The 72,089-nt window shown below is 38.2% G+C and overlaps 1 protein-coding gene across 1 annotated transcript; it reads left to right on the top strand.

The window, feature by feature from the left end:
- Positions 1-13,236: 13,236 nt before the first annotated feature.
- Positions 13,237-57,558, top strand: LOC128643536 (5-hydroxytryptamine receptor 4; the record flags this gene model as incomplete). The annotated part of the gene is made up of 2 exons (XM_053696380.1): positions 13,237-13,390; positions 56,992-57,558. Coding segments are annotated over 2 exons (721 nt in total), but the record flags the coding sequence as incomplete, so codon positions are not given.
- Between the last annotated feature and the right edge of the window lie 14,531 nt (positions 57,559-72,089).

A 72,089-nucleotide genomic window follows, 5' to 3' on the forward strand; every position in this document is an offset into this window, starting at 1 on the left:
AGAAGAGGGTCAGAAGTCTTCATCCTATCCGGCAAGAAGAGGGCATCCGGACCGGTAGACATCTTCATCCAGGCGGCATCTTCTATCTTCCTCCATCCGGCGCGGAGCGGGACCATCTTGAAGCAGCCGACGCGGATCCATCCTCTTCTAACGACGTCCTAAGTCCGAATGAAGGTTCCTTTAAATGACGTCATCCAAGATGGCGTCCCTCGAATTCCGATTGGCTGATAGGATTCTATCAGCCAATCGGAATTAAGGTAGGAAAAATCTGATTGGCTGATTGAATCAGCCAATCAGATTCAAGTTCAATCGGATTAACTGATCCAATCAGTCAATCAGATTGGAACAGCCAATAGAATGCGTGCTCAATCTGATTGGCTGATTGGATCAGCCAATCGGATTGAACTTGAATCTGATTGGCTGATTCAATCAGCCAATCAGATTTTTCCTACCTTAATTCCGATTGGCTGATAGAATCCTATCAGCCAATCGGAATTCGAGGGACGCCATCTTGGATGACCTCATTTAAAGGAACCTTCATTCGGACTTAGGACGTCGTTAGAAGAGGATGGATCCGCATCGGCTGCTTCAAGATGGTCCTGCTCTGCGCCGGATGGAAGAAGATAGAAGATGCCGCCTGGATCAAGATGTCTACCGGTCCGGATGCCCTCTTCTTGCCGGATAGGATGAAGACTTCGGACCCTCTTCTGGACGGATCGGTGATACCCGGCGTGGTGAAGATAAGGTAGGAAGATCTTCAGGGGCATAGTGTTAGGTTTTTTAAGGGGGGTTTGGGTTAGATTAGGGGTACGTGGGTGGTGGGTTGTAATGTTGGGGGGTATTGTATGTTTTTTTACAGGCAAAAAAACAGAATTCTTTGGGGCATGCCCCGCAAAAGGCCCTTTTAAGGGCTGGTAAGGTAAAAGAGCTGTAAAATATTTATTTTAGAATAGGGTAGGGAATTTTTTTATTTTGGGGGGCTTTGTTATTTTTTTAGGGGGTCTGAGTAGGTGTAATTATTTTAAAATTCTTGTAATCTTTTTTTATTTTTTGTAACTTAGTGTTTTTTTTTTTTTGTAATTTAGTGTTATTTTTTTGTAATTTAGTTTAGTTGATTTAATTGTAGATAATTGTAGATAGTTTATTTAATTAATTTATTGATAGTGTAGTGTTAGGTTTAATTGTAATTTAGGTTAGGATTTATTTTACAGGTAATTTTGTAATTATTTTAACTAGGTAACTATAAAAAAGTTATTAACTATTTAATAGCTATTGTACCTGGTTAAAATAAATACAAAGTTGCCTGTAAAATAAATATTAATCGTTAAATAGCTACAATATAATTATTATTTATATTGTAGCTATATTAGGGTTTATTTTACAGGTAAGTATTTAGCTTTAAATAGGAATCATTTATTTAATAAGATTAAATTTATTTCGTTAGATAAAAAAATTATATTTAACTTAGGGGGGTGTTAGTGTTAGGGTTAGACTTAGCTTTAGGGGTTAATACATTTATTAGAGTAGCGGCGAGGTCCGGTCGGCAGATTAGGGGTTAATACTTAAAGTTAGGTGTTGGCGATGTTAGGGAGGGCAGATTAGGGGTTAATACTATTTATTATAGGGTTTTTGAGGTGGGAGTGAGGCGGATTAGGGGTTAATACATTTATTATAAAACGAACAAAGGGGCTCAGGATCACCGTGTAGGTTAACCATAAAAACAGTCTTTATTAGAAACCATTTAAAATTACACACACAGGAGGTAGTGACTGGTCTTACACGTTTCGGTGAACTGCCGTAATCATAGACCTAAAGAACGTTAGTCAATTAGCAATTTAAAAAACATGTAAAACACATTCATTGGTTGGAAGGTGATCAAACACCTGCTATACCTGAACACATGATTTAACCCTTACAGTGGATAAGGACAACGATTGATGTACATGAAAATAGCAGAACATAGTACATTATGATGTTAATGCATACAAGAGAAAAAGATATATTGATGCATATGAAAAAAAGAAGAAACAAAATGTTACTATATTTTTTAGACAAGTGCACAAACATTTATGCAACATGCGTAAAAACAGTAACTCACAGCTTTATTTCACATTTATATTGCACAAATTCTGTTTGCTTGAAAAAAAAAAAAATTGTTTGCTTGAAAAAAATATATATATATTCAGATATGGAAATATGCAAATATACAAATATATAGATATGCATGTGTGTATGCCAACACTATCGTGGAGATAAAGATAAAGTTAAGAAAATACTTAACATAAGTAGCAAGAATATAAACATACACGCATGTATATATGCACACACAGGGAAACAAAAACTCATTCCCAATAATTGATTACATCAAATTCCGAATTAAAGCCTTTTGGTACTAATGTGGGCAACTTAAAAATCCAAAACACTTCCTGTCTAGATAGAATTTTTTACTTATTACCTCCCTTTTTGGATTGTTGATTCGTTCAATAGCACACCACTTGAAGCTTTTTACACACCCTTCATGTATATCCAAAAAATGTCTGGAGAGTTCTGAGCAGCGTGACTCGTTTTTAATGTATCCTAGGTGTTCTCTGATTCTTGTTCTTGTGTCAAAAGTTTGGTCAGTGGTATATGACTGGAGGAATTCCCTACTTTAATGTAGTCACAGGCCTTACAGCGTCGGTATTGAACGAATCAACAATCCAAAAAGGGGAGGTAATAAGTTAAAAATTCTATCTAGACAGGAAGCGTTTTGGATTTCTAAGTTGTCCACATTAGTACCAAAAGGCTTTAATTCGGAATTTGATGTAATCAATTATTGGGAATGAGTTTTTGTTTCCCTGTGTGTGCATATATACATGCGTGTATGTTTATATTCTTGCTACTTATGTTAAGTATTTTCTTAACTTTATCTATATCTCCATGATAGTGTTGGCATACACACATGCATATCTATATATTTGTATATTTGCATATTTCCATATCTGAATATATATATTTTTTTTTCAAGCAAACAGCAAAAAAAATTTTCAAGCAAACAGAATTTGTGCAGTATAAATCTAAGTAAATGTGAAATAAAGCTGTGAGTTACTGTTTTTACGCATGTTGCATAAATGTTTGTGCACTTGTCTAAAAAATATAGTAACATCTTGTTTCTTCTTTTTTTCATATGCATCAATATATCTTTTTCTCTTGTATGCATTAACATCATAATGTACTATGTTCTGCTATTTTCATGTGCATCAATCTTTATCCTTATCCACTGTAAGGGTTAAATCATGTGTTCAGGTATAGCAGGTGTTTGATCACCTTTTAACCAATGAATGTGTTTCACATGTTTTTTAAATTGCTAATTGACTAACGTTCTTTAGGTCTATGATTACGGCAGTTCGCTGAAACGCGTAAGACCAGTCACTACCTCCTGTGTGTGTAATTTTAAATGGTTTCTAATAAAGACTGTTTTTATGGTTAACCTACACAGTGATCCTGAGCCCCTTTGTTCGTTTGATATTGCTTTTGTGGACTACGAGGGGTCCACCTATTGCTACAGGACAGATCGTTATTGGATCTCAAGGCTCTACACCTGCATCGTTTACCTTCCATACTGAGAGAAGTGTATTATCGCTATTGGATGTGGGGATTGGCTACCACTTACCTACAGCTGACACACCCCCAGCAGTTTGGCACTCTCGTCCGTGTATTGGATACTCTGCAAGATCGACCAGCCCCGGGAGGGGAGCACGGCTCTACGTGCTTACGTCCCGGGACTAGTCTCTACTGAGGTATGTGTGGCGGATGGTTCCTGGCGACTGGGTTTGCCGGAATCGAAGAGCGCTTTACAAATCAGCCGGACGCTGTGTGCCTTTACTGAGGAGGTGAGGTTTGCTCCCATATGAGCTGTTTAGTGTTGGTATCTGGGTTGAAGCTGCATTTTATATCCCACATAAGAGCCTTTAACATTATTCTTTGGCTCCAATATTTTGCTACACCAGAACTTTGGTGTGTTGTGTGTATTTTTACATTTATTATAGTAGCGGTGAGGTCCGGTCGGCAGATTAGGGGTTAATAATTGTAGGTAGGTAGCGGCAACGTTGGGGGGGGGGGCAGATTAGGGGGTAATAAATATTATGTAGGGGTCGGCGATGTTAGGGGCAGCAGATTAGGGGTACATAGGGATAATGTAGGTTGCGGCGGTGTGCGGTCGGCAGATTAGGGGTTAAAAAAAATTAATAGAGTGGCGGCGATGTGGGGGGCCTCGGTTTAGGGGTGCATAGGTAGTTTATGGGTGTTACGTGTACTTTAGAGCACAGTAGTTAAGAGCTTTATAAACCGGCGTTAGCCCAGAAAGCTCTTAACTCCTGGCTTTTTTCTGTGGCTGGAGTCTTGTCGTTAGATTTCTAACGCTCACTTCAGCCAAGACTCTAAATACCGGCGTTAGAAAGATCCCATTGAAAAGATAGGATACACAATTGACGTAAGGGGATCTGCGGTATGGAAAAGTCGCGGCTGGAAAGTGAGTGTTAGACCCTTACCTACAAGACTCTAAATACCAGCGGTAGGACAAAACCAGCATTAGGACCCCCTAACGCTGGTTTTGACAACTGACGCAGAACTCTAAATCTAGGCGTATGTTTTATTCAAGAACCTAAAATGCATTAAAAAGTGGCACTGCATTTTGGAAAATCTTCTTCTAGATAAAAAGCAAATAATTTACTGCAATTTCTATTTAATTATATTACATCAAAGGAGTATTTCTGGTTATACATTAGCTTAAAAAATAAATGAAAGGTTTCTCTTGAATTTCAAAGTGCAACTGAAAATTCATGATGCAATCATTTTTGAGAACCACTGTTATAAAGTAAACATAATGACTCAGATATGTAAATGTCTTAAGGAAAAACAGTGCATAAGGCACTAAAAGGAGCATATGCACTCAGGCAGTGATGGGCATGATAACCTACATGCGTTAGATCATTCTGATACAAATTGTAAAGAAACATATATGCCCAAAGAACGACCGAGTTCAGCCCACTTGCCAATGTCACGACTCATTTTATGCTAGAAACAACCTTTTAAATTGTGATATTTTGTTTACTGTTTCAACTGTTTTTATAACTTACTGTGTTTGTAAAATACGAGTTTTACCATTTACATTGAGTATGATTTTTCCATGTAAATTAAGGATAATTTGCATGGGATCATTTTGATTTGCATCTTGCAGCGTTTTTTTAAACACCTATATATATGTACTGTTTATACAAGTTTTTATGAGTAACATGATTCCAATTTTTACAGCATAAATTCAATAGGCTTTTTTAATGCTTATATTATGGAGCACTATCATGTATGTACCTTACCATCGCAAACAGAAATGTAGGTTGCACCCATTAGTGAAATACACAGTTTAAAGTGTAAAATGTCCCTTTAGATCATCCTGTCATTTGTAGTATTGACAGATCCTTTCAGGTGATCTTGCATGAGCAGAAATCTTTAGATCATCAAGTCTGAAAAATATCCAAATAGAAAGAGGCGCCACATGTGCAGATCAACCAGAAGATAAACGTCAAAATGAGTATTACAGAACACAGGGTACGCACATTTACACAAAGCACCCTAATGTGCTAGTAAATATGTGCTGGATAATTGCAGCAAACCAGCTTGCTGAACTCTGATTCACAGGAACACTGGATAGCAGAGCTGCCGCATATACCCAATAGGGTAGCTGAAAAACTCATGAAGAGCAGATCCAATGTATAAGTATAAAAAAACAATTTATTAAAAATAGCATAAAATTCTTAAAAATAGCAGATTGTTAAACATCAGGGGATAATGTGCTCCCCTAAAGACTTATGCAAAGCATTTCTCTGCGCTTTAAATGCAGTTTCATCATTCATCATCAAGTCCTTAGTATTAGGGGCTGTAATGCAAAACTTAGATGTTCTAATGATTTTGAGTTCTTCAGTATGAGGTATATGATTATATTCATAAACAAAGGTAAAACATTTTAGCAAAAGAGATAAAAAATGACATTAATATCAAACTGAAACACTTTATAACTATCTCTTAAAACAAGACAATTAGCATTATTGGTACTTTTCATTTAATATAAAGTCTATTTGTGAAGAATGTAGCCCTCCAAACTTCAAACATCAATTTAGTATCTTTAAAAGGTAGAATCTGGATTTTATAACAAAGTATGAAGAGTATTAATGGAATTGTTGTCCACTAGTATTAAAAGGTATTGTCATCAACTAGTTAACTGCTTTGATGTACAGGACAATAACAGGTTATCATGGCCATCACTGCCTGTGTGCATATGAAAACCTGTTGTAGTCAAGAAGGGGGTATTGCCAATCTGAGGCTGTTGCAACAGGCTGCAGTCAGTGGTGATAAAGTGAATTCAAAGTCCCACAAAAACTAAAATTGAAAGTTAAAAAATATAGCAGATAGGATTTTGTTATATCTAGAGACCCCCAATCAAGTTTATTTCATTGTGGACAAGTCCCTCTACTAAATAAGTACAGTATATGAATTGTGTTTGTGTAGCCTGGTAAAGTGGTCACCTTGCAAAGTGCATTTATTTCTGCACTGAGATGAAGGCTGTCGTGTCCCTCTAGTTTATAATATAACCTCCAAAAGACTGTATGGACCCCAGTTTATTGTACATTTGGGTACACTTGATAACAATTTAATAAGGTGATCACAGTAGCAATAATTGTCACACGGTCCTCTCAATGCTATTTCCTCAAAATCTTAAAGGGACATTAAAGTCAAAATTAAACTGTCAGGATTCAAATAAATTCAGATGAATTCCATTATCAGATTGCACCCAGTCTTTTTATATCTACACTTTCTGATGCATCATCTACTAATGGGCATGTGCAAGACTTCACAGTGTATACGTACGTGGGTCTGTGATTGGCTGATAACTGGCATGGTATAGAAGGCTGGTAGATTTAATTTTAAATGAACAGTATATTTTTTTTCTTACAAATTTCAAAATTTACTTTAGAGTAAGTACAATTGCAATGTCTATTTATTATACACTTTTTATTATGCAATTCTACTATATTTAATGGCCCTTTAACAAAAACATACTTTTTTAGCATAGAAATATTATAATGGTATATTCTGAATCTGCTTGGATGAAAAAAAACCAAAAAGCAATATATAATTTGTGTGGGCAACACAGTGAAATATGACAGTAGGGTTTAAATGAAAGCTGCAAACTAAAAGCTAAAATTGGTTTAGCTCCCTACTGTCTATGTTATCTGCAATATATGTATGTACTTATTATTTTTCCGCTAGTTCTGCACTAGTAAGACATTGCTGCAGATGAGTAGGGGGGTTATAAGACTTTAATTCACATGGCAGAAGTCTTATTATCCAAAAACAATAAGCACCATGACAACTCTGAGTGCTTATAATTGGCAGATATTGTGTAAAATTAGAATGGGAAATACATTCTCTATCAATGCTGAGATGACGCAAATCAGTGTAAAAATATATTATATTCTGAGCAAAACAGATGTACAGTTTTACTTTTGTAACATAAACCATAAAGGTACTTTTCTGTTATCTTACAAAAGAATAATATTGCAGCCAAGGGTGAATGTTTTCCAAAAATATTAACACCTTGCTGACTGCAATTGTTTTTTAATAGGCAAAGGGGCCTATCTATCAAGCTCCGAAAGGAGCTTGACGGCCCGTGTTTCTGGCGAGTCTTCAGACTCGCCAGAAACAGTAGTTATGAAGCAGCGGTCACAAAAACCGCTGCTCCATAACCTGTCCGCCTGCTCTGAGCAGGCGGACAGATATTGCTGCAATTCAACCCGATCGAGAACGATCGGGTTGATTGACACCCCCCTGCTGGCGGCCGATTGGCCGCAATTTTGCAGGGGGCGGCGTTGCACCAGCAGCTCTTGTGAGCTGCTGGTGCAATGCTGAATACGGAGAGCGTATTGCTCTCTGTATTCAGCGAGATCTGGCGGACCTGATCCGCACTGTCGGATCAGGTCCACCAGACTTTAGTAAATAGAGGCCAAACCCTCCACACCACTTACCTTATAAGGTGGATCAGTTCTTGACTTATTGAAGTAGACAAGTCTTGCCACTGTTATTCTATTAGCAATGGTTGTATTGTTTTACAGTATGTTATCTTATCACCTAGTGCAGTTTTTTTATATTAAAAAAAGGCTAGATTTTTTAAAATAAAAAACTATAATGCCTCTATTTTGAGGGCATTTGGGGCACATTTAGAAAATTAACCAGAGATTGGATCTCTAGTTAATTAGTTCATTTTCTGAGCGCTAATTGTTACTGTGAGCTTGTGGTAGCAATAACCAGCCACTTGTAATGGCTGGTTAATTATCACACTCCTGCAAAAGGGCAAATTTGTCAATATGCGGAAGCGTGATATTTTAGCGCTCCACTTGTAATCTAGCCCTATATGTTACAATCTGAAGGTGGTATATACCCCTTTAATAGACCACATATAATATGTGAAATGTTTTAGTTATTAAAGAGAAAAAAAGTGTAATTTTTATTTATGTAGCCTTTGATGTGCTAAACAAATTTAGTTCAAGTAAAGGATTCCTGATACGTAATTGAATTAAATGACGACTCTTTGGAACTGTAACATTTAAATGTGAATAGTACAGACAGGGAATTCCTTGTTACAGACGGAATGTAGAAGTAGTATTTAGTTAACCTGCATTAAAGGTGAAGGGCAAACAGGTACTGTAGAAATGATGGAGCATTATTGACTAGCGTGCATCTAATCACATGAGCTGTCAGGAATAGTTAGGTTTATTCTACAGACATGATTTTATAAGAAACTTTATTTTCGTATCCTTGTAAAAAATAAAGAAGTAATTCATTCAAGCTAGACAGCATCCCAAATGCTTAACCATTTTTCTAAAGATAAACACATCTCTTGTAAGTCCAAAATGTGTTAACAATTATTCTTTAAACACATCATTGCTAATCCTTGTTTATGTTATATTTTAATATAAAGGATCAAATTCGATTTATTTTTTTTTTTTATTTTTTTTTTGTTTCTTTCGTTTTAATAATCTTTTATTGAGGTTTTTATAAGACACATCATAATATACATATACAACATAATCAGAAGCTATGTTATTTTTTCTAGTTAATGTCATTGAATATAAAGTTAACAATGTTTTAGTTGTAAAACAGCATGTTATCTGAAAATATAGTTGGGTAAACAGTAAACCTTCCTTATTAGCGAAACCTCCACCTCATTAATATGAGCAACATCCAAGGCTTAGGGTGAACGTAGATAGCAGAATAACCACTACAGTAACTATAAGTTTACAAAAAAATGAAAATATATACCTAAATGAAACCTCGATTTCTTTAGCATATGTTCCTCAAGTGAATATAGGGTCTCAATTGGACTTTGTTAGGCTAATTATACAGGAAAGAGGAATAATAACAATGGAAGTGGTTGCTCTTGTTCCTTAGCAGAGTATTGCAGTATGCAGTGATACATTTTTTATTGGACTAACATAATGTTTCAAATACAAGCTTTCAAGAGTTTTCCTCCCTTCCTCAGGTCTGAAGCAATACTGATCAATCTGATATAGAAACACACTACATACAACAAATGGAAGGGAGGGAGGGAGGGGGTGAGAGGGGTGTCATAAATAGTAGAGGATGTGTCTGAAGAAGAATATAGCTCAGAATAGCCAGAAATAGTAAATAAACAGAGGAGAGTTAATAAGTAAGATGAGAGGAAAAACTAAAGGAAAAAAGGGGGGAGGGCATGGCATGCACGAATAGAGCTACAATAATAAATTAAAACAAATGGATATAATAAAGGAGAAACGAGAATGTAGAGAAAAATAAATCAATATAAGACAATAAGATGAGAGATTATATAAAGATTTGGGAGTGTGTGAGAAAGCCAGAGTCTACATTAAGTCCTTCATTTCTGGTGTTGAAATGTTTGATCATTTTTATCTCAAACGTCTTTCGTTTATGAGAGTCTTTGAAATTCCCTTTAAGAACTTTAATCCTGGGGTTTAGGATGGAGTGACCAGTCTGGGTGAAGTGATGACCAACAGGGGTACAATATTCGTTTTCCTTGTGGTTTTTGATTGAGTGTCTGTGTAGATTCATTCTGAGATGCAGCTTTAGGCCAGTTTCTCCAATGTAGCAACCTCTGTCACACGCTGTACACTGTATCATGTACACCACATTAGTAGATGGCCACAAATAAGATCCTTTAATAATGTATAATGTGTTATTGTGTCTGGCTGTGTTGTTGTCATATATATGTTGAGACTCAAGGAATTCTTTTATGCCAAAAAAACACCACTCTTAACCAGGATAATAATGGTAGGAAAAAGAACAAAGATTTTACACCGCCAGCAGGATGTAACATCAAATTGGACAGTTACATTGAATGTTTTCGCCTGAGAGTGGCACCCCTAGTCACCGCACAAGAGAAAAAAAATTCTTACAACCTCTCACATATGGAAAGAAATGCCTTGGGGAACTTGATGAATAATAATAACATCATCATCAAGCCGGTGGACAAGGGTGGATCAGTAGTTATCATGAACACCCAGGACTACACTACAGAAGGTTACAGACAGTTGTCTGATATAAACTACTACAAAAAAATGGACAAGGACCCCACCAAGGAATATTCAGCTAAACTCACAAAACTTATCAAAACATATCCGAAACACATACAGCAAGAATTAGAAAATCTGGTACCTTCCAATCCTCAGATAGGTACCTTCTACATGCTGCCCAAAATCCACAAGCCAGGAAACCTAGGACGGCCCATTATAACAGGTATGGGAAGACTCACTGAACAAATATCTGGCTTAATAGATATGATAGTGCAACTATTGCCCAGCTTATAGAAATCATACATATATATCATTAGCAACTGGTATAACATTTGAACTATGTATTATAGTATAAAAAGTTAAACTCTATAGTAGGAGCGTGTGATCTAGTGAATGAGTAAAATGTAACTATGGGCCAAGATGAAAACTTGTCACTAATATAAACTTATGTAAGATAGCTTAGTAGGCTGTACATTGGTAGTAAGAAGTGCAAATAAGTTGAGCTTTTATTAGAGGATTATATAAGACCACATTTAGTGTATTATAGAGTCATATTATATATAATGGGTATACAGATTTTATGTGAAACCGAATATAACACATATTGAGCTAAATGGTAACTCAAAACATGAACCATTGGGGAGGTGATGAGTGTCATTTTGCATTGTCTTAGGCACCTGTAATAGTGTGACAATGTTTCCTATTGCTAATATGGGGTAGTTGGGATATACGGGAACATATAAACCTACAGTCGATTTAGTGTGCAGTTTCATCCTAATCAAATATGTATCACCATATCTTCATTTTAATATTGCAGGACTATATTTAATTTTTTTTGTAATACTCTGTAAAGATAAAAGAACATATTACTACCCCTATATATTTAATACTAAAATCTTATGTTGATGTATATGTGCTATACAACTGAGTCCATCTTACATATATTAAACTTAGAATCGCTGCTTAATTGTCCCCTTCTATCCTATTCCACTAACATCGAGTTGGAGTGTGAAATGTGAGGGAAAACGTGAGACGTTAGAGTGATGAGGAACCTTCAGGACAGAGCTGTGATCTGGCAGCTGTAGAACAGAAAGGGCCTCCAATGTCTCCACAGTCCCCGGATAAAGCTCAAAGCAAGGAGTTAGCTCGTATGCATAGGTGCCAGGATTCACAACATGCTCTGGATCACCCCATCGGGAGTCGGTTGCCCTCCCCCGGAGCTCCCAAAAGCATACCAGAATGTCCCCCTCGTAAAGGCAAGCTGGAGTAGAAGCAGTCCGGCACCTGAGCTTCTGGGTAAACTGCTCCAACTGGAGAGCCTCTTCGTATACACTTAGTCAAATTTTCCGACCTCAGGTAAAGTAGGCTATACTCTGGTTGTAGATCTGCTTGGATTGAGTGTCATTCATCTGGAGCAATGTACTCCACTGACATTTATCGCACTTTGGGTATCTACAGAACATTCTATGGGTTCAGTTCCATCCGAGGCATATCCTTGGCTGGTAGAGTGGTGCTGTAATCCCGATCACCATGTCTGAGGAACATAAGGAGATCTTCAAATTTGGCTTAAGTTAGTCTCCAATTCACCCAGGAGGGCAAGTAACACTCCGTTATCCATCTCCATTGCATAAAGGTGTGCCATCAGTACAAAGGTATAGGTTAGATGTGTCTGTCTGGTTATCTCTCTAAGTTATTGAGAGCACGATAAGTTGTCTTTCAGCAAATCTGGTGTAAGTTCTAACCTCCGTAGGCTGCTGAACTCATAACAGTAATAGTATATCTACTTGGTCCGTAATAATAATGCACCTTCTTCTTTATTGGTGAAATAGTACTTTTCAGCCTCTAGAAGTGACTAGTTTAATTTGTTTGACCCTGGATCTCCGGTGCGGTGGGAGGGGTATGGAGGGGTGCTGAGAATTGCAGTTTAAGGCCGCTGCCATCAATTTTCAATGGTCCTGTTTAGAATTTCCATCTTTAAGATTGTTGTAAAGCTGATATCATTCTGTTCAGTAGCTTCTTTTACATAAGCAGGGATCAGTAGAAAAGCAGGATGAGACACTTAAAAGAAGATAATCGGTGGATTATCTAAACTGCATACGGAGCTACTAATTTTTGTGTAATAACATGGACTCTGCTCAGACACGCCCCCCTAGATTTTGTTTTTATTTGCAGGGCCAGTAAAGTAGAAATTACTTGAATAAATACTATATAACTTTATTTATAGTAGCCAAATATTTAAGAAACATACAAAAAATCAACATAGGGAAGCCTAGAAACATAAATATTGTATGATCACTATGAGGATAAAAATAGGCCAAAATTACTGGTATAACTATCATGTTAAATGGAGCACAATAAGATTGTAACATTTTATGTTTGTTCTTAAACGTCAATCACTTAGGTATGAATTAAACAACAGTTCAGGTTATGGAAACATGAGTAAGAATATAAGATTTTATTGATATGTTCAAAGATGTAGCAAAGTATGGCATTTTGTTTTAGAGCTGTTCTATTTAGTTCTTGCTTTCTTGTTCTAAATAATAACACAATGGACAAAGTTCTATAAATTTCTTGCATGCGCATGACTCACAGTTTATAATTAGTTATATGTCTCTCTTTTTTTTTGTTCTTCAAGATATTATGCTATCTGCTGTCAGCCTCTGGTTTACAGGAATAAGATGACGCCTTTGCGCATAGCTTTGATGCTTGGAGGCTGTTGGATCATCCCAACTTTTATATCCTTCCTCCCAATCATGCAGGGATGGAACAGCATAGGAATTCGAGAACTGGTGAGTAAAAAATGTGTCAATTTTAAAACTTTTTTTGTTAGTTCTTGTGTTTTATTTTGGATTCTTCTTCATATCGCTAAGGAGGAAACGGAGATCCAGAATAAACATCATTGAAATAACATAATCTGGACTCTTTAGCTTTGGTGGACCTTTGTAAGGGTCTTAGATACTCCTCACATTTCTTCTATAACTATAGGCATTATTACAAATATGTTTAGGCAGAAATATAAACCTACACTAACATATATTAACTTCAATAATCTACCCCAGATATAGTAGATAAACTTTATTTGTTAGATTTTTACTGTTTCATGAATAAGGTATGTGAGTAGTCTTATAAAGCATACAATCTAAAACTTTTTGGCCATTAAAAGCCGACCACTTTTATTTGTATATATTAGGACTTTTCATTAGAATTTAATACAATTTAAAGGGACAGTGTACACCAATTTTCATATAACTGCATGTAATAGACACTACTATAAAGAAGAATATGCACAGATACTTATATACTAATCAAGTATAAAACCTTTTAAAAACTTACTTAGAAGCTCCTTATTTAGCACTGTTAAGGAGGTTAGGCTGGGACACCCACTGAAATGGGCTGGAAAGCAAAAAGAGCAGACTCCCCTGCATATGAAAAGAGCCATTACACAAACAGGAGCAAGCTGGAGTCTGTAGACATCAGTATATATCTAAAACTTTGGGGCTTGGTTAGGAGTCTGAAAATCAGCACAATGATATTTAAAAATATATATATCCTATATAATAAAAGACCAAGTGGGTTTGTCCGAAGCTGTCATGCGCAGTAGAGACTGCGCGCAAGGACATACACACTTGGCCTACCTCACCAGGCAACTGTTGTGGAGTGGGCGTGGCCGGACGGGTGTGGCATGGGTGGGACCGGATGTGACGTGGGCGGGGCAGGTGTGGCACGGGGCGTGATAGGGCGGGGTCGGATGCGCCGTGAGAGATAGAGAGCTCTAAAGAGGGGGATAGAGAGAGCAGAAGAGGGGGGATAAAGAGAGGGGGGAGAGACAGCAAAAGAGAGTGGGGAGAGACAGCAAAAGAGAGACACTAAAAGAGAGGGGGGAGAAAGAGCAAAAAGAGGGGAGAGAGAGCAAAAAGAGGGGGGAGAGAGAGAGCAAAACAGAGGAAGAGAGACAGCAAAAGAGAGAGGGGAGAGAGAGCAGAAGAGTAGGAGAGAGAGAGAGCACAAAAGAGGAGGATAGAAAGCACAAAAGAGGGGGAGAGAGAGCTCAAAAGAGAGGGGGGAGAGAGAGCTCAAAAGAGAGGGGGAGAGAGCGCTAAAAAGGGGGGAGAGAGAGCGCAAAAGAGAAGGGGGAGAGAGAGCACAAAAGAGAAGGGGAAGAGAGCGCAAACGAGAAGGGGGAGAGAGGGCAAAAGAGAGGGGGAGAGATCGCTAAAGAGAGGGGGAGAGAGAGCAAAAGAGGGGGGAGAGAGAGAGCAAAAGAGAGGGGGAGAGAGAGAGCAAAAGAGAGGGGGGGTGCAAAAGAGGGGGAGAGAGCGCAAAAGAGGGGGGAGAGAGTGCAAAAGAGGGGGGGAGAGAGCACAAAAGAGAGGAGGAGAGAGCGCAAAAGAGGGGGGAGAGAGCGTAAAAGAGGGGGGAGAGAGAGCAAAACAGAGGGGAAAGAGTGCAAAAGAGAGGGGGAGAGAGCGCAAAAGAGAGTGGGGAGAGAGCGCAAAAGAGGGGGGAGAGAGCGCAAAAGAGGGGGGGAGAGAGGGCAAAAGAGAGGGGAGAGAGAGCAAAAGAGGGGGGAGAGAGCGTAAAAGAGGGGGAAAGAGCACAAAAGAGAGGGTAAAGAGGGCAAAAGAGAGGGGGAGAGAGCGCAAAAGAGGGGGAGAGAGCGCAAAAGAGGGGGGAGAGAGCGCAAAGAGGGGGGAGAGAGGGCAAAAGAGGGGGGAGAGAGAGCAAAAGAGGGGGGAGAGAGAGCAAAAGAGGGGGAGAGAGAGCTCAAAAGAGAGGGGGGAGAGAGAGCTCAAAAGAGTGGGGGAGAGAGCGCTAAAAAGGGGGGAGAGAGAGCGCAAAAGAGAAGGGGGAGAGAGAGCACAAAAGAGAAGGGGAAGAGAGCGCAAACGAGAAGGGGTAGAGAGGGCAAAAGAGAGGGGGAGAGAGCGCTAAAGAGAGGGGGGAGAGAGAGCAAAAGAGGGGGGAGAGAGAGAGCAAAAGAGAGGGGGAGAGAGAGAGCAAAAGAGAGGGGGGGGCGCAAAAGAGGGGGAGAGAGCGCAAAAGAGGGGGGAGAGAGTGCAAAAGAGGGGGGAGAGAGCACAAAGAGAGGAGGAGAGAGCGCAAAAGAGGGGGGAGAGAGCGTAAAAGAGGGGGGAGAGAGAGCAAAACAGAGGGGAAAGAGTGCAAAAGAGAGGGGGTGAGAGCGCAAAAGAGAGGGGGGAGAGAGCGCAAAAGAGGGGGGAGAGAGCGCAAAAGAGGGGGGGAGAGAGGGCAAAAGAGGGGGGAGAGAGAGCAAAAGAGGGGGGAGAGCGTAAAAGAGGGGGAAAGAGCACAAAAGAGAGGGTAAAGAGGGCAAAAGAGAGGGGGAGAGAGCGCAAAAGAGGGGGGAGAGAGCGCAAAGAGGGGGGAGAGAGGGCAAAACAGGGGGGAGTTAGAGCAAAAGAGGGGGGAGAGAGAGCAAAAGAGGGGGAGAGAGAGCAAAATAGGGGAGAGAGAGCAAAAGAGGGGAAGAGAGAGCAAAATAGGGGAAGAGAGCAAAAGAGGGGAAGATAGCGCAAAATAGGGGAGAGAGAGCAAAAGAGGAGGGAGAGAGCAGAAGAGGGGCGGGCAAGAGAGAGCGTAAAAGAGAGGGGGAGAGAGAGGGAGCAAGGTTTAGAACCACGGTACTTAAAAAAATTGGCCCGTGTACACGGGCTTTAGGACTAGTATATATATAAATGGATAATCTACAAAACATATATGCAAAGAAATATCTAGTGTACAATGTCCCTCTAAGTTAAAATACAACTGGTGTATGTTTTGTAGATTTCTCCAACATTGGTGTGTCCGGTCCACGGCGTCATCCTTACTTGTGGGATATTCTCTTCCCCAACAGGAAATGGCAAAGAGTCCCAGCAAAGCTGGTCACATGATCCCTCCTAGGCTCCGCCCACCCCAGTCATTCTCTTTGCCGTTGCACAGGCAACATCTCCACGGAGATGGTTAAGAGTTTTTTGGTGTTTAAATGTAGTTTTATTCTTCTATCAAGTGTTTGTTATTTTAAAATAGTGCTGGTATGTACTATTTACTCTGAAACAGAAAAGGATGAAGATTTCTGTTTGTAAGAGGAAGATGATTTTAGCAGACAGTAACTAAAATCGATTGCTGTTTCCACACAGGACTGTTGAGATGAAGTAACTTCAGTTGGGGGAAACAGTTAGCAGACTTTTCTGCTTAAGGTATGACTAGCCATATTTCTAACAAGACCATGTAATGCTGGAAGGCTGTCATTTCCCCTCATGGGGACCGGTAAGCCATTTTCTTAGTTAAACATAAAAGAATAAAGGGCTTCAAAAAGGGCTTAAAAACTGGTAGACATTTTTCTGGGCTAAAACGATTGCTTTACTAGGCATATTATGCAGATTCTAACTAATTATTGGTATTATAATCTTGGGGAACGTTTAGAAAAACGGCAGGCACTGTGTTGGACACCTTTTTCAGATGGGGGCCTTTCTAGTTATAGACAGAGCCTCATTCTGGGACTGTATAGGGGTTAAATGTAAAAACGGCTCCGGTTCCGTTAATTTAAGGGTTAAAGCTCTGAAATTTGGTGTGCAATACTTTTAATGCTTTAAGACACTGTGGTGAAATTTTGGTGAATTTTGAACAATTCCTTCATACTTTTTCACATATTCAGTAATAAAGTGTTTTCAGTTTGAAATTTAAAGTGACAGTAACGGTTTTATTTTAAAACGTTTTTTGTGCTTTGTTGACAAGTTTAAGCCTGTTTAACATGTCTGTACCATCAGATAAGCTATGTTCTATATGTATGAAAGCCAATGTGTCTCCCCATTTAAATTTATGTGATAATTGTGCCATAGTGTCCAAACAAAGTAAGGACAGTAATGCCACAGATAATGATATTGCCCAAGATGATTCCTCAAATGAGGGGAGTAAACATGATACTACATCATCCCCTACTGTGTCTACACCAGTTATGCCCACACAGGAGGCCCCTAGTACATCTAGTGTGCCAATACTTATTACCATGCAACAATTAACGGCTGTAATGGATAACTCCATAGCAAATCTTTTATCCAAAATGCCTACTTATCAGAGAAAGCGCGATTGCTCTGTTTTAAACACTGAAGAGCAAGAGGATGCTGATGATAATTGTTCTGTCATACCCTCACACCAATCTGAAGGGGCCATGAGGGAGGTTTTGTCTGATGGGGAAATTTCAGATTCAGGAAAAATTTCTCATCAAGCTGAACCTGATGTTGTGACATTTAAATTTAAATTAGAACATCTCCGCACACTGCTTAAGGAGGTGTTATCTACTCTGGATGATTGTGACAATTTGGTCATTCCAGAGAAATTATGTAAGATGGACAAGTTCCTAGAGGTTCCGGTGCCCCCCGACGCTTTTCCTATACCCAAGCGGGTGGCGGACATAGTAAATAAAGAGTGGGAAAGGCCCGGCATACCTTTTGTTCCCCCCCCCTATATTTAAGAAATTATTTCCTATAGTCGACCCCAGAAAGGACTTATGGCAGACAGTCCCCAAGGTCGAGGGGGCGGTTTCTACTCTAAACAAACGCACTACTATTCCTATTGAAGATAGTTGTGCTTTCAAAGATCCTATGGATAAGAAATTAGAGGGTTTGCTTAAAAAGATTTTTGTACAGCAAGGTTACCTTCTACAACCAATTTCATGCATTGTTCCTGTCACTACGGCAGCGTGTTTCTGGTTCGAGGAACTAGAAAAATCGCTCAGTAAAGAATCTTCGTATGAGGAGGTTATGGACAGAGTTCAAGCACTTAAATTGGCTAACTCTTTTGTTTTAGATGCCGCTTTGCAATTAGCTAGATTAGCGGCGAAAAATTCAGGGTTTGCTGTCGTGGCGCGCAGAGCGCTTTGGCTAAAGTCTTGGTCAGCGGATGTGTCTTCCAAGACAAAATTGCTTAACATTCCTTTCAAAGGTAAAACATTATTTGGACCTGATTTGAAAGAGATTATTTCAGACATCACTGGGGGAAAGGGCCACGCCCTCCCACAGGATAGGTCTTTTAAGGCTAAAAATAAGCCTAATTTTCGTCCCTTTCGCAGAAACGGACCAGTCTCTAATTCTGTATCCTCTAAGCAAGAGGGTAATACTTCACAACCCAAACCAGCCTGGAAACCAATGCAAGGCTGGAACAAGGGTAAGCAGGCCAAGAAGCCTACCACTGCTACCAAAACAGCATGAAGGGATAGCCCCCGATCCGGGACCGGATCTAGTGGGGGGCAGACTTTCTCTCTTTGCTCAGGCTTGGGCAAGAGATGTTCAGGATCCTTGGGCGCTAGAAATAGTTTCTCAAGGTTATCTCCTGGAATTCAAGGAACTACCCCCAAGGGGAAGGTTCCACAGGTCTCAATTATCTTCAAACCAAATAAAGAGACAGGCATTCTTACATTGTGTAGAAGACCTGTTAAAGATGGGAGTGATACATCCAGTTCCAATAAGAGAACAAGGAATGGGATTTTATTCCAATCTGTTCATAGTTCCCAAAAAAGAGGGAACATTCAGACCAATTTTGGATCTAAAGATCCTAAACAAATTTCTCAGGGTACCATCGTTCAAAATGGAAACTATTCGAACGATCCTACCTACTATCCAGGAAAATCAATTTATGACTACCGTGGATTTAATGGACTTATGGCAGACAGTCCCCAAGGTCGAGGGGGCGGTTTCTACTCTAAACAAACGCACTACTATTCCTATTGAAGATAGTTGTGCTTTCAAAGATCCTATGGATAAGAAATTAGAGGGTTTGCTTAAAAAGATTTTTGTACAGCAAGGTTACCTTCTACAACCAATTTCATGCATTGTTCCTGTCACTACGGCAGCGTGTTTCTGGTTCGAGGAACTAGAAAAATCGCTCAGTAAAGAATCTTCGTATGAGGAGGTTATGGACAGAGTTCAAGCACTTAAATTGGCTAACTCTTTTGTTTTAGATGCCGCTTTGCAATTAGCTAGATTAGCGGCGAAAAATTCAGGGTTTGCTGTCGTGGCGCGCAGAGCGCTTTGGCTAAAGTCTTGGTCAGCGGATGTGTCTTCCAAGACAAAATTGCTTAACATTCCTTTCAAAGGTAAAACATTATTTGGACCTGATTTGAAAGAGATTATTTCAGACATCACTGGGGGAAAGGGCCACGCCCTCCCACAGGATAGGTCTTTTAAGGCTAAAAATAAGCCTAATTTTCGTCCCTTTCGCAGAAACGGACCAGTCTCTAATTCTGTATCCTCTAAGCAAGAGGGTAATACTTCACAACCCAAACCAGCCTGGAAACCAATGCAAGGCTGGAACAAGGGTAAGCAGGCCAAGAAGCCTACCACTGCTACCAAAACAGCATGAAGGGATAGCCCCCGATCCGGGACCGGATCTAGTGGGGGGCAGACTTTCTCTCTTTGCTCAGGCTTGGGCAAGAGATGTTCAGGATCCTTGGGCGCTAGAAATAGTTTCTCAAGGTTATCTCCTGGAATTCAAGGAACTACCCCCAAGGGGAAGGTTCCACAGGTCTCAATTATCTTCAAGCCAAATAAAGAGACAGGCATTCTTACATTGTGTAGAAGACCTGTTAAAGATGGGAGTGATACATCCAGTTCCAATAAGAGAACAAGGAATGGGATTTTATTCCAATCTGTTCATAGTTCCCAAAAAAGAGGGAACATTCAGACCAATTTTGGATCTAAAGATCCTAAACAAATTTCTCAGGGTACCATCGTTCAAAATGGAAACTATTCGAACGATCCTACCTACTATCCAGGAAAATCAATTTATGACTACCGTGGATTTAAAGGACTTATGGCAGACAGTCCCCAAGGTCGAGGGGGCGGTTTCTACTCTAAACAAACGCACTACTATTCCTATTGAAGATAGTTGTGCTTTCAAAGATCCTATGGATAAGAAATTAGAGGGTTTGCTTAAAAAGATTTTTGTACAGCAAGGTTACCTTCTACAACCAATTTCATGCATTGTTCCTGTCACTACGGCAGCGTGTTTCTGGTTCGAGGAACTAGAAAAATCGCTCAGTAAAGAATCTTCGTATGAGGAGGTTATGGACAGAGTTCAAGCACTTAAATTGGCTAACTCTTTTGTTTTAGATGCCGCTTTGCAATTAGCTAGATTAGCGGCGAAAAATTCAGGGTTTGCTGTCGTGGCGCGCAGAGCGCTTTGGCTAAAGTCTTGGTCAGCGGATGTGTCTTCCAAGACAAAATTGCTTAACATTCCTTTCAAAGGTAAAACATTATTTGGACCTGATTTGAAAGAGATTATTTCAGACATCACTGGGGGAAAGGGCCACGCCCTCCCACAGGATAGGTCTTTTAAGGCTAAAAATAAGCCTAATTTTCGTCCCTTTCGCAGAAACGGACCAGTCTCTAATTCTGTATCCTCTAAGCAAGAGGGTAATACTTCACAACCCAAACCAGCCTGGAAACCAATGCAAGGCTGGAACAAGGGTAAGCAGACCAAGAAGCCTACCACTGCTACCAAAACAGCATGAAGGGATAGCCCCCGATCCGGGACCGGATCTAGTGGGGGGCAGACTTTCTCTCTTTGCTCAGGCTTGGGCAAGAGATGTTCAGGATCCTTGGGCGCTAGAAATAGTTTCTCAAGGTTATCTCCTGGAATTCAAGGAACTACCCCCAAGGGGAAGGTTCCACAGGTCTCAATTATCTTCAAACCAAATAAAGAGACAGGCATTCTTACATTGTGTAGAAGACCTGTTAAAGATGGGAGTAATACATCCAGTTCCAATAAGAGAACAAGGAATGGGATTTTATTCCAATCTGTTCATAGTTCCCAAAAAAGAGGGAACATTCAGACCAATTTTGGATCTAAAGATCCTAAACAAATTTCTCAGGGTACCATCGTTCAAAATGGAAACTATTCGAACGATCCTACCTACTATCCAGGAAAATCAATTTATGACTACCGTGGATTTAAAGGATGCGTACCTACATATTCCTATCCACAAGGAACATCATCAGTTCCTAAGGTTCGCTTTTCTGGACAAGCATTACCAGTTTGTGGCACTTCCATTCGGATTAGCCACTTCTCCAAGGATTTTCACAAAGGTACTAGGGTCCCTTCTAGCGGTTCTAAGACCAAGGGGCATTGCAGTAGTACCTTACTTGGACGACATCCTGATTCAAGCGTCGTCCATGTCAAAAGCAAAGGCTCATACGGACATCGTTCTAGCCTTTCTCAGATCTCACGGATGGAAAGTGAACAAAGAAAAAAGTTCTCTGTCCCCGTCAACAAGAGTTCCCTTCTTGGGAACAATAATAGATTCCTTAGAAATGAGGATTTTTCTGACAGAGGTCAGAAAATCAAAACTTCTAAGCTCTTGTCAAGTACTTCATTCTGTTCCTCGTCCTTCCATAGCGCAGTGCATGGAAGTAATAGGATTGATGGTTGCAACAATGGACATAGTTCCTTTTGCACAAATTCATCTAAGACCATTACAACTGTGCATGCTCAGACAGTGGAATGGGGATTATACAGACTTGTCTCCGACGATTCAAGTAGATCAAAAGACCAGAGATTCACTCCGTTGGTGGCTGACCCTGGACAATCTGTCACAGGGAATGAGCTTCCGCAGACCAGAGTGGGTCATTGTCACGACCGACGCCAGCCTAGTGGGCTGGGGCGCGGTCTGGGAATCCCTGAAAGCTCAGGGTCTATGGTCTCGGGAAGAGTCTCTTCTCCCGATAAACATTCTGGAACTGAGAGCGATATTCAATGCTCTCAGAGCTTGGCCTCAACTAGCAAAGGCCAAATTCATAAGGTTTCAGTCAGACAACATGACGACCGTTGCATATATCAATCATCAGGGGGGAACAAGGAGTTCCCTGGCGATGAAAGAAGTGACCAAGATAATTCAATGGGCGGAGGATCACTCCTGCCACTTGTCTGCGATCCACATCCCAGGAGTGGAAAATTGGGGAAGCGGATTTTCTGAGTCGTCAGACATTCCATCCGGGGGAGTGGGAACTCCATCCGGAAATCTTTGCCCAAATAACTCAATTATGGGGCATTCCAGACATGGATCTGATGGCGTCTCGTCAGAACTTCAAGGTTCCTTGCTACGGGTCCAGATCCAGGGATCCCAAGGCGACCCTAGTAGATGCACTAGTAGCACCTTGGACCTTCAACCTAGCTTATGTATTCCCACCGTTTCCTCTCATCCCCAGGCTGGTAGCCAGGATCAATCAGGAGAGGGCCTCGGTGATCTTGATAGCTCCTGCGTGGCCACGCAGGACTTGGTATGCAGACCTGGTGAATATGTCATCGGCTCCACCATGGAAGCTACCTTTGAGACAGGACCTTCTTGTTCAGGGTCCATTCGAACATCCGAATCTGGTTTCCCTCCAACTGACGGCTTGGAGATTGAACGCTTGATTTTATCAAAGCGTGGGTTTTCAGATTCTGTAATAGATACTCTGATTCAGGCTAGAAAGCCTGTAACTAGAAAAATTTACCATAAAATATGGAAAAAATATATCTGTTGGTGTGAATCTAAAGGATTCCCATGGAACAAGATAAAAATTCCTAAGATTCTATCCTTTCTACAAGAAGGTTTGGAGAAAGGATTATCTGCAAGTTCTCTGAAGGGACAGATCTCTGCTTTATCTGTTTTACTTCACAAACGGCTGGCAGCTGTGCCAGATGTTCAAGCATTTGTTCAGGCTCTGGTTAGGATCAAGCCTGTTTACAGACCTTTGACTCCTCCCTGGAGTCTAAATCTAGTTCTTTCAGTTCTTCAAGGGGTTCCGTTTGAACCCTTACATTCCGTAGATATTAAGTTATTATCTTGGAAAGTTTTGTTTTTGGTTGCAATTTCTTCTGCTAGAAGAGTTTCAGAGTTATCTGCTCTGCAGTGTTCTCCGCCCTATCTGGTGTTCCATGCAGATAAGGTGGTTTTGCGTACTAAGCCTGGTTTTCTTCCGAAAGTTGTTTCCAACAAAAATATTAACCAGGAGATAGTTGTACCTTCTTTGTGTCCGAATCCAGTTTCAAAGAAGGAACGTTTGTTACACAATTTGGACGTAGTTCGTGCTCTAAAATTCTATTTAGAGGCTACTAAAGATTTCAGACAAACATCTTCCTTGTTTGTTGTTTATTCTGGTAAAAGGAGAGGTCAAAAAGCGGCTTCTACCTCTCTTTCCTTTTGGCTTAAAAGCATTATCCGATTGGCTTATGAGACTGCCGGACGGCAGCCTCCTGAAAGAATCACAGCTCACTCCACTAGGGCTGTGGCTTCCACATGGGCCTTCAAGAACGAGGCTTCTGTTGACCAGATATGTAAGGCAGCGACTTGGTCTTCACTGCACACTTTTGCCAAATTTTACAAATTTGATACTTTTGCTTCTTCGGAGGCTATTTTTGGGAGAAAGGTTTTGCAAGCCGTGGTGCCTTCCATTTAGATGACCTGATTTGCTCCCTCCCTTCATCCGTGTCCTAAAGCTTTGGTATTGGTTCCCACAAGTAAGGATGACGCCGTGGACCGGACACACCAATGTTGGAGAAAACAGAATTTATGCTTACCTGATAAATTACTTTCTCCAACGGTGTGTCCGGTCCACGGCCCGCCCTGGTTTTTTAATCAGGTCTGATGAATTATTTTCTCTAACTACAGTCACCACTGTATCATATGGTTTCTCCTATATATATTTCCTCCTGTCCGTCGGTCGAATGACTGGGGTGGGCGGAGCCTAGGAGGGATCATGTGACCAGCTTTGCTGGGACTCTTTGCCATTTCCTGTTGGGGAAGAGAATATCCCACAAGTAAGGATGACGCCGTGGACCGGACACACCGTTGGAGAAAGTAATTTATCAGGTAAGCATAAATTCTGTTTTTTTTCCGTTTCTCCTTTTTCTTTTATTTATAATGAGCTAAATTCAATTTATGTGTTTATATAATGTGTATAATGTTATCACTTTTCTTATCAAAAGTTCCATAAAAATACTTTTTTTTTTAGAAAAAAATAAGTAAAAAATTCTATACACATAGTAAAATACAGGAGAATATGGTTCCACTAAATTTCAAGGATGTTCTCTTTATTATATTCTTAATTCCAAGGTGTTTTACTAGATAGAACAAGATTAGAACTGGACAAGAAATGCGCAATAACATTCATTAATGTGGATTTTACTTGCTAATTTTCAGTGAAACATGATTATACTTGCTGATACTACAAGGAAGCTGCTGTTTAAAAGTAATGTGTTTGGCTCAATCTCACTAGTTTAAGATGGTTAATATGGCTGCATGTGTTACACATTAAAGATTTCCTTTATTTTTTTATGCAAAGCCTCAATTTGATGATACGTTTAGATAGCAGTTGCTTCCTAACAGACAATTTTCTCTTTTGCTCAAATTTTCCCAGAACTTGTGATGATAAAGTTTTTCATCATGAACACTGTTTTGCTGTCATCACTGTTAAAACTGTTTAGTTGTTAAGTCTGTGAACGTATTTATATAAAAGAAAATCAGCAGTGACACACAAATAATTATAAATTAAAAAATACTGGTATTTTTTTATTTTTCAAAAAGGGTTTGAAATCCAGATAAGAGGACAATCAATTATAATGAACAAAGAATACTGCTATATGAGTTTCATTTATATATATATATATATATATATATATATATATATATATATATATATATATATATAGTAGATAGATAGATAGATAGATAGATAGATAGAGAGAGAGAGAAAGAGAGAGAGAGAGAGAGAGAGAGAGAGAGAGAGAGAGAGAGAGAGAGAGAGAGAGAGAGAGAGAGAGAGAGAGAGAAAGAAAGAGAGCAGAGGGAGAGAGAGAGAGAGAGAGAGAGAGAGAGAGAGAGAAAGAAAGAGAGCAGAGGGAGAGAGAGAGAGAGAGAGAGAGAGAGAGAGAGAGAGAGAGAGAGAGAGAGAGAGAGATGAAAGGGACATGAAACCCAAAATGTTTCTTTCATGATTCAGTTACATCATAACATTTTAAACGTTTCCATTTTTATTTATCTAATTTGCTTCATTCTTTTGGTATCATTTGTTGAAAAGTATATCTTGTATCTCTCTCTCTCTATATATATATATATATATATATATACACACATTTAAGATGATAGATAGATAGATAGATAGATAGAGAGAGAGAGAGCAAGAGGAGAGAGAGAGAGAGAGAGAGAGAGAGAGAGAGAGATATTAAAGGGACATGAAACCCTTTTTTTCATGATTCAGTTACAGCATATAATTTTATACAACTTTTCCTTTTACATGTATCTAACTTGCTTCTTTTTCTTGGTATCCTTTGTTGAAAAGTATTTCTAGGTAAGTTTAGGAGCGACAGTGCACTACTGGAAGCTAGCTGCTGATTGGTGGCTGAACATCTATGCCTCTTGTCATTGGCTCACCTGATGTGTTCAGTTAGATTCCATTAGTGCTGTGATGCAGCTTTAACAAAGGACACTAAGCGAATTAAGCAAATATAATATAAGTAAATTGGAAAGTTGTTTGAAACTGTACGTACTATTAAAATTACAAAAGAAACATTTTGGGTCTCATGTCCCTTTAACATTCTTTACTAAGTTTTAATCCTTTCTACGTTATCAGCAGACAATGTATAAATTACAGTTTAGTGCATAAAGTATGTTACATATATTTAGTGTGTTGTTGTTGCAGCTCTTAATGCCTAAAGGATGACTGCATATTCATAAAAAGCATCTAGAAATAACCTGAGCTGCCATGTAAGTGACATGTGATCTTGGTATATTGTGTTGCTAAAACACATTATAGTCCATTGATAAAATGTTAATATGTGAGAGTTACCTAGATTCACAAAGTTTTAGGCAGATGACACACATGGACTTCAGATCAGTTCTATATAAGCTAACCTTTGTATTTGTTTTGTAAAAGGCCTTTACCTTAATTTCTTTTCACATCAGTTTTGCCTAAACTTAAACAAGGGACATAAGTCCCATAGTGACTATAGTCAATCACAATTAACCCTTCCATTCCATGCTGTTTATGAGCTTCTAACACCATAATCACAAAACAATAACTCACATACATTTTCTAAGACTGGAATGGCTTCTACAGTCTCTTCAATATATATACTAATCCATACAGTCTATTTCCTAAAACTCACTCTTATCCCTTTTCTTAGGCTGCATAGAATAACTCAGAAACTGCAGACTAGAAAGTCTACTCAAGTCTTACTGAATCTAGGGAGCAACCCAGGTAAAATAACTTAACACTCAAATCTATATCTTCAACTTGAAAAATGCATGCGTGCAAAGTACATGAAATGGATAAAACATGCTAAAAAATATATCTTTGGTTTCACACTATGTAAAACTAGACATGCGGAATGCTATTCATTATGCGCACTAAAATATAGATAATCTGGCACTTTAAAATATATAAATTATGGGCCAGATTACAAGTGGCACACTAATGAAAGCATGTGTCACAATAAGCAATATCGCTGGACCATGCTAACTTTAGCGCACAACTTGATATTACAAGTTCATTGTAAATCCCATTTATCAGAGAAGTGTAAGCATCGCTAATATCACTCTAGGGCAATTTATACTATAAACGGAGAATGTAACTGTGATAAATAGCTATAAATTTCAAAGTTATAGGTTGCGCTCAAGCAAAAGCTGAAACTGCACTAGAATATTTAACTTGATGAGTAACTTGGTTTAAAAAAAGTATCTCAAAACACATAAAAACATGTTAAAATAAACTATTACACTCATATATACACTTTTTAATATATATATATATATATATACTGTGTATATATATATATATATATATATATATATATATATATACAGGGAGTGCGGAATTATTAGGCAAGTTGTATTTTTGAGGATTAATTTTATTATTGGACAACAACCATGTTCTCAATGAACCCAAAAAACTCATTAATATCAAAGCTGAATAGTTTTGGAAGTAGTTTTTAGTTTGTTTTTAGTTATAGCTATTTTAGGGGGATACATCTCAACATTCACAAATATACATTTCTGACATTCAAAAACAAAACAAAAACAAATCAGTGACCAATATAGCCACCTTTCTTTGCAAGGACACTCAAAAGCCTGCCATCCATGGATTCTGTCAGTGTTTTGATCTGTTCACCATCAACATTGCGTGCAGCAGCAACCACAGCCTCCCAGACACTGTTCAGAGAGGTGTACTATTTTCCCTCCTTGTAAATCTCACATTTGATGATGGACCACAGGTTCTCAATGGGGTTCAGATCAGGTGAACAAGGAGGCCATGTCATTAGAGTTTCTTCTTTTATACCCTTTCTTGCCAGCCACGCTGTGGAGTACTTGGACGCGTGTGATGGAGCATTGCCCTGCATGAAAATCATGTTTTTCTTGAAGGATGCAGACTTCTTCCTGTACCACTGCTTGAAGAAGGTGTCTTCCAGAAACTGGCAGTAGGACTGGGAGTTGAGCTTGACTCCATCCTCAACCCGAAAAGGCCCCACAAGCTCATCTTTGATGATACCAGCCCAAACCAGTACTCCACCTCCACCTTGCTGGCGTCTGAGTCGGACTGGAGCTCTCTGCCCTTTACCAATCCAGCCACGGGCCCATCCATCTGGCCCATCAAGACTCACTCTCATTTCATCAGTCCATAAATCCTTAGAAAAATCAGTCTTGAGATATTTCTTGGCCCAGTCTTGACGTTTCAGCTTGTGTGTCTTGTTCAGTGGTGGTCGTCTTTCAGCCTTTCTTACCTTGACCATGTCTCTGAGTATTGCACACCTTGTGCTTTTGGGCACTCCAGTGATGTTGCAGCTCTGAAATATGGCCAAACTGGTGGCTAGTGGCATCTTGGCAGCTGCACGCTTGACTTTTCTCAGTTCATGGGCAGTTATTTTGCGCCTTGGTTTTTCCACACGCTTCTTGCGACCCTGTTGACTATTTTGAATGAAACGCTTGATTGTTCGATGATCACGCTTCAGAAGCTTGCAATTTTAAGAGTGCTGCATCCCTCTGCAAGATATCTCACTATTTTTGACTTTTCTGAGCCTGTCAAGTCCTTCTTTTGACCCATTTTGCCAAAGGAAAGGACGTTGCCTAATAATTATGCACACCTGATATAGGGTGTTGATGTCATTAGACCACACCCCTTCTCATTACAGAGATGCACATCACCTAATATGCTTAATTGGTAATAGGCTTTCGAGCCTATACAGCTTGGAGTAAGACAACATGCATAAAGAGGATGATGTGGTCAAAATACTCATTTGCCTAATAATTCTGCACTCCCTGTATGTATATATATATATATATATATATATACATACAGCATATACAGTATATATATATATATATATATATATATATATATATACATACAGTATATACAGTATATATATATATATATATATATATATATATATATATATATACAATATATATATATATATATATATACAGTATGTATATATATATATATATATATATATATATATATACACAGTATATACAGTATATATATACAATTTGAAGATTACAGCACTCTCACAAACTCCTGCAGATTCAGCTATGTTCTGACCAGAGTGCATCAAGGATACAATAAATGAAAGAAATAAATGCACTCTCTGGATTTTAAAGTTACAAATAAGCTTTACTGTGTGACGTTTTGAGGCTTTTACCTCTTCCTCAGACAAAAAAATTGAGAAAAGTGAAATATTATAAAGATATACATAAGCCCCTCCCCTCAGTGCACCACCAATCACATGTGAACCTGTACCCGTTGCAATCCATCAACAAATTAGCCTCTAGCCATATGCTTATTTCATAATCTGACACAAGGATACAAGGATACAATCCAATATAACACCAAAAATACTGTAACACAAAATAAAAATATATACAAATGACACAGTGTATTGACATAACCATATGTCTATCAAATCTGTAGTATTTGCTGTTTATATTTATTTATTCAAATAATACCTAATCATAGTTTGACCCTGTCTAAGAGCTCATAAAACATGAACTGTGCTGCAGGGAAATGGAAAAAGATGTAGATCGTAATAACTCTGTATACAATGTTACGCACCATAGAGATAATTTCTGCTGTGGAACACTTTAAAAGACACATTAACATATGCTATATAGCCTAATGCAGTACTTGTATTAATCAACCCATACTTTGGATCCTTTAATTCCTATTGCTACGGAATTGTATCAAAAGCCTAAGACGCCATCCATAACAGCTTTACAGTTGCCTCACATATTGTGTTCGCAGGCAAAAAGGGGGCGTGGCCTAAACAGCATGTATACTACGTAACACTAATGGATTAGCTAGTTGGGATAAGATAGGGGACCCTGCGCATAGCAATAGTAAACATGTGTAAACAACATGCAGTTAACGTGTGTGCGGGATGCAATCTATCCACACTGTCTACGGGCTAGTACTACCACACTCAGTAAATCAGGCAATTGATTAATTGAGAAATACCCACTGTTAAAATCATATCAAATGAGTCCAGTGGAATGGAATATGGGGTTTTCAAACATGATTTACGTGCAAGAGTCTAATAGACTATGAATATTTGTATATGCCTAACTGTCTGTATTTAAATATGTATATATAGGTGTGTGTCTGACCTAATGCAACTGTAGATAGTAATACTGTCATGCTAAAATAATAGGCAAATATAGAGTATGTGCACAATGGCTGAACCAGCCTTTAGAATAAAAATAGCTTTATCATATGAACATATGTCAAAAACATCATATGTGTACCCTATAACGCCTCCCAGAAGACGTGAACATAAACAAAGTGAGCCAAAACTAGTAAAAAACTAGTAAAAATAACAACACCTGGTGTATTCTATAGACATGATACAGTCTATTACCAACATACCTGAATTGGGGCTGTCATCTTTGTTGGTAACAATGGATGTAAACAGTCTATATACCATCATCCCACACTCAGATGGAATAAAAGCAGTGGATAAAGCACTACTGAAATACCCCTACCTAGGTCCAGACCCAGAATATATCTGCAGGATTCTACATCTGTGTTTAACACACAATTATTTCCGTTTTGAGACCACCTTCTATTTACAACTCACAGGCACGTCTGTGGGCTCGAGTATGGCCCCTTCATATGCCAACCTGTACATGGCAGACTATGAAACAACAGAAATTAAGGTATAAGACAATCCCAACATATCATTCTATAAAAGATATATAGATGATATTTTCCTCATCTGGAATGGACACAGTAACGAACTTGAGGGATGGGTCTCAGAACTCAACTCTATGATGACTCCAGTGAAGTTCAAAATGGAGTTTAGTGACGAGAGGATATACTTTTTGGATCTAAGGATTTTTAAAAATGAAAGAAAATTGGCTACAACTTTATATCAGAAGTCTATAGACCACAATTCAATCCTTCTGGCTACCAGCAACCATCTCAGGTCATTGATTAGGGCCATTCCTAAAGCCCAAATGACCAGAGTGATGAGGAACAACACATTACCAGAAAAGACAACCATGCAAGTACAGGAAATGTCTAAAAAATTCCTGAGGAGAGGATATGCCGAACCATTGATAAAGGCTATAAAGGAAGATGTCACTAAAAAAGACCAAGCTATATTGCTTGCTGGCAACGAGAGAAGGGACACAGAACTGAGGGTCACGATGACCACCACATTTGGTCCTACATCCCACCTATTATCGAAAGGCATACAGAAGAACTGGTGGGTTCTTCAAACTGACCCCAGGCCCAGCTTACCATTTACAGAAAGTACTGTACCAAGAATAGGGTACAAAAGGAACACCAATCTGAAAAATCTCTTGATGAAAACAGACCCAACACACTGCTACAAGCAGGACCAGTGGTTAAGAACAAGGAAACAAGGGTCATTCAGATTTCCAAGTTGCATGACTTGCAGTGCCATGATACAAGGCTCAACATTTAGGCACCCCCATAATAACAAACGATATAAAATTCGACATTACATGATATGCTCAACCAAGTTTGTGGTATATTTATTGAGCTGTGTTTGTGGACAGTTTTATGTGGGTAAGACTGATGATGAGAATGGCCAATCATCTGAGTGCGATAAGGGCAGCTTTGGATACTAATAAAACTGATCAACCGGTCGCACACCATTTTCTAGAAGCCAAACATACGGTCAAAGACTTAAGGTTTACACTGATAGACATGTCCCCCCCTAATCCGAGGGGGTGATAGAAAGAAGAAATTGTTGCAGGTGAAGGCTAGATGGACATTTAGACTTGATATGCTGCACCCAAGAGGTCTAAATGCCAATATTGATTGGCATTGCTTCCTTTAATATTATACAATACTTTTAATATTATAATTTGGTGTAATCCACATCTTTATTGTATAAAGTACGCTCTCATAACTGGTAGCTCCAATATGACTACACATACATTATTATATATATTGTAATTATTGCTAATTTGTGCCATGTTAGTACTAACTTTGTGACCTTTTTCGACATGTTATGGTAATTACCCCAGATGATGGCCCCAATTCAGGTATGTTGGTAATAGACTATATCATGTCTATAGAATACACCAGGTGTTGTTATTTTTACTAGTTTTTTACTAGTTTTGGCTCACTTTGTTTATGTTCACGTGACCGTCTTCTGGGAGGCATTATAGGGTACACATATGACGTTTTTGACATATGTTCATATGATAAAGCTGGTTTTATTCTAAAGGCTGGTTCAGCCATTGTACACATACTCTATTTATATTTGCCTATTATTTTAGCATGACAGTACTACTATCTACAGTTGCATTGGTCAGACACACACCTATATATACATATTTAAATACAGACAGTTAGGCATATACAAATATTCATAGTCTATTAGACTCTTGCACGTAAATCATGTTAGAAAACCCCATATTCCATTCCACTGGACTCATTTGATATGATTTTCACAGTGGGTATTTCTCAATTAATCAATTGCCTGATTTACTGAGTGTAGTAGTACTAGCCCGTAGACAGTGTAGATAGTTTTGACCAGGTTAAAACTGGAAATAGAGGAAAGGTAGAAAAATATTTTTTGTTAAAAAAAGAATTGTGATAGCGTTTCTACTAGATTTAATTTATCCCAGAGATATGAATAAATATAATTAGGTACATTTATATTAAAAAAAACAAAGATACTTTGACTATGTGTTTTTGGCCATTTGAACACTGCTTTTAAGTCGATACAAGAATATATATTTATACACTGTTACCAAATTATATAACACTCAGATACATTATTTTCTGTAAAAGCCTGTTTTTATAAGTAAAGCTAATCAAATTTTCAAACCTTGTTTCTTTTGCAAAATTATATATATAATAGCCATATAATCTTTGTGCCTATGACCTCATATTCTGATCATATGACAGATTCTATTATCACTGTTTAACACATCACATATAACTGCAGTGGGCAACCATTTTGGATGGATAGTCTGATGGGTTACAGACACCAATAAACCATAAGGAAAGAAACTTTCTTGATCCAGACAAGTTACTAATAGGTTCGATAATCTAAAGCTCTCTGCTCTTATGAGCTATTCATAGATACTGAAAGGTCCCTTAAAGTATTCTAGAAAGGCACATTTTAGCTTGTGTTTTGTTTATGTAGCAATATAATTACCTTTTTATCTTTGGAGAATAATTTTATACATTTGCCACTTTGACAAAGCTCTGAACTGCAACATCAGGGTTTTTTCTGCCTCTTTTTCTTGCTGTTTTTTCCTGCATTTCAGTCCGAAATTGAGGTGCCTGTTATCGCCAGAAAAATTGGAATGTAAGTAGAAAGTCTTTTTAGGCGTTTAGGTGTTAGCTATATCTAGTGTTCTGAATCTTTTAGGCTTTAGGATTTGTGAAAAGAAATACTTTTTGATTCATATTTGTATTTGGGTTTTTATACTTTAAATAATTTATAAAACATAATATAAAGCAATGAAATGAATGGACATCACAAAAGTGTTAGTATAAGATCTGAATGACAAATAAGAATACAAAGCCTTACATATTACAAAAACGTATAGCACTAGGACCTGATGGATTGAGGTATCAAGAAGAAGAGTTCTACAGATTATTACCGCATTAAATAGCTAGTGAAAAGCCCTGCCAGTCTCAGTAACTGTCTACTCCTCTCAGTCTGTCGCTCTGCAGATTAATTCAGGAAATGAACAAACCACAGAATAAATTAAGTAGAATATATTACCTGAACAATGTAATGTAATGTGCTGAAGCTAGGTATAAAATATTAAGCAGAGGTTAATTTTATTTTAACTAAAATAGCCATATTTAATATGTTTAAATCATTCTGGTCACTGGTAAAAAGGAAATCTATAATTGCCCAGTGTAAAGTATAATTGCAGAAACTTCTTTCTTTATCGTATATCCATTTAGCTGTAAAAAAAAACAGTTTTGTATAAAATATTACAATTAATATGCAATACAGTAAACAAGTTGGCACATTTAATATGAATATATTAGTTTGCAACTAAACTTTGGTGGATACATATTCAGAAATATTAAAAATGAGTTTCTTTTGTACTATATAAATAAAAAGGGCAACACAATAAAAAATAAATGCAATGTTAATCTCTGTGTCATATAACATGCTTAAAAGGACAATAAACACCTTGTGATTTTAAAATAAACGTTTAGTATGCATAATAAAATAACTTTGCAATATATTTTCAGGTAAATTGTCTCTAAAAATGGTGCTTTCCTAATTCTCAGAGTTGAAAAATCACATTTAAAGGGATATTAAACACTAAGGGCTAGATTTCAAGTTGAGCATAAAATATCGCATTCGCAATTTAGTAATACCAGCGCACGTAAATGTGCGCTGGTATTACAAGTGAGGTGCAATGCAAATTAACACATTCATATATATATTTTTATATATATATATATATATATATATATATATATATATATATATATATATATATTTGAATTAGAAAAAGAGGAGATGTAGTGATACCTATTAATAATAACACTATTTAAAGACTGGGGATTCAGCACTCATTTCAAAAGTTAAATAAATAAATAAATGAGGTGCTCTCAAAGATAAGTATAAAAAAAACAGATGTATTTATACATAGTATCGATCATGAACTCGCTGCAATGACAGTATTCAAAAAAGTCACTGGAAATAACACATAAGGCAAGTTAAAAACACACTAAATCTATCTAAAACAGAATCGGTCCTTGTACGACACAAAGCAGGTTACGGTAGCATCATAAATAGTATTCCTGTAAATTGAGCAAAGATTGGTTCAACAAATAATATAATTTGTGGAGATATGCACAGACCAACTACACCCACCCAAATACTCAGAACCCCCAGGAAAACTGTGGAGGCATCTGCTGAGCTGAGACAGGAAGAAGGGATCTAAGTTGTCTGTGCACAGCCACTCAACATATGGTAAAGCATAGAAACACAACTTCAAACAATAGTAACAAGCAGGAGGTGTGACCACACTAATATTGGGTACAGAGCTCTGTATATACTGTATGTTATATCTCATAGAGTTGTATTTAACTGGGATAGTTAAAGTGGACATGTAAAGATTGAAAAGTCCACAGTATTGTTAACCAAACATAGGTCAAAGTCCCGGTATTGAGGACAGAGGCAATAATCAGAGCAGTCTGTTAGCTTTTCCCAAATATCCAAGCAGGGTAAGTGAGAAAAGGGTCATAGAAACCCAGGAGATAGTAAGCAAGTATCCAGCAGAAGTCAGGTTATAGAGCAAGCAGAAAACAATGTTAGTATTACCAAGCAACATGCAGGAGGGCAATTTTTCTAATTCTAATTGCTACCACAAGCTTGTAAAGGCTGGTTATTTATCGTGCACCCCTAAATGTTATCTAGCCCTAAATACATTTCATGCACCTTCCTCTATTCATGGGTGATGCCATTTTGAAACTAAGGTTACACTGCAGGTATCTAAAGGAGAGTTGCTGCACATGTGTAAACACATCAGCACTGGACTGTAGTGACGGCTGGATTTCAACATGGCAGCACACATGACTAAAGAGAGTCCAGGAATAACATCAATACTATGCTTATCAAATGCATCTAGTCTTAAATGTCCCTTTAAGGCTTCTGAAAGGTAATCAGGCATGCATATAATTCCCTAATTTACTTTAACAGATAAGAAATGCAAAAACTCCTCTAAATTTGACAAGTGGCAGGTGGAAATTTGCTACTGAAAAACAATTGCAGCAAATAATATGTTAATTTGTTTTAAAATGTTTAGACTTGTCTGATATGTTATTCAAGACACCAGAAATGTCTTGTAATTACAAAGGGAATGATTATAAGTGGAGCGCAAATTAACGCCTCTGCTCGAGCCGTAATTACGCTAGAAGTAAGCTTTTTGCTCTTGCAGTATTGCATTCATATTATAAGTTGAAAGTAAACTGTTTTCGCTCTTGCGCTAACCTGACAAGCGCAAAAAGCCGAAATTAGAATATTGCATGGGCGTTCACGTATTCCCCCATAGAAGTAAATGGAGAAAGAAAAGTGGAAAAAACCTAACACCACACTCTTGCACAAACCGATAGAATATTGTCATTTGCACTAAACCCAGCTTGAAAATATGAATATTTCACATTCCAATGTTCTTCAACAGAATGTTCTATTTATTCATATATATTTATATATATATATATATATATATATATATTCATACATGTTTGATTTATTCATATATATTCATATTCATATTTCTACATATATATGATGTTTTATTTGGTACAATATATAGCTATACCTATATATACATGATTATATATAGGTATGGATATGTACAGATATATATATATATATATATATATATATATATATATATACAGGGAGTGCAGAATTATTAGGCAAGTTGTATTTTTGAGGATTAATTTTATTATTGAACAACAACCATGTTCTCAATGAACCCAAAAAACTCATTAATATCAAAGCTGAATAGTTTTGGAAGTAGTTTTTAGTTTGTTTTTAGTTATAGCTATTTTAGGGGGATATCTGTGTGTGCAGGTGACTATTACTGTGCATAATTATTAGGCAACTTAACAAAAAACAAATATATACCCATTTCAATTATTTATTTTTACCAGTGAAACCAATATAACATCTCAACATTCATAAATATACATTTCTGACATTCAAAAACAAAACAAAAACAAATCAGTGACCAATATAGCCACCTTTCTTTGCAAGGACACTCAAAAGCCTGCCATCCATGGATTCTGTCAGTGTTTTGATCTGTTCACCATCAACATTGCGTGCAGCAGCAACCACAGCCTCCCAGACACTGTTCAGAGAGGTGTACTGTTTTCCCTCCTTGTAAATCTCACATTTGATGATGGACCACAGGTTCTCAGTGGGGTTCAGATCAGGTGAACAAGGAGGCCATGTCATTAGATTTTCTTCTTTTATACCCTTTCTTGCCAGCCACGCTGTGGAGTACTTGGACGCGTGTGATGGAGCATTGTCCTGAATGAAAATCATGTTGTTCTTGAAGGATGCAGACTTCTTCCTGTACCACTGCTTGAAGAAGGTGTCTTCCAGAAACTGGCAGTAGGACTGGGAGTTGAGCTTGACTCCATCCTCAACCCGAAAAGGCCCCACAAGCTCATCTTTGATGATACCAGCCCAAAACAGTACTCCACCTCCACCTTGCTGGCGTCTGAGTCGGACTGGAGCTCTCTGCCCTTTACCAATCCAGCCACGGGCCCATCCATCTGGCCCATCAAGACTCACTCTCATTTCATCAGTCCATAAAACCTTAGAAAAATCAGTCTTGAGATATTTCTTGGCCCAGTCTTGACGTTTCAGCTTGTGTGTCTTGTTCAGTGGTGGTCGTCTTTCAGCCTTTCTTACCTTGGCCATGTCTCTGAGTATTGCACACCTTGTGCTTTTGGGCACTCCAGCTCTGAAATATGGCCAAACTGGTGGCAAGTGGCATCTTGGCAGCTGCACGCTTGACTTTTCTCAGTTCATGGGCAGTTATTTTGCGCCTTGGTTTTTCCACACGCTTCTTGCAACCCTGTTGACTATTTTGAATGAAACGCTTGATTGTTCGATGATCACGCTTCAGAAGCTTTGCAATTTTAAGAGTGCTGCATCCCTCTGCAAGATATCTCACTATTTTTGACTTTTCTGAGCCTGTCAAGTCCTTCTTTTGACCCATTTTGCCAAAGGAAAGGAAGTTGCCTAATAATTATGCACACCTGATATAGGGTGTTGATGTCATTAGACCACACCCCTTCTCATTACAGAGATGGACATCACCTAATATGCTTAATTGGTAGTAGGCTTTCGAGCCTATACAGCTTGGAGTAAGACAACATGCATAAAGAGGATGATGTGGTCAAAATACTCATTTGCCTAATAATTCTGCACTCCCTGTATATATATATATATATATATATATACTGTATATATATATATATATATATATATATATATAAATATCGATTTATAAATACATAGAACATATTCTGCTATGTGCAGAACATTGGAATGTGAAATATTTACTGTAAAGACATAGTTATAACCTTTATTAAAAATGAACATTGCATAAATATGCTTTAACATGTTTTCATCTATTCAACTGTAAAGGGCTCCAATACACTTCTATATATTTCTATATATGTGTACATATTTATTTATTTGTTTACATATATACACATATAAATATATAAATACATCTGTACACACACACACATATATATATATATATATATATATATATATATATATATATATATATATACATACATACATATTTTGAGATGTATATGTATGTTTCTCTATGTTAAAGCCCTTTGCCTTTTTGTGTGCAATATTTTTTTTTAATAGTTTGTGTTAGATGGTGTTATTATGAGTGTAACTGTACTTTGTAGAGTATTTTTTATGTGTTTTGTGGAACTTTATGTTTCACAAAACAGTTAACCAGAGCTCTGAAGTCACGGTAATCATTCTAGCGTAAATCACAATTGTGCTCAAGCGATCACATTTACTTTCAACTTGAAATACTACCGGTAAGTTTGACGAGCGCAAAACCCTGCGATAAAACCCTTATCGCTCTGGCGCAAACACTTGTGCTCCACTCATAATGTGGCCCTAAGTTTTTAATGTACCTTTAAATTTTAATGAGAGGGAAGAAATTATAAAAACATTGTTCAAAGAGCTTGTGCTAACTCTTTAGTCTTATCCACATCTTCAATATCACATACACACTGTAGAACTCCATTAGCCATAATCTTATATGCTCTCTGCCTAGCTCTGATATCTGAGGTAATGTACTTATCCCTTGTATACTGGGATATAGGTTATGATTTCTTTAAATTTACCAGATTCAAATAATTTTCATACAGCAGCATGGTATGTATGTTATGTATGATCAGTAACTTTAAAATAAGCTTCCATAGATAAGCATCTACTTATCAAGCCGTCAACCGCAAATATGCTGGAATTCCGCAGCGTATTTGTGGCAACTCTGATTCCCCTTAGTTATCAAACCCTACAGACCGGCAAAGTAGAATTTTGTGACGTAACATACATTCCGCTGGGCAAAGTCCGACACAGATCGATGGTTACGTCATTACAGATGTTCCGAATGCAAATCTGACTACTTTTGCCAGTTAACAAAAATCTACCAGGTACGCTCGCCACTATTCCGGACCAGCGTACCTGGTTTTCAATCCACCGCCCTGGAGGCGGCGGATACCATAGGAATCAATGGGAGTCTGAAAGCAGTGAAAGCTCATGTTCGCTGCTGCCCAATATCCCATTGATTCCCATGGTAATGTTTACACCTAACACCCTGACATGTACCCCGAGTCTAAACACCCCTAATCTGCCGCCCCTACACTGCCGCCACCTACATTATACTTATTAACCCCTAATCTTCCGCCCCGACACCGCCGCCACCTACATAAAATAAACTCCCTAATCTGGCCCCCTACATCGCCGCCACCTACATTATACTTATTAACCCCTAATATGCCGTCCCGACACCGCTGCCACCTACATAAAGTTATTAACCCCTAATCTGCCCCCCCCACACCGCCGCCACCTACATTATACTTATTAACCCCTAATCTGCTACCCCCTACACCGCCGCCACTATATTAAATTTATTAACCCCTAAACCTAAGTCTAACCCTAACACCCCCCAACTTAAATATAATTTAAATAATTGTAAATAAATATTCCTATCATTAAATAAATTATTCCTATTTAACACTAAATACTTACCTGTAAAATAAACCCTAAGCTAGCTACAATGTAACTAATAGTTACATTGTAGCAAGCTTAGGGTTTATTTTTATTTTACAGGCAAGTAGTATGAAATTTATTTTAAATAGGTAGAATAGTTACTAAATAGTTATTAACTATTTACTAACTACCTAGCTAAAATAAATACAAATATACCTGTAAAATAAAACCTAACCTATGTTACACTAATACCTAACACTAAACTATAATTAAAATAATTCCCTACATTAAATTCAATTAAATACAATTAAATAAAATTATCTAAACTAAAAAAAAAAACACTAAATTACAGAAAATAATAAACAAATTACAAGATTTTTAAACTAATTACACCTAATCTAATCCCCCTAACAAAATAAAAAAGCCCCCCAAAATAAAAAGCCCTACCCTACACTAAATTACAAATAGCCCTTAAAATGGCCTTTTGCGGGGCATTGCCCCAAAGTAATCTGCTCTTTTACCTGTAAAAAAAATTACAAATCCCCCACCAACATTAAAACCCACCACCCACACAACCAACCCTACTCTAAAACGCACCAAATACCCCATTAAAAAACCTAACACTAACTCCTTGAAGATCGCCTTACCGGGAGAAGTCTTCACCCAACCGGGCCGAAGTCCTCAATGAATCCGGCAGAAGTGGTCCTCCAGACGTGCAGAAGTGGTCCTCCAGACGGGTAGAAGTCTTCATCCAGACGGCATCTTCTATCTTCATCCATCTTGCGTGGAGCGGCTCCATCTTCAAGACATCCGACGCGGAGCATCCTCTTCAGCCGACGTCTTCTTGCTGAATGAAGGTATCTTTAAGTGACGTCATCCAAGATGGCATCCCTTAGATTCCGATTGGCGGATAGAATTCAATCAGCCAATAGGATTGAGCTTGCATTCTATTGGCTGATCCAATCAGCCAATTGGATTGAGCTTGCATTCTATTGGCTGTTCCAATCAGCCAATAGAATGCAAGCTCAATTATATTGGCTGATTGCATCAGCCAATAGGATGTTTCCTTCCTTAATTCCGATTGTCTGATAGGATTCTATCAGCCAATCGGAATTGAAGGGATGCCATCTTGGATGACGTCACTTAATGGAACCTTCATTCTTCAGTCACCGTCGGATGGAAGAGGATGCTCCGCGTCAGATGTCTTCAAGATGGACTCGCTCCGGATGGAAAAAGATAGAAGATACCGCCTGGATGAAGACTTCTACCGGTCTGGATGTCCTCTTCTGGCCGGATCGGATGAAGACTTCTGCCCCTCTGGAGGTCCACTTGTGCCCAGCTGGGTGAAGATGGCTCAAGGTAGGGTGATCTTCAAGGGTGTAGTGTTAAGTTTTATTAAGGGGGGATTGGGTGGGTTTTAGAGTAGGGTTGGGTGTGTGGGTGGTGGGTTTTAATGTTGGTGGGTATTGTATTTTTTTTTACAGGTAAAAGAGCTGATTACTTTGGGGCAATGCCCCGCAAAAGGCCCTTTTAAGGGCTATTTGTAATTTAGTATAGGGTAGGGAATTTTTGTTTTTGTTTTGAGGGGCTTTTTTATTTTATTAGGGGGATTAGAGTAGGCGTAATTATCTTAAAAAATTGTAATTCTTTTTTTATTTTCTGTAATTTAGTGTTTGTTTGTTTATGTACTTTAGTTTATTTAATTTAATTGTAGTTAATTGTAGGTAGTTTATGTAATTATTTTAATGATAGTGTAGTGTTAGGTGTAATTGTAATTTAGGTTAGGATTTATTTTACAGGTAAATTTGTACTTATTGTAACTAGGTAGTTATTAAATAGTTAATAACTATTTAATAACTATTCTATCTAGTTAAAATAAATACAAAGTTGCCTGTAAAATACAAATAAATCATAAACTAGCTACAATGTAATTATTCGTTATATTGTAGCTAGCTTATGGTTTATTTTACAGCTAAGTATTTAGTTTTAAATAGGAATAATTTAGTTAATTATAGTAAATTTATTTAGATGTATTTAAATTATATTTAAGTTAGGGGGTTGTTAGGGTTAGGGTTAGTCTTAGGTTTAAGGGTTAATAAATTTAATATAGTTGCGGCGACGTTGGGGGGGCAGATTAGGGGTTAATAAATTAAATGTAGGGTTCAGCGATGTTGGGGGCATCAGATTAGGGGTTCATAAGTATAATGTAGGTGGTGGCGGTGTCCGGAGCGGCAAATTAGGGGTTAATCAATATAATGCAGGTTTCGACGATGTCGGGGGCGGCAGATTAGGGGTTAATAAGTGTAAGATTAGGGGTGTTTATACTCGGGGTTCATGTTAGGGTGTTAGGTGCAGACATAACTTTTATTTCCCCATAGGAAACAATGGGGCTGCGTTAGGAGCTGAATGCTGCTTTTTTCCATTTGTTTCCTATGGGGAAATCGTGCACGAGCACGTTCAGCCAGCTTACCGCTACCGTAAGCAACGCTGGTATTGAGGTGAGATGTGGAGCTAAATTTTGCTCAACGCTCACTTTTCTGAGGCTAACGCGGGCTTGCAGAAAAATCATAATACCAGCGTTGTCTTAAGTGAGCGGTAAGAAAAAAAGGCTCGTTAGCCCTGCACACCGTTACCGACAAAAACTCGTAATCTAGCCGTAAAACTTTACACTTGTTTTGTCACTTTTTAAACAACTAATGAAACTTTAAAAAAATACATCTACATGTTAGTCATGTACTAATCTTTTCTTTGAATGCACTATCTAGCATGTATTTAGTGTTTAATGTCCCTTTAAGGATGGCTTATGATGACTAGTCTGGAATCATTGATTACTTCAAAATGACTCCAGGAAGATCATCTTTTTATGACTAGGGACTACCAGAAGTAAATTTTTTGGGCACACAAGTTCAAAGTAACATTTTTACATGTGTGCGAAACCAGGCGCGGATTAACTAAAGGACGTTATATATATATAGATATCGCAACCACGTTAACTTATCCTCCCCATAAGCTTCAACTGAGAGCACGATCCCAACACCATATTAAACCCATAGCGCTATATCTGACAGGAGTTAGTAATACACATACACAAAGAGAAGCGCACTCACAAGAACAAGTAATTAGCTCAATAACATTGTTACACTAGGCAGTATTTTTGGGGCATTTGGGGTCGATTTTAAAAATTAACCAGAGATCCAATCTCTGGTTAATTTTATAAGCGCTAATTGCTACCGTGAGTTTGTGGTAGCAATAACCAGCCACTTGTAATGGCTGATTAATTATTTCACTCCCACTAATGGGCTCCACTTGTAATCTAGCCCTTTGGCTTAAGAAGCATACAATCTTTGGGTCTGTTTGTCAAACAGATTAAACTAATACTACTGCTTATAATAGTCAGTCTTTCTACAATTACAACTGAATGTGGAAATATTTAGAGACAGTCTACTTGAACATTTTTATTATTTAAAAAGATAGAGATCCCTTTATTACCCATTCTGAAGTTTTGCATTACCATCACTGTTATATTACCTTGTATCTAAGCCTATGCAAACAGTCCCCTTATCTCAGCTCTTTTGTCAGACTTGCATTTTAGACAATCAGTGCTGACTTATAAATAACTCCACGGGAGTGAGCAGAATGTTATCTATATGACACACATGATTTAGCACTGTCTAACTGTATAAAACTGTCAAAATGCACAGAGATAAGAGGTAGCCTTCAGCAGTTTAGAAATCAGTTTGAGTCTACCTAGGTTTAGCTTTGAACAAAGAATACAAATTTGATAATAAAAGTGAATTGGAAAGTTGCTTAAAATTGCATTCCCTATCTGAATCATGAAAGTTTAATTTTGACTTGACTGTCCCTTTAATGTCTTTGAGGAAGATACATTTTTGTTGCTGCTAATTCCTTTTACAGCTCTCTTCCTAAGCTGGATATCATTTTTTCATGGATTCTCCAAATTTTCTGTTATTTTTCTGAAATATAGTTCTTCTTTTAAATATTTTCAAGTATGCAGTCTAATTATAAGCAAGGTTTTTTTTTCTGGGTCTTAAATAATGTGTGGGCTGATTCTGTTTTGATTGTAACTAATAATTTTTCCTTTTATGATGCTTTTTGGATATTCAGGTTCTGGGTGTAAAAGCTATAGCATTTGATACCCACGATTGCAGACAAAAGTGAAAGCTCCGGACTAGTGATAATGGCTCTTAATGTACCATTTCCACTGCACAAGTTGGCCCCCTTAGGCACAATCCATTATTACTGATGTAAAAAAGTTCTCATCATCCCCAGGTTTATAGGAGCAAGTCTAAGAGCTTGACTCTCAAAAGTTTGCCATTCTCAAAGAAAACAATATTTATGCTTACCTGATCAATTTATTTATTTCCGGATATTGAGGCCTCTATTTATCACAGGTCTTGCAGACCAGATCACAAGAGCTGCTGGTGCAACGCCGCCCCCTGCTGTATTCGATCGGGTTGAATTGCAGCGATTCCTGTCCGCCTGTCAGTCAATCACTAGTGGGAATATCAATCCTGGCCAGCAGGAGGAGGCAAAGTGCACCACAGCAAAGCTGTTAAATGTCACTCCCCTACCCATAATCCCCAGTCATTCGACCAAAAGGAAATGGAAAAAGCAATAACACAAAGATGCAGAGGTGCCTGAGGTTTAGTCAATAAAAAAACTGTCTAAAATAAGGGAGGGGTCGTGGACTCTCCATATCCGGAAAGAAATAAATTTATCAGGTAAGCATAAATTTTGTTTTCTTTCCTAAGATATGGAGGGTCCACAACGTCATTCAATTACTACTGGGAAACAATACCCAAGCTAGAGGCCACAAAATGAATAGGGAGGGAGAACAAGACAGGCAGACCAAAACAGAAGCCACTACCGCTTGAAGAACTTTTCTCCCAAAAGCAGCCTCAGCCGAGGTGAAAGTATCAAATTTGTAAAATTTGGAAAAAGTATGCAAAGAAGAACAAGTTGCAGCCTTGCAAATCTGTTCCACAGAAGCTTAATTCTTGAAAGCCCAAGAAGAGGAGACAGTCCTAGTGGAATGAGTAATTCTCTCAGGAGGCTGCTGACCAGCAGTCTCATAAGCAAAACGAATTATACTTCTCAACCAGAAGGAAAGAGAAGTAACAGAGGCCTTCTGCCCCTTGTGCTTACCAGAAAAGCAAACAAACAAGGCAGAAGAAGGAGAGCCTACTCTCTGGGAGGAAATGATTGTCCGCTCAGAAAATCTGTCTCCCAATTGTCCACTCATGGAATGTGGATAGCAGATAGGCAACAATTGTGAACTTCTGCCAACTGAATAATCCGAGCTACCTCCTTCATGGCTAAGGAACTCCGAGTCCCTCCCTGGTGGTTGATGTAAGCCACTGAGGTGATGTTGTCTGACAGGAAACTGATAAACCGGACTAAAGACAACTGAGGCCAAGCCATCAGAGCATTGAAAATCTCTCTCAACTCCAACATATTTATGGGGAGAGCAGACTTCTCCCGAGTCCATAGACCCTGCGCCTTTAACGAGTCCCAGACTGCTCCCCAGACTAGCAGACTGGTGTCTGTGGTCACAATCACCCAAGAAGGTCTCCAAAAGCATGTGCCCTGAGAAAGATGCTCCTGAGAGAACCACCACGGGAGAGAGTCTATTGTCGACTGATCTAGAACTATCCTTTGAGACAGATCCTAATGATTTCTGTTCCATTATCTGAGCATGTATAACTGCAAAGCTCTCAGATGGAATCAAGCAAAGGGAATGAAGTCCATTGAAGCGAACACCAGACCAATAACCTCCATACATTGAGCTACTAATGGCCGAACAGTAGACTAAAGTGAGAGGCAAGAGGAAAGAATTTTGGCTTTTCTGACCTCTGTCAGAAAAATCTTCATAGATAGGGAATCTATAATGGTCCCTAAAAAAACACCCTTGTAGCTGGAACAAGAGAACTCTTTTCCAGATTCACTTTCCAACTGTGGGAATGTAGAAAAGACAACAAGATCTCTGTATGAGAGTTTGCTTGTTTAAAAGATGGCGCCTGAACTAAAATGTCGTCCAGGTAGGGCGCTACTCCAATTCCCTGAGACCTGATCATAATGATGCTGATCATCACTGCTAATTTATTTAATTATTGTAAATTTATTTAGATTAAATTAAATTATATTTAAGTTAGGGGGGTGTTAGGGTTAGGGTTAGATTTAGGTTTAGGGGTTAATAACTTTATTATAGTAGTGGCGGTTAATATTTGTAGGTAGGTGGCGGCGATGTTAGGGAGGGCAGATTAGGGGTTAATAAAAATGTATTATAGTGTTTGCGAGGTGGGAGTGCGGGGGGTTAGGGGTTAATACATTTATTATAGTGGCGGCGAGGTCCGGTCGGCAGATTAGGGGTTAATAAGTGTAGTTAGGTGGCGGCCACGTTGGGGGGGGCAGATTAGGGGGTAATAAATATAATATAGGTGTCGGCGATGTTAGGGGCAGTAGATTAGGGGTTCATAGCTATAATATAGGTTGCGGCAGTGTCCGGAGCGGCAGATTAGGGGTTAATAATATAATGTAGGTGTCAGCGATAGCGGGGGCGGCACATTAGGGGTTAATAAGTGTAAGGTTAGGGGTGTTTAGACTCGGGGTTCATGTTAGGGTGTTAGGTGTAGACTTAGAGAGTGTTTCCCCATAGGAAACAATGGGGCTGCGTTAGGAGCTGAACGCTGCTTTTTTGCAGGTGTTAGGTTTTTTTGCAGCCAGCTCAGCCCCATTGTTTCCTATGGGGATATCGTGCACGAGCACGTTTTTCCAGCTTACCGCTACCGTAGGCAACGCTGGTATTGAGGGTTGAAGTGGAGCTAAATTATGCTCAACGCTTCCTTTTCTGAGGCTAACGCAGCCATTCAGACAACTCTAAATACCAGCGTTGTCTTAAGGGTGCGCTGGAAAAAAAAGTAGCGTTAGCACCACGGGTCTTTACCGACAAAACTCTAAATCTAGGCAATATATTTTTTACTGGATTTTAACATTCTTTAAACTGCAAATTATGACCCTGCTGCTTCTCTGCCTTATATCTTACTAAGAGACCTTCATGAGATTTTATAGGGGACGTTCCACTATGCATGCTAATTTCATACTTATTCATGAGAGTGCCTTTCAATGTGCCTGTAGTAGACAGAATAGACATTTACGTATGTATATAATAGACATATATATGTGATGCCATGTACAGCAAGCAAGATCTGCAGGAAAAGCGAGAAAATGGAAATCACATTTAAAAATCCTGAAAGGGTTACTAAGCTTCCCATATGTTTATAGTCAATTGAATGTGCTCTGGTGTCAGGACATAACCAGTTTATTTTTAAGGTCTAAGCTTATGCCACTTAGGTAGTTGCATTTTCTTGAGTCTCTCATCATAAAGCTGCAGCCTTGCTTACTTTTGCTAAATAGTACTTAATGTGCAAGCAGAGGTTTCTATTCCTCCCTTGCCTTGATATGTTCACTTATTAGATCCGCCTGGTCTAATATGTTTCAATGAGAGTGGGAGAGAACAACAGATTTATACTTAACAAAAATCAGTTTCTTTACTTTTGGTGGCATGTCCTGCTTAAAATATGCTTTTATATTCTGATTATGCTATCAGTTATTTATAGTTAAAGGGGCTAGACTTGTGCCGAAAAATTTGTTTCGGTTTGGTTCAGATCGATTCGGATGTTTTCAAATTTCAGTTCGGATCGATTCGAGTTCGGAAAAATTCGAATGAATTCGTTTCGGATTCGTTTCGGATTCATTCGGATTTGAATAAATTCGGCTGGATTCGGTTCAGTTCGATTCGGAAATTTCTGAATTTCTGTATGTGTTAGGTGGGATGTGCTGTGTATTAGACTAGTATTATGTACTGTATATTAGGTGTAACCCATAGCAGAGTGATATAACCTAATATACTGTACAATACTAGTGTAATCCATGGCCATCCGAATGTAACAAATAAATCCGAACTAATTCGGATTTATTCGTTAGATTCGGTACTACCGTAATTCGGAAATTCGAATCGATCCGAATCTCCGAATTTAATAAATTCGTCTGAATTTGAATTCGTTCCGAATCGAAACGCACATGTCTAAAAGGGGCATGGAACCCAAAATATTTATTTCATGACTCAGGTAGATCATACATTTTTAACCTAATTTCCAATCTACTTCTATTATCAATTTTGCTTTGTACTCTTGGTATCCTTTTGTTTAAGGAACAGTAATGCACTACTGGAAGCTATCTGAAAACATAATTAAGCCAATGACAAGAGGTATATACGTGTAGCCACAAATCAGCAGCTAGCTACCAGTTTCTGAGCTATGCTTTTCAACAAAGGATACCAAGAAAACTAAGTAAATTAGATCATGGAAGTAAGTTAGAAAGTTGTTGAAAAGTTCAGAAAAGGGACACTAAAGGGGAATGGATCATTTAAACTATGAGGATAGGTTAGCCAAACTGTGTCTGTTTTCTCTAGCAAAAAGGTGCTTGAGAAGTAAAATGATTACTTTATATAAAGATATTCAAATATATTCATTCATATTCGTATAGAGTTGGCGGAAGCTCTATTTATTCAGAGGAAACTTTTTGTGACAAGAGGTCACAGTTTAAGGCTGGCGGAAATATTTTTTTTTTTTTTTTTTTAATAATTTTTTATTGAGGCAAAGTTTTTGGCATACATAGTAAATTATTACAGCATTGCACAGTTACAGAGTACATCCTTTGAAACACAGATTCAAAAGAAAAACATATATAGTAAACAATAACTTTTATGACACAAATATATAACCCCAGTTGTTATAAGAATTAGCAAATTAAATGTTAGCTGTAAAAACTAATACAATTTAAGCAGAAAAGACACGCCAATAAGAAAAGCTAAGCCCTCTATTCCATTTCGGAGGCCTCTCTTGGACCCCACTCCTTTTAGCATAATGACATTTACAGAGGACTACCTGATACAGATGAGACCACTTATGGATCCCATTGATGGGGCCTCAAGTTTTATCAATAATGTACCCCTTTATAAAGTGGAATTGACAAATATGAAAATCCCCAGTTTAAAATATACCGGCCACTCTTGGACTGCTGCTCACTAAGGCCTAGATTTGGAGTTCGGCGGTAAAAGGGCTGTTAACGCTCCGCGGGCTTTTTTCTGGCCGCACCATAAAATTAACTCTGGTATCGAGAGTTCAAACAAATGCTGCGTTAGGCTCCAAAAAAGGAGCGTAGAGCATTTTTACCGCAAAAGCAACTCTCGATACCAGAGTTGCTTACGGACGTGGCCGGCCTCAAAAACGTGCTCGTGCACGATTCCCCCATAGGAAACAATGGGGCTGTTTGAGCTGAAAAAAAAACTAACACCTGCAAAAAAGCAGCGTTCAGCTCCTAACGCAGCCCCATTGTTTGCTATGGGGAAACACTTCCTACGTCTGCACCTAACACTCTAACATGTACCCCGAGTCTAAACACCCCTAACCTTACACTTATTAACCCCTAATCTGCCGCCCCCGCAATCGCTGACCCCTGCATATTTTTTTAAACCCCTAATCTGCCGCTCCGTAAACCGCCGTCACCTACGTTATCCCTATGTACCCCTAATCTGCTACCCCTAACACCGCCGACCCCTATATTATATTTATTAACCCCTAACCTGCCCCCCACAAAGTCGCCGACACCTGCCTACACTTATTAACCCCTAATCTGCCGAGCGGACCTGAGCGCTACTATAATAAAGTTATTAACCCCTAACCCGCCTCACTAACCCTATCATAAATAGTATTAACCCCTAATCTGCCCTCCCTAACATCGCCGCCACCTACCTTCAATTATTAACCCCTAATCTGACGACCGGAGCTCACCGCTATTCTAATAAATGGATTAACCCCTAAAGCTAAGTCTAACCCTAACACTAACACCCCCCTAAGTTAAATATAATATTTATCTAACGAAATAAATTAACTCTTATTAAATAACTTATTCCTATTTAAAGCTAAATACTTACCTGTAAAATAAATCCTAATATAGCTACAATATAAATTATAATTATATTATAGCTATTTTAGGATTAATATTTATTTTACAGGCAACTTTGTAATTATTTTAACCAGGTACAATAGCTATTAAATAGTTAAGAACTATTTAATAGTTACCTAGTTAAAATAATAACAAATTTACCTGTAAAATAAATCCTAACCTAAGATATAATTAAACCTAACACTACCCTATCAATAAATTAATTAAATAAACTACCTACAATTACCTACAATTAACCTAACACTACACTATCAATAAATTAATTAAACACAATTCCTACAAATAAATACAATTAAATAAACTAGCTAAAGTACAAAAAAAAAAAAAGAACTAAGTTACAGAAAATAAAAAAATATTTACAAACATAAGAAAAATATTACAACAATTTTAAACTAATTACACCTACTCTAAGCCCCCTAATAAAATAACAAAGCCCCCCAAAATAAAAAATTCCCTACCCTATTCTAAATTAAAAAAGTTAAAAGCTCTTTTACCTTACCAGCCCTGAACAGGGCCCTTTGCGGGGCATGCCCCAAGAATTTCAGCTCTTTTGCCTGTAAAAAAAAACATACAATACCCCCCCCCCAACATTACAACCCACCACCCACATACCCCTAATCTAACCCAAACCCCCCTTAAATAAACCTAACACTAAGCCCCTGAAGATCTTCCTACCTTGTCTTCACCATCCAGGTATCACCGATCCGTCCTGGCTCCAAGATCTTCATCCAACCCAAGCGGGGGTTGGCGATCCATAATCCGGTCCAGAAGAGGCTCCAAAGTCTTCCTCCTATCCGGCAAGAAGAGGACATCCGGACCGGCAAACATCTTCTCCAAGCGGCATCTTCGATCTTCTTCCATCCGGAGCGAAGCGGCAGGATCCTGAAGACCTCCAGCGCGGAACATCCATCCGGACCGACGACTGAACGACGAATGACTGTTCCTTTAAGGGACGTCATCCAAGATGGCGTCCCTCGAATTCCGATTGGCTGATAGGATTCTATCAGCCAATCGGAATTAAGGTAGGAATTTTCTGATTGGCTGATGGAATCAGCCAATCAGAATCAAGTTCAATCCGATTGGCTGATCCAATCAGCCAATCAGATTGAGCTCGCATTCTATTGGCTGTTCCGATCAGCCAATAGAATGCGAGCTCAATCTGATTGGCTGATTGGATCGGCCAATCGGATTGAACTAGATTCTGATTGGCTGATTCCATCAGCCAATCAGAAAATTACTACCTTAATTCCGATTGGCTGATAGAATCCTATCAGCCAATCGGAATTCGAGGGACGCCATCTTGGATGACGTCCCTTAAAGGAACAGTCATTCGTCGTTCAGTCGTCGGTCCGGATGGATGTTCCGCGCTGGAGGTCTTCAGGATCCTGCCGCTTCGCTCCGGATGGAAGAAGATCGAAGATGCCGCTTGGAGAAGATGTTTGCCGGTCCGGATGTCCTCTTCTTGCCGGATAGGAGGAAGACTTTGGAGCCTCTTCTGGACCGGATTATGGATCGCCAACCCCCGCTTGGGTTGGATGAAGATCTTGGAGCCAGGACGGATCGGTGATACCTGGATGGTGAAGACAAGGTAGGAAGTTCTTCAGGGGCTTAGTGTTAGGTTTATTTAAGGGGGGTTTGGGTTAGATTAGGGGTATGTGGGTGGTGGGTTGTAATGTTGGGGGGGGGGTATTGTATGTTTTTTTTTACAGGCAAAAGAGCTGAAATTCTTGGGGCATGCCCCGCAAAGGGCCCTGTTCAGGGCTGGTAAGGTAAAAGAGCTTGTAACTTTTTTAATTTAGAATAGGTTAGGGAATTTTTTATTTTGGGGGGCTTTGTTATTTTATTTGGGGGCTTAGAGTAGGTGTAATTAGTTTAAAATTGTTGTAATATTTTTCTTATGTTTGTAAATATTTTTTTATTTTCTGTAACTTAGTTCTTTTTTATTTTTTGTACTTTAGCTAGTTTATTTAATTGTATTTATTTGTAGGAATTGTGTTTAATTAATTTATTGATAGTGTAGTGTTAGGTTAATTGTAGGTAATTGTAGGTAGTTTATTTAATTATTTTATTGATAGGGTAGTGTTAGGTTTAATTATAACTTAGGTTAGGATTTATTTTACAGGTAAATTTGTTATTATTTTAACTAGGTAACTATTAAATAGTTCTTAACTATTTAATAGCTATTTTACCTGGTTAAAATAATAACAAAGTTGCCTGTAAAATAAATATTAATCCTAAAATAGCTATAATATAATTATAATTTATATTGTAGCTATATTATGATTTATTTTACAGGTAAGTATTTAGCTTTAAATAGGAATAATTTATTTAATAAGAGTTAATTTATTTCGTTAGATAAAAATTATATTTAACTTAGGGGGGTGTTAGTGTTAGGGTTAGACTTAGCTTTAGGGGTTAATACATTTATTAGAATAGCGGTGAGCTCCGGTCGTCAGATTAGGGGTTAATAATTGAAGTTAGGTGTCGGCGATGTTAGGGAGGGCAGATTAGGGGTTAATACTATTTATGATAGGGTTAGTGAGGCGGATTAGGGGTTAATACATTTATTATAGTAGCGCTCAGGTCCGCTCGGCAGATTAGGGGTTAATAAGTGTAGGCAGGTGTCGGCGACGTTGAGGGGGGCAGATTAGGGGTTAATAAATATAATATAGGGGTCGGCGATGTTAGGGCAGCAGATTAGGGGTACATAGGGATAACGTAGGTGGCGGCGATTTGCGGTCGGAAGATTAGGGGTTAATTATTTTAAGTAGCTGGCGGCGACGTTGTGGGGGGCAAGTTAGGGGTTAATAAATGTAATACAGGGGTCGGCGGGGTTAGGGGCAGCAGATTAGGGGTACATAAGTATAACGTAGGTGGCGGTCGGCAGATTAGGGGTTAAAAATTTTAATCGAGTGGCGGCGGTGTGGGGGGACCTCGGTTTAGGGGTACATAGGTAGTTTATGGGTGTTAGTGTACTTTAGGGTACAGTAGTTAAGAGCTTTATAAACCGGCGTTAGCCAGAAAGCTCTTAACTCCTGCTATTTTCAGGCGGCTGGAATCTTGTCGTTAGAGCTCTAACGCTCACTTCAGAAACGACTCTAAATACCAGCGTTAGAAAGATCCCATTGAAAATATAGGCTACGCAAATGGCGTAGGGGGATCTGCGGTATGGAAAAGTCGCGGCTGAAAAGTGAGCGTTAGACCCTTTAATCACTGACTCCAAATACCAGCGGGCGGCCAAAACCAGCGTTAGGAGCCTCTAACGCTGGTTTTGACGGCTACCGCCGAACTCCAAATCTAGGCCATAGAATGACTAAGAAGGGGTCTTGAGGGGAAAAGAATGAAAGGGTCACTATCGGATCCATTATTTGGAGTTAGAAAATATAATAAATAATAATGATAAGGAAACCATCCATGTCAAAGTTTTAAATGTGCAGCTTTAGAATATAAAATGTAATATCGTTCTAGGGGGACACTACTGTGAAAACAAAGGAGGAACACACAGTAATATAAACTTTTAGGTATACATCCAAGACCTACAAATAAACAGTTATTGATATGGTTACACTAATATATAGAACTTCCCATATCTCACATATGTACATTTTTAGAGAACATTAGGGGAAAGCAGAATGCAATGTAATGGCCCCTCTCACCAATAGGCTAGTACCTATGTGTATTAAAATTGGCAGTCACTAGGCTAGTATGAGGATATGCTGACCCGGCCGCAGCCAGCGCACTCCCAGGGAAGGTTAAGTTATAGTGACTCTTTAAAAGACCCCGCCTATTATATAAGATGATCAGACTTCCAGTACACACCCATATGTTGTACAATATGTATGACTGTTTATGAGATCAGTTTAAATCGCCCCAAGCTTCCTCCTAGCAGTGAGGCATACATAAACCAGGGAATATGGGTTAAAATGATATAGTTCTGCCCACTAGTGAGGTAGGGTGCATTTCACCAAAGATGTTGAAAAGGTCTCTATAGCTAGGGGTTGGGCGATGTTAAGATTTTGTACTTACTATCTGCTATAGGTTAATACTGTAGTATCTTAATATTGATGGACTTGTTCAAAATTAGTTATGCAGTTGCTTGCACAGATATAGGGACTAATACTATTATGCATACATAGATACATACTCACACACACAGAACAATAGTATAATTACTGAAATAAATGAAAAAAAACCCTTATAAACAGCTGATTACAATCTGATATTGCTAGACTTAAGTAGCCTATCAGGTACAAACATCTTAGGAGGAGACAATCAGAGATCTCTGTGTAAAATATAATTAGCCAAGAGGAACTTCTAGTCTAAGTCCAATGGTGCTCAGCTAAATTGAAGTGTAAACAGTATTATGGTTGGGGAGTATGCAAACCTGTGAATAGCGTAGAATAAAGGGAATGTATGTCTTAATGTTCTAGATCACTGAGTAAGTAGGTAACTATTATTCAGTTCAGGTTGAGAAGTACCTAATGCAGAGTGCAAGTAGCACAGTATATCACACATTAGGGCCACAAAACAGTACTTGTATTACTCAAATGCTTTGAAATATGGGAGGCTCTACACTGAGGTCTGTAACCTGGTGACCTTTCCATACGTAGTGGGCTGTGAGGAAGTTTGTCCCCTCCATAAAATAACTGATAATGAGCTTAAAATACTGCATATTGGGGCTCCCATAAAGCAAGGTGTCGCAGCTTAAAACAATATTATCTGGCTACAGTCCATCTGTGTACTCTAGCTGTACCTGTTTGAATTTGTCGGGAAGCAACGCTGCGTCACTTTCACAAGGTCAGGAAATATCACAGCTAAAGTCAATAATAAAGCAGAGCAACCTGTGTGCCCATGTGGTACTGTTCAAGCATTATATGCACCATGTAGAACAAAGATCTGTTTAAAAACAAAATGATAAGGGAAACAAACATAAACCCCCAAAAAACCATGTAGTTACAAAACAACCTTAAATCCCCGTAGATAACAGTAAATAACCCCAGTCACAATATGGTAAACATTCTAATCAGCCATATAAGTCCAGCATGTGTAATATTGAAGATAGATTAAACATAAACTAATCCTTGAAGAACCGCTTAGTTAAACAATAACATTTTGGCAGATGTCTATGGTAGTATATAGATAGCCCCAGACAGAACATTGGCAGAAGATATTGTTCATATTGATAGGAAGGGTGAGTCCAGCGTGCATAAAAATATATCGATCTTTCTCAGCACGTCATGGGACAGTCCTCAAAAGCAGCATGGTACCCCACAAACCCTCTTATCCGATACCTGTTTTTTTTACCGTCTCTACGTTCTTAAAGGTTAGAGGGAGCACCCGAAGGTCCCATTTTGATAGTAAAAGAGCAGTATATAGTATGGTATGAAGAGGCGACCAATTTAAGGGAGAGCATATTAACTGCGCCTGTGAGTCCACACCAAGTAAAAAACAACCTTCAAACCTGGACTTCGTGCATACAGGTTTCCCGGTCTCCTGGGGTGCAGTAAAGATCGGTTATCTCACCTCAGCTACATCCATGCAAGCACCCAAGGAATCAGTACAGCCTGACTCGTTATTGAAGCAAATGTCCAATCGATCCGTAGCTGCCATTCCGGTTCCAACCAAGGGGACGAACAACACGCTAGGTTCAAATGTTTCCACTGTTCTCGGCTCATTTAGGGCTCGGGTATTTGACGGTTCTGGAGCTCTTGTCTTGTCACTGGAAGCTGTAGATTGCTCATACAAGGGTTCCAAACCGGACCAGGAGTTCCTACTCACAGGGCGGGAAATCTCTGTTTGATCGGTGGGGCAAAGGGTTTTAACTCTGACCGCAACTGCCAGGTTAGATCCGCAACAGTTAATGCTGGGTGACTTAGCTATTCTTGCAGATGGTGCTGTCTCTGCGGATTGCGTAGCCAACAAGAGTTGACATAGATCTGCTGCTAAGTTTCGATAGGAGTCTTCCAAAAACTGAGTCATCTTGCCTTCCCATTTATCAATAGCTTCCATTGTGCCGGTCAGCACCAGATGTGTCAGCACTAACACTTTTAGGTTATAACTGAATTACTAAAGTGGATGGTTCCCTTCTGTAGTATAAACAGCTGACACACGGCTGCGATACCCCGCTGTTAGGCTGGGAGGGGGTGCTGAGATCCAAATAGTGTCCGCCGCCATGGGCCTCAGTGGTCCAGTTCAAGAGCCTGCAGTCATGTAAACACCATACAAAATATTATCTGTATCCTCGAGTCTCATAGTATGTGTAGATAGTGGTTTTGTGTTCGGATGGCTTGGTGTTATAAAGATAATCGACGGATTATCGTTATCATGTCAGGAGCTCTTAAAATTGCGACCTTCTATGGCCGCCGCCTAGACACGCCCCTCGCTGAAATATTTTTTCACTGTAAGAGCAATCAAATTGTGGAACTCATTACCTAATAAGGTAGTAAATGCCAATACCTTAGATATGTTTAAAAATGGCTAACATACTTTTCTGTCTAAAAACAGAATTCAGGGATATGATTGCTTGTGTTAAATGGGTTAAGTCAATGACAAGAGGCAACTAAGCAAATTAGATCATGGAAGTAAGTTACAAAGTTGTTTAAACGTGTATTCTCTATCTGAAACATTAAAGAAAAAGTTTGTGTTTCATGTGCCTTTTACTTTCTTTCTGCTGTTTTTTTTTTTTCAAATTGTTTTTTTCTTGGCTGTGTGTGATCCGACTCAAGCAGGAAAGAGAATGGTATATATATATATATATATATATATATATATATATATATATATATATATATATAGGTAAATCCCCACCTCCACAAACTTCTGGAAGGCAGTTCTATTAACTCCAGTCATCTACCCATCTGTTCTCCTATGGTTCTATTTCAAAACGGAAGAATTGCATGTATCAATAATTCTGTTTGCAATTTGTTTTTATTTCTAGGTTTGGCATTTTTTTCTTTGTACTAAACATAGTATCTATTTTGTTACACAGATCTTTCACTAGTTTGTACTGTGTTCCTTGTCTGGTCATTTGTTTTTAGGATTTACAAATAGCAAGTTACTTTATTTTCTTTTTTTTTCTTTCCTTTAGGTAGATAAGAGAAAATATAGCAAAGACTCAAATTCAACGTACTGTATATTTATGGTCAACAAGCCCTACGCCATTACATGTTCAGTGGTGGCTTTTTACATTCCATTCCTTTTGATGGTGCTTGCATACTATCGTATTTATATCACAGCAAGGGAACATGCCAGGCAGATTGGAGTCTTACAACGTGCTGGAGCTGACCATCGTCAGCAGCATCCTGACCAACACAGCACTCACAGGATGAAGACAGAAACTAAAGCAGCCAAGACTCTTTGCATCATAATGGGCTGCTTCTGCCTTTGTTGGGCCCCATTTTTTATCACAAATGTGATTGACCCTTTCATAGACTACTCTGTGCCAGGACAGCTGTGGACAGCTTTTCTCTGGTTAGGCTATATTAATTCGGGGTTGAACCCTTTCTTGTATGCCTTCTTGAACAAGTCCTTCAGGCGTGCCTTCCTCATCATTTTGTGCTGTGGAGATGAGAAGTATAGAAGGCCTTCCATCTTGGGACCATCAATTCCATGTTCCACTACAACCATTAATGGATCCACACATGTATTAAGGTGAGTACAAATCACTTTGTTTTAAAGATTGTCTTGACAGTACATTGTTACAAGTTTGTAGAATTATAGTATGTGTCATTATTTTATAGGTAATGTGAAATTCTATTTGCTTAGAACTTCCCACATATGTAAGATTTCATTAAAGAAAGAAAAGATTAACAAAGAAATGTTATAATTTATTTTCTACTTCTGATTTCTCATTGTTACTTACTGTTAGAGATGTGCATTCATTTTGACTAAATTGATATCCAAATGTATGCACCAATGAAAATTAAAGAAAACGAATAAGTACTGATGAAATTTGTAACTATTCATTTTTTTAGGGTTAATGCTTACCTTTTGCGTGCTGGAGAACACTCTAACCTGATCCACGTTCTTCTAGAGCCCTGGGTGTGCTAAACCTAGTGCAGGTCCTGGGAGCTGAGTGTGTTAAGCCGTCTGTTAGCACGCGCGGGGCTCTGGCAAGAAAAGGATTGTGTTAGAGTATAAAGTCTACTAAACTGCTATAAACTTTTCATCTGTAACTTTGAACGATTACGTTAATTTAACGAAAACAAATGTAAAATTCAGTATTTGTTTAGTTTAAGATGAATACCGAATAGTGCAGCCAACAAATATTTTACCGAATTTTCGTTAAGAACATTTTGTCCAAAATGGAAATTTCTTGGCTGCGCAAGTCTATTTATTGTTATACTACTACATTCAAAGCAGATACTCTAGATGATATCAAAACTAAAGGTGTAATTTTAAAAGAAAAATAATTATCTGCAGGATGTTTGTTTAAAATTAAATTATTAAATCAAGCATTAAAGTCGCATTAATTATTTTTTGTAGAGCCTTTTAAAGTTACTTTCTAGATAATTTTCTTATTGGTTAAATGTTTAGCAAATGTGTTATTTTTAGTTCAGCAGTGATTCAAATGTTATAGCTTTTTGATCTCCTTAGAAAATGTATAAAATTATTATATTACATTTCAGGTATGATGGGATAAAAAAGCATGTTTAACTGGAAGCATCTGTTCAGGGTGACAATCACAGAAATGAAGAAGCTATGATTATGTAATTAGATTGTTTTGACTATTAATTTGTTTGAGTACACAATTTCAAGATAAATCCAATTTGCTGAATTTAAAATCATGCTGTCTGTAAAAGTTTGTTCACTGGAGATAGTTAAAATATGTAATATTGTTGTTTGGAAATATTGTAATAATAACTGTCTGCCAGACAATAAGACTAGTAGCTTATGACTTTTCCTTATATATTTTTAAATATTTCCCACATTTTCAAAAGAATTGCAAAAATTGATAAAGAAAAATTAAATTAAATTCTGATGTTTACTAATCTAGAGGGCAAGTAAATAAGTACACATTTGTATTTTTTATTTTTATATATATATATATATATATAAACATTCTGGGGCCGAATTATCATGCTCCGATTGGAGCTTGATGCCCCTTGTTTCCGGCGAGCCTTCTAAAGACCGCTGCTCCATAACTTGTCCTCTTGCTCTGAGGCGGCGGACAGAAATCAACCCGATCGAATACGATCAGGTTGATTGACACCTTCTGCTAGCGGCCGGTTGGCTGGAAATCTGCAGGGAGCGGTATTGCACAAGCAGTTCTGGTGAACTGCTTGTGCAATGATAAATGACGACAGCATAGGCTGTCGGCATTTATCAATGTGAAGCGGACATTATACGCTACATCGTATCCTGTCTGCTCCTCGCACTTTGATAAATATGCCCCATTGTATTAAAAGATATATGTAAATCTATGTATGTGTGTGTTTATTGATTTTATATATTTTATTCTACTGACCCAAGCGGATAAAAAAATTACTTTATAGAGTTTACTCTTTTTTTTTAAATGTATACTTACTATAGAGTCTCCTGCATCATTCAGGAAGCAGGAAAGCCCAGTAGCGGCAAAAGTAATGGGATGAAAATTACAACCCACATCTGATGCAGTTAAAGGGGCAATGTACTGTAAAATAGTTTTTCCTTAATGTGTTTCCAATTACTAGTTATACCAGCTGCAGAGGCGTTCAACCTGTACAAGTACTGGCCAATATATAATAACATATAAAATATAAAATAAAATATATGTAGAAAAATGCAATCTAAATAATAGTCAAAAAGTTACACAGTCACCAGTAAATAATCCCAGATGAAAATGGCTCTTTTCATTTATGGACACCAAGCATTAAATATCTACGAGCTCTCTTAGTCGAGTGCATCTTCAGCTTCACTGAAGGGTTCTACTTCTTAGTGTAGATGCAAGCATTTCTGAAAGATAGTAGACATCACCTCTCCGACTCAAGATACTTTAATCGATGAAATAGCACACATACATATATGAACTTAAAGGGACAGTCAAGTCCAAAAAAAACTTTCATTATTCAAATGGGACATGTCATTTTAAACAACTTTCCAATTTACTTTTATCACCAATTTTGCTTTGTTCTCTTGGTATTCTTAGTTAAAGCTAAACCTAGGCGGTTTATATGCTAATGTCTTAGACCTTGAAGGCCGCCTCTAATCTAAATAGATTTTGACAGTTTTTCACCACTAGAGGGCGTTAGTTCATGTGTTTCATATAGATAACATTAAGCTCATGCACGTTATTTTACTGAAGAGTGAGCACTGATTGGCTAAAATGCAAGTCTGTCGAAAGCTGTACAAGAGTGACCTAGTCACAGAGAGGGCGCTTAAGAGCAGTGGTTCATGTAACTATAGCAAAAATAAATAAACAAATATTGCATCACAAAAACCTAATAACGAATAAATGACATAGAAAATTAACTTGTAACAATAACTTTGTAACAATAAAAACCTTCAAAAAGTTCACTTGTAATTCAAAAAGGTATGAATGTCCTCTTAAAGTAATTCCTTCAAAAAAAGAGAGAAATGATTGCTGGGATGGCTGCCTCCTCCTCACTGTAGGGTCCAGGTCAAACTAGAGAAAATGAAGAAGAATAGAGGGGCGCTTCATGTGTGGTATCGTCAAGTACACAACAAACAATAAACACAACTCAGGCCAAATGGGTACTCACTTGTTCCCAAAGCACACTCATGTGCTGGTAGAGACCGGCTGCAGAATTATAGAGGTGTGACAGCTCACCCACTTTAAAGCGCTCTTAGCGAGAGGTGTTGGTAATACTCACGGAGCACACCAATGTGCTTGTGGAAGCAGGCTGCAGATTGATGTAGGTGTGGCAGCTCACCCAAACAAATGGTAACTTAGTAGTGATGTCGCAGGTATACAGAGATACCAATTAGCTCACTCAGGTATTGAGCTGATCTCTTGTATGTGGGTCTAGGCAGATGGTGGGTAGAATAAAATCCACTCAAGGAGTTAAAAATATAATCCAAATGTATTAAAAACACAAAATCTTAAAAACAACAACAACACAATAGTTGCTGATAAAAAGTGGATAATGGGGTGTCAAGTGGTCCCCCAATATTGCAACGCGTTTCTCGGTTCACAGACCATTTCATCAGGCATAAAAAACATATCTACCCATCACTTCCTTATATACCCTACTACTAAACATTTGAACCCTCCCTAAAGTGAGTTGTGATTCTCAATTAATTGATGTGGTACACCTGTACAGGGAGTGCAGAATTATTAGGCAAGTTGTATTTTTGAGGATTCATTTCATTATTGAACAACAACCATGTTCTCAATGAACCCAAAAAACTCATTAATATCAAAGCTGAATAGTTTTGGAAGTAGTTTTTAGTTTGTTTTTAGTTATAGCTATTTTAGGGGGATATCCGTGTGTGCAGGTGACTATTACTGTGCATAATTATTAGGCAACTTAACAAACAACAAATATATACCCATTTCAATTATTTATTTTTACCAGTGAAACCAATATAACATCTCAACATTCACAAATATACATTTCTGACATTCAAAAACAAAACAAAAACAAATCAGTGACCAATATAGCCACCTTTCTTTGCAAGGACACACAAAAGCCTGCCATCCATGGATTCTGTCAGTGTTTTGATCTGTTCACCATCAACATTGCGTGCAGCAGCAACCACAGCCTCTTAGACACTGTTCAGAGAGGTGTACTGTTTTCCCTCCTTGTAAATCTCACATTTGATGATGGACCACAGGTTCTCAATGGGGTTCAGATCAGGTGAACAAGGAGGCCATGTCATTAGATTTTCTTCTTTTATACCCTTTCTTGCCAGCCACGCTGTGGAGTACTTGGACGCGTGTGATGAAGCATTGTCCTGCATGAAAATCATGTTTTTTCTTGAAGGATGCAGACTTCTTCCTGTACCACTGCTTGAAGAAGGTGTCTTCCAGAAACTGGCAGTAGGACTGGGAGTTGAGCTTGACTCCATCCTCAACCCGAAAAGGCCCCACAAGCTCATCTTTGATGATACCAGCCCAAACCAGTACTCCACCTTGCTGGTGTCTGAGTCGGACTGGAGCTCTCTGCCCTTTACCAATCCAGCCACGGGCCCATCCATCCGGCCCATCAAGACTCACTCTCATTTCATCAGTCCATAAAACCTTAGAAAAATCAGTCTTGAGATATTTCTTGGCCCAGCCTCGATGTTTCAGCTTGTGTGTCTTGTTCAGTGGTGGTCATCTTTCAGCCTTTCTTACCTTGGCCATATCTCTGAATATTGCACACCTTGTGTTTTGGGCACTCCAGTGATGTTGCAGCTCTGAAATATGGCCAAACTGGTGGCAAGTGGCATCTTGGCAGCTGCACGCTTGACTTTTCTCAGTTCATGGGCAGTTATTTTGCGCCTTGGTTTTTCCATACGCTTCTTGCGACCCTGTTGACTATTTTGAATGAAACGCTTGATTGTTCGATGATCACGCTTCAGAAGCTTTGCAATTTTAAGAGTGCTGCATCCCTCTGCAAGATATCTCACTATTTTTGACTTTTCTGAGCCTGTCAAGTCCTTCTTTGACCAATTTTGCAAAAAGGAAAGGAAGTTGCCTAATAATTATGCACACCTGATATAGGGTGTTGATGTCATTAGACCACACCCCTTCTCATTACAGAGATGCACATCACCTAATATGCTTAATTGGTAGTAGGCTTTCGAGCCTATACAGATTGGAGTAAGACAACATGCATAAATAGGATGATGTGGTCAAAATACTAATTTGCCTAATAATTCTGCACTCCCTGTATAGATTGAACCAATTCTCTGAATTGTAGGGGAAATGTTGCTCTCCTGCATATATGTGTGAATAAATATTATGTTTGCAATTTCAAATATATGCTATGCATTCTAATCAATTCCAATATATAATAATAAATACAATATTTATATACACATATACATATACCCCCGAAATTGCTGGCATGTGTACAAATTCCCCAAATAGTGTAAACAATGAACAGGTGAACATCCCCCCTTTCCTTTTCCCTTTTGTGTTGATGGAAAGTTCTGCCTTTTGTTTATCTATTAAAGGTGTGCATGTGCCCTGCGTAATAGAAATTTTTTTGCAAGTCAATAAATACAAATTTAAGTATGTACGTTCATTTGTGTCATCAGATCAACTACTAGTATCACGATCTATTTAACTCTTATTTATTTTTTGGTCCTATTCCAAACAGATCGTGAACAAATTCTATGTTGTGTGTTATTTGCAAAAGCGTAAATGCTTCCATCCTATTGGTTCCTGTTAATATCATTCTATTGGTTATGATCGTATGACGTGGGGATCAAAGTTTCAACACCCCCCTTCCCCCTCCAATGATTGTGAGAAGTGTTGTCTTGCAAATTAGCATATCGGATTGCCCCCCCCCCCCTGAATTTATATGCAGTTATGACAGTTGTGGAACATGTGTGAACTACTTACACAATACAAGTAAAACCAACAATAATGATCTGAGATGTGAGTCCGCTCCCCCGCCCCAATGTCCGCTAATCTATAACGGCTTGAAAACTATGGTTTGAAACCTATTATAGCCGGTAACCTCACTGATTTTTCTAGTGCAGTCTTATGTAATTATATAATATAAAATGTTTTTATTCTCCCCATTGTCCTCTATAATGGGTGTGTTCAATGTGGCCAATCAATGTCTTTCTATGCGTTTGTCAGTGATTGGTCGAAGTGCCGATGTTACCTTGGCAACTGTTATAATCATAACAATGATGTATCTCTATGTCTATGTCTTGTTTGGCGTATTTGCATTAATATCATAAAGGAAAAAACACACAAATGTTTCCTCACTTTTAACTTTTTAGTGGGTGACAATATCGCAATGTGCTGCTATGGTATAATGGGTGTGTTCAATGTGACCAATCACTGTCTTTCTATGCATTTGTCAGTGATTGGTCAAGTGTCGATGGTACCTTAGTAACTGTTATAATCATAACAATGATGTATCTCTATGTCTACATTGTTTGGCGTATTTATATTTATTTCATCATAAAAGAAAAAAGGAAAAAAGAAAAATAGTTTCCTCACTTTTTACTTTTTAGTGAGTGACAATATAGCAATGTGTTGCTGTGGTATATAAAGCATTAATGTGGTGGTTTACACTTTAAGGCTTTTTTGACTAAACAACATTAAGGTGTATACGAATACTCCATCTAAGCTAGACTTGAAGTGATCAGTGTATGGCTCTTGCCCTAAAAACAAACATTTATATGTTACGAGTCTTAGCTCGACAATGTGACCTATAAACCTAATAAAGTATATTCCAAATAACTGTACTAAATGAACTTCTGGTGCTTGTGTATGAATGCTGGTTAAACCAGGAAATATAAAGTTCCAAGGGAAGAGAAATGTTTTACTAACAAGAACACAAAAATATGTGTCTAAAAGAGTGTAAGGGAAAATGGGAAACAGATTATTATAAAAATATCCAGCATAAAACTGCTATAATTTATAATACCAACTGGGAGGCAAACCTGGTATTCTATGGCCGTTACATTGATGACCTCATTTTTATTTGGGAGGGCACCACAGGAGAAGCAATTTCATTTATTAACCATTTAAACTCAAATGATAAGGGTCTGTCTTTCACACACAATCTGCAGAAAGAAAAAATAGAGTTCTTAGATGTTTGTCTTGAGTGGGGTGACGGGGGGATGTTGTGTCTTCCACCTTTTTTTAAAGAAGTTGATAGTAATAACTTTTTACACTTCTCCAGTAATCATCTGAAAAGTTGGAAGACCAACATCCCCTACAGCCAATTCAGGCACATTAGAAGGAACTGTAGTACCCTTACCCTTTATGACCAACAGTCAAAAATACTGTGCAATAGATTTAAAGAGAAAGGCTATCCTGATAAATTAATAGAAGATAGCCTTTTAAAGGCAAGAAATGACAACAGACATAATATCTTAACTCCGAAACATCTAGATCCGATTACATCAGCTAACAATGGCCCTAAAGAACCACTTTTCATTACTCAATTTAATTCTGAACACATTTTTATTAAGAAAACCCTTAGGAAACACTGGCCAATAATAATGAAAGATCCAATTTTAAAATATAACATCACTAATAATCCGCGTGTGGTTTTTCGAAGAGCACCCACTCTGAAACAACTGGCCCCGAGTAAAGTAGTTATATCCAAAAAGAACCATATACATCACCCCACACTTAATGTAAATAAAAGAATTAAGGCAGGAGTATTTAGGTGTAACAAAACACGATGCCACATGTGTAGTTACATCACACATGGGCATACATCTGTGAAATGTCACACTACAGGGGAAATATTCCCCATTAAAAATAGAATAGACTGTGGTACGGAATATGTGATTTACGTTCTGACCTGCAGATGTGGCCTACAATACCTGGGCCGCACCTGCAGGAAGATACGTACGAGGTGGAGTGAACACCTCAGAAATATTAAAAAATTATCACTTAAACACAGTGTATCCAGGCACAGTACAATCCAACATTTCGGACATCAACACACATATGATATAACTCCACTTGAACACATACCCTTACAAATAGGTCTTAATAGGTACACTCGTTTGCGCCAGAGGGAAACATACTGTATTTACAAATTCCAGTCCCTGTTCCCCTCTGGTCTAAATGAAGTCATTGATCTGGCAGTCTTCTAGATCTTCAGTTATTGCTTTCCATATGTTAATGTCATTTCTATTTTCATTCATTATTTAGATGTTCACATCACACCGTCAAGTACACATATTATTAAGTACACTTATTATTAATGTTGATATCCTAACTATAGCATTTTCATGCTGGTTTATCACATTCCCATGCTGGATTTAATAATAATTTTTCTCCCTTCACCTTACACTTTTTTAGACACAACCATTTCCTTTTTCCCCAGGAACTTTATATTTTCCTATTTAACCAGCATCAATAAGTACATTTACTATTAATATCGATATCCTAATTATAGCAGTTTTATGCTGGATTTATTTATAATAATCTGTTTCCCGTTTTCCCTTACACTCTTTTAGACACATATTTTTGTGTTCTTGTTAGTAAAACATTTCTCTTCCCTTGGCACTTTATATTTCCTGGTTTAACCAGCATTCATACACAAGCACCAGAAGTTCATTTAGTACAGTTATTTGGAATATACTTTATTAGGTTTATAGGTCACATTGTCGAGCTAAGACTCGTAACATATAAATGTTTGTTTTTAGGGCAAGAGCCATACACTGATCACTTCAAGTCTAGCTTAGATGGAGTATTCGTATGCACCTTAATGTCGTTTAGTCAAAAAAGCCTTAAAGTTTAAACCACCACATTAATGCTTTATATACCACAGCAACACATTGCTATATTGTCACTCACTAAAAAGTCAAAAGTGAGGAAACTATTTTTTCTTTTTTTCTTTTATGATATCAATATAAATACGCCAAACAATGTAGACATAGAGATACATCATTGTTATGATTATAACAGTTGCCAAAGTAACATCGACACTTCGACCAATCACTGACAAACGCATAGAAAGACATTGATTGGCCACATTGAACACACCTATTATAGAGAACAATGGGGAGAATAAAAACATTTTATATTATATAATTACATAAGACTGCACTAGAAAAATCAGGGAGGTTATCGGCTATAATAGGTTTCAAACCATAGTTTTCAAGCTGTTATAGATTAGCGGACATTGGGGAGGGGGAGCGGACTCACATCTCAGATCGTTATTGTTGGTTTTACTTGTATTGTGTAGGTAGTTCACACATGTTCCACAACTGTCATAACTGCATATAAATTCAGGGGAGGCCAATCCGATATGCTAATTTGCAAGACAACACTTCTCACAATCATTGGAGGGGGAAGGGGGGGTGTTGAAACTTTGATCCCCACGTCATACGATCATAACCAATAGAATGATATTAACAGGAACCAATAGAATGGGAGCATTTACGCTTTTGCAAATAACACACACGACATAGAATTTGTTCACGATCTGTTTGGAATAGGACCAAAAAATAAATAAGAGTTAAATAGATCGTGATACTAGTAGTTGATCTGATGACACAAATGAACGTACATACTTAAATTTGTATTTATTGACTTGCAAAAAAATTTCTATTACGCAGGGCACATGCACACCTTTAATAGATAAACAAAAGGCAGAACTTCCCCATCAACACAAAAGGGAAAAGGAAAGGGGGGATGTTCACACTGTTCATTGTTTACACCATTTGGGGAATTTGTACACACACCAGCAATTTCGGGGGTATATGTATATGTGTATATAAATATTGTATTTATTATTATATATTGGAATTGATTAGAATGCATAGCATATATTTGAAATTGCAAACATAATATTTATTCACACATATATGCAGGAGAGCAACATTTCCCCTACAATTCAGAGAATTGGTTCAATCTATACAGGTGTACCACATCAATTAATTGAGAATCACAACTCACTTTAGGGAGGTTCAAATGTTTAGTAGTAGGGTATATAAGGCAGCAATGGGTAGATATGTTTTTTATGCCTGATGAAATGGTCTGTGAACCGAGAAACGCGTTGCAATATTGGGGGACCACTTGACACCCCATTATCCACTTTTTATCAGCAACTATTGTGTTGTTGTTGTTTTTAAGACTTTGTGTTTTTTAATAAATTTGGATTATATTTTTAACTCCTTGAGTGGATTTTATTCTACCCACCATCTGCCTAGACCCACATACAAGAGATCAGCTCAATACCTGAGTGAGCTAATTGGGATCTCTGTATACCTGCGACATCACTACTAAGTTACCATTTGTTTGGGTGAGGCTGCCACACCTACATCAATCTGCAGCCTGCTTCCACAAGCACATTGGTGTGCTCCGTGAATATTACCAACACCTCTCGCTAAGAGCGCTTTAAAGTGGGTGAGCTGTCACACCTCTATAATTCTGCAGCCGGTCTCTACCAGCACATGAGTGTGCTTTAGGAACAAGTGAGTACCCATTTGGCCTGAGTTATGTTTATTGTTTGTTGTGTACTTGACGATACCACACATGAGGCGCCCCTCTATTCTTCTTCATTTTCTGAAGTCTGTCGAAAGAACTGAAATAAGGAGCAGTCTGCAGAGGCTTAGATACAAGGTAATTACAGAGGTAAAACGCGTATTATTATAACTGTGTTGGTTATGCAAAACTGGGGGAATGGGTAATAAAGGAATTAACTATCTTTTAAAACAACAACAATTCTGGTGTTGACTGTCCCTTTAAGAAACTTGAAAACAACTTTTCAATATCAGTCTGTATGTTCTAAAATGTCTGTTAGAAACGGAGCTTACCAATTTCTCCTCCTGTGTCAATCCGGCTACCCTCCCCGGGAATAGGCGAGTTTCAGGCAACTCCAATTTCTTATCTAGTTCCCAAAAAGGAGGGTAGTTACTGGATTAACAAGTATGTGGGCTCCTGCACAGACCCTATACGCGTGTAATTGGTCTTCAGTGCAGACTTTCTCATGAGGATAAAAGGACCGATTTATAGAACGCCCCTTGGCTTCCTTTTAACTGTGCGTTGACAGAAAATGTTTTCTGTGTAGTAACACTTCAAATTCTGCATATGTATATTCAGTTTCACTTTATATTCACTAGATTTTTCACACTGGGAAATATCGGCACTGAAAAGCAGGTGAGACTAAAATGGCAGAAGAGAAATAGCTAAAATGGAGGACAATATTTCGAATATTAAAAACCCACGTCAATGTTTTTCTGTAAAATACAGGTTACTTCTATAGAACGCTTGGTAAACTCTCACGGAACGCCTAATATGCGTCATGTCTGTGATCTACTTTGTTAATAAATACAAAAAAACACTGACTATTAAAACTATAGGAGCTTAGGTATTGTATAGTATAAGGTTAAAATATGTACAGTATGTAAACTTTAAACGTGATTGTACTAATCTTCTATTGTGCCCTTAGGTGTGTATTTTTACTTATTTTAATATTACGATTGCAAGTTGTTAAAATTTATATTTACATTGTATTGAGAACTCCATTGCTACAGTGCTATCGCAATATTATAAATAAAACATAATCACACAATAGTGATCGCAATTTTATGAAATATGAATATTACAAACGCAAAAACGCAATCACAATATTCATATTTCATAACATTGCAATTGTTTTCTACAATAATATATATCTAAATAGATGTGTATTAATATTAATATAAAACACGTTTGCTACAGCGCAATAGCAATATTATAAGTAAAACATGATCAAGTTATTGCAATTTTATGGGAATATGAATATAAGAAAAACCCCATCACAATATTGGGAAATATTAATGTTGGCGAATGCGCGTTCTCAATGAAATGTAAATATGACTATTGAAAATGCGCAATCGCAATCTTAAAATAAGTAAAATGCATGCCTAAAGATACAATAGAAGATTAGTACAATAACGTTTACAGTTTACATACATGTTCTAACTTTATATTGTACCATAGATATACATTAAACAATGTATATACGTATTTCATATACACCAAATTCCCTAGTTTCTATAGGTGTATTATTGATAGATTTAATTCACCATTGTATTGTACCAACAGGGGTTAAGTTTCTGTTGAGACATATAAATTGTAATGTCATACTGTTTTAAGGGATCATTCACATTACATCTTCCATGTAGATGGCAATGTTGCTTAAAGGGACAGTCTAGTCAAAATTAAACTTTCATGATTCAGATAGGGCATGCAATTTTAAACAACTTTCCAATGTACTTTTATCATCAAATTTGCTTTGTTCCCTTGGTGGTATTTTTTAAAAGCTAAACCTAGGAAGGCTCAAACTGATTTTAAACCATTGAAAACCGCCTCCTAACTCAGAGCATTTTGAAAGTTTTTCACAGTTAGACAGTACTAGTTCATGTGTCTCATGTAGATAACATTGTGCTTACTCCCGTGGAGTTATTTAGGAGTCTGCACTGATTGGCTAAACTTCATGTCTCTCAAAAGCAGAGACTGAATTTATTGTTTATTTACTTGAATGTAGCATGTGTTCCCTCCAATACGTCGGACAAACGACGAGGGAGCTCAGATCTAGGGTTAGGGAGCATATCAATGATACCAAGAATTACAATAAGGACTCTGCCGTAGCGAGACATTTTAATCAGGTACATTTCATCCATGAGGCCCTGATCACAGTCACAGTGATAGATAAGGTAGAATCTCCCAATTAGAGGGGGGAACAAATGTAAATTGTTACAGAAACGTGAGTTATACTGGATACACAACTCAAACCTGTAACTCCCTCAGGTTTGAATAGAGAGTGGGATATGTCTTATTAACTTTGAATAGTGGCTTTCTTTATTTGGTTCCCTTACTCATACCTTATTTTACTCTAATGTTGTGATGTCTGAAATAAAAGTGAGTATCTAAGTGAACCACAGCTGCTGAGATAAATGTAATTTTATGTAAGTGTGTTTGCAGAGATTGTTATTTGGGTGGTACCATCAATTACAATATATGTAATGTGAGAACCCACAGTTAATCAATGCAGTTTTAATAGTTGGTGAAGGATGCTGTGGATATTCTATAGCTGCCACATGTGAATAAATCACTGAAATAAATGCAGCAGCATAAGCACAAGTCACCAATGAAAAAGGTGTTAACACAGAGAAAATATAACAACTGAGGTGTAATTAGTATGACACTGAGTAGATCGATCACAGTGTAAATATAATGTATTAAGTGTGTATTGCTGAAAAACATATAACACAGTAAGTGGCTGAATGAGGTACCTGAGCAGTTAAAGCTTAACTGCAGGAGAAAGAACTTAGTGCGAGCAAACAGACTCAGTCCACGAGATGCGGCAAAGGTTCGCGTGTGACGTCACCGCTCCGATACTTCCCCTGGATTAGTGAAACAGCTGACAAGAGGCTTAGAGTTCCGTAGCTGAACAGAGAGTTCTGAGGTTGCTTCAAAGGAGGCTGGGAAGGAGTGCAGACAATACAAACTACAATCCAATACCAAGCAAAGAGTAGTGTGGGAGGAGGCCTTTTATAGGCTGGATGTCAGACTATTAAAGAAACAGTACTATTTGCAAGTGAGTTAATACAATAACTGCATAGAATAGCAGATGAATAGCTGTGTACATGACAGGACTCCCTCCTCAAGGAGCCAGGAACGGGGTACTATCAGGATTCCTCTGATGGAACCGAGAAATGAGTCGAGGGGCCGAGATATTACTGGCAGGTTCCCAGGAGTCATCCTCTTCTGAATACCCCTTCCACCTTATAAGATATTGCAGGATGCCACGGTAGATCTGGAATCTAGAATGGAGTGAACCTCATATTCGATGTTAGGGTCAACAGATACCTGCGGTAGAGGTTGTTGGGAAGAGCCCCCCCGAACCGTCCGGTATGGTTTCAGGAGGGAGACATGAAATGTCAGATGTATTTTGAGGTTAATAGGCAGTTGAATACCGCACAGCATTGTCATTGATGATTTTGATGATAGGAAAAGGTCCTATATATAATGGAGAGAGTTTCTTGGACGGAGTATTCATGCGCAGATTCTTGGTAGACAACCAGACAAGGTCTCCAAGGGAGTAATGTGGAGCAGGGGTTCTTCTATGTCATAATATTTTTTATGTATCCGTTTGGCTTCACTCAATTGCATTACATACAGTGATGAAATTTGAAGCAATAGTTTGGGTTAAATTGCTGATATGAAACTGAGTTGTCGTTTCCTGGTAGAAGTTGGAAAGATGGATGATAACCATAGTTAACAAAGAACGGTGTTTGCTTAGTTGTGGCATGGATGGTGTTATTGAAGACAAACTCGCGTAAGAGAGTAGAGTTGACCAAGATTCCTGGTTGTAATGACAGTAAGTCCGTAGAAATTGTTCAACCCATGGGTTACACCTTTCAGTTTGGCCATTGGTCTGAGGATGATATGATGATGAGAGCTTTTTTCAATCGAAAATGATTTACAGAATTCTGCCCGAAGAGTGCTGGTTAATTTCGATCCGCGGTCTGTGAGAATCCTTTGTGGTAATCCATGTAACTTGAAAACATGGGTAAGGAGAACTTGTATGGTTTCAACAGCTGTTGGTAGTTTATGATATGGAA

The sequence above is a fragment of the Bombina bombina genome, unplaced genomic scaffold, assembly GCF_027579735.1.
Source record: "Bombina bombina isolate aBomBom1 unplaced genomic scaffold, aBomBom1.pri scaffold_1004, whole genome shotgun sequence".
NCBI lineage: Eukaryota > Metazoa > Chordata > Amphibia > Anura > Bombinatoridae > Bombina > Bombina bombina.